The 58953-nt window shown below is 28.4% G+C and overlaps 6 protein-coding genes across 6 annotated transcripts; 3 read left to right on the top strand and 3 right to left on the bottom strand.

The window, feature by feature from the left end:
* Positions 1-3028: 3028 nt before the first annotated feature.
* Positions 3029-6894, bottom strand: LOC105618484 (carboxypeptidase B-like). Its single transcript, XM_012200017.1, has 5 exons — positions 6651-6894; positions 6326-6520; positions 4213-4346; positions 3738-4139; positions 3029-3388 (listed from the first exon to the last, which is right to left on the bottom strand). The coding sequence occupies exons 1-5, from the start codon at positions 6892-6894 to the stop codon at positions 3029-3031; spliced, it is 1335 nt and encodes a 444-aa protein (XP_012055407.1).
* Positions 6895-7924: 1030 nt separating this feature from the next.
* Positions 7925-13514, top strand: LOC105618485 (peptidyl-prolyl cis-trans isomerase, rhodopsin-specific isozyme). The gene is made up of 5 exons (XM_012200018.1): positions 7925-7978; positions 12036-12240; positions 12327-12529; positions 12736-12875; positions 13418-13514. The coding sequence occupies exons 1-5, from the start codon at positions 7925-7927 to the stop codon at positions 13512-13514; spliced, it is 699 nt and encodes a 232-aa protein (XP_012055408.1).
* A 7273-nt stretch (positions 13515-20787) lies between these two features.
* Positions 20788-44745, top strand: LOC105618486 (piezo-type mechanosensitive ion channel component 2). Its single transcript, XM_012200019.1, has 39 exons — positions 20788-20851; positions 24869-25084; positions 25290-25525; positions 25744-26175; positions 27208-27339; positions 28339-28383; positions 28779-28896; positions 28971-29080; positions 29156-29422; positions 29540-29869; positions 29948-30093; positions 30251-30397; positions 30465-30595; positions 30692-30834; positions 30927-31103; positions 31179-31698; positions 31793-31888; positions 31948-32390; positions 32636-33035; positions 34515-34577; positions 34968-35113; positions 35713-35889; positions 37302-37589; positions 37684-37754; positions 38527-38604; positions 39596-39676; positions 40344-40620; positions 40702-40865; positions 40943-41080; positions 41181-41327; positions 41421-41568; positions 41690-41904; positions 41976-42134; positions 42215-42341; positions 42563-42975; positions 43220-43521; positions 43613-43841; positions 43979-44206; positions 44631-44745. The coding sequence occupies exons 1-39, from the start codon at positions 20788-20790 to the stop codon at positions 44743-44745; spliced, it is 7719 nt and encodes a 2572-aa protein (XP_012055409.1).
* Positions 44746-47054: 2309 nt separating this feature from the next.
* LOC105618487 lies at positions 47055-48511 on the bottom strand. The gene is made up of 2 exons (XM_012200020.1): positions 48463-48511; positions 47055-48127 (listed from the first exon to the last, which is right to left on the bottom strand). The coding sequence occupies exon 2, from the start codon at positions 48057-48059 to the stop codon at positions 47055-47057; it is 1005 nt and encodes a 334-aa protein (XP_012055410.1). The 5' UTR covers positions 48060-48127; positions 48463-48511.
* Positions 48512-49494: 983 nt separating this feature from the next.
* Positions 49495-51451, top strand: LOC105618488 (venom serine carboxypeptidase). Its single transcript, XM_012200021.1, has 2 exons — positions 49495-49791; positions 50333-51451. Exons 1-2 carry the CDS (start codon positions 49495-49497, stop codon positions 51449-51451), a joined length of 1416 nt encoding a protein of 471 aa, XP_012055411.1.
* A 1382-nt stretch (positions 51452-52833) lies between these two features.
* Positions 52834-54226, bottom strand: LOC105618489 (lysosomal thioesterase PPT2 homolog). The gene is made up of 4 exons (XM_012200022.1): positions 54074-54226; positions 53448-53697; positions 53257-53375; positions 52834-53187 (listed from the first exon to the last, which is right to left on the bottom strand). The coding sequence occupies exons 1-4, from the start codon at positions 54224-54226 to the stop codon at positions 52834-52836; spliced, it is 876 nt and encodes a 291-aa protein (XP_012055412.1).
* Positions 54227-58953: the final 4727 nt, after the last annotated feature.

Here is a 58953-nt window from a genome sequence, read left to right on the forward strand (position 1 = left end):
AGGGGAAAGAAAGAGAAGCGGAGTCACATTTTTTCAGCCAGAGTCGAAATCGACATTTTTTTATTAATTCTACAAAGACTGTATGATTTTCAGAAAACATGACAAATTTATTCTTTAAAAAGAGAGAGATTTTATTAAAATATCTAATTATAATAATATAATAATATTTGCATCCTCAACTTTTAAAACGAAATCAAATCACAGTTATTAGGATCATATCAAAGTTTGTATTCAAATTATCTTAAGCTTAATCGACAAGTAGTAATTAATAAACAAGTAGTAATTAAAATCGAAATTGTTTTTGAACGCTTAAACGCGTTGCAACTGTACAATTTCGGTTTATCTACTGAAATTTTCTTTTAATTTTGGCCGAAATCAAAATCAAATCGAAATTCTGATTTTGACCGAAACTGACCGAAACCGAAATAGAAACCGAAGTTTCAGATTCTATTAATACATAATTTTATTTGACCGAAATTTACTTGCTTTCTCTTCAATCAGATTGTCCTTATTTTATTATAAAACTTGTTTTATTATCAAAAAATGTTGTAACAGATATATTTCATGTTTTATGCTTACTTTTCCAGTTCAATTTTTATATTTTTTAAATATAAGAGATGCAAAACTGTACAATTGAACTGTGTAAATAATTGTTTTCACGTTTTATAATATTAATTAAAATATTAAGATTATAATATAGATGTATGTAAAGATATATTTTCTTAAAAAAACTTCGCAAAAACAATAGATCTGCACAGTATTTGCAGTTATCTATATAAAATTATTTAGATAACATCTAAATTATGTAAAATTACTTTAATTAACCATCTAATCATTCTGGAAAGATATTTATGTGCATTTAATTTCAAAAAGTAAACATAATCTCATCTTGTTTTCGTTCGAAGATGCAACTTTTGATTTGAATGTTCCATACTATTTCATTAAGACGATTAAGATACACATAGTTTTATCCAAATTACGCCGATATTTGTAACTTTGGATGAGTCCTGATGAGATACTGCAAATTTTCGGCATTTTATTAAAGATATTTATGTTAAATAATATACATTTTGTATTATGTTTTATTTTTTTAAAGCTAAATTATTAAAATAATATATAAAGAAACTTATCTTATTAGACAATCTTAAATTTATTAAATAAATAATAATTAAATTAGTTCAAGAATCATGAAGCAAATATAGCAAGACTTAGTTTTTATCATATTATAATAAATTCTTTTAAGGTCTGCTTTTTAATTGAACTTTTTCATTATTCCTCTTTTTCTTCTCTCTTGCCTCAAGTCGAAGATGAAGACGCACCGAAAGAAAGTTACTCGTTTATAGTTTCTCTTTAAGTGAATTCTCAATATTTCTGCATCGAATCCATCTTGAACAAACGATGAATAACGATAGCAGCACAAGCAATTTCTGCGCCAAGCAATTTCTTCTTTAAACCGTTTTCGCATTAAGGCTGAAAAATACAATATTCAATTTAACGAGATTACCAAACAGATAGGCCAAGTAGTAGCTCATATACATGAAAATTATCAAGGATAAGTCAAACATTGAACGGCAATAAGTAATTTATGTTTCAATTAATATCTATTTGTTGATGAATATATAATTTTATAGTTATGCCGTAATATATATTTTATATTTATTAATGGTGTTGGTCCATATGACATTGCTCTGCTTAAGCTTGCATCTCCATTAATAAAGTTGACAAAGGAAATACAAGCCATCGAATTAGCATCACCAGAAAGTGAATCAACTGGAAAGACATATGGATAGGGTCCACTTCAACTGACATTTTTCCCAAAATTCCAGATAAACTTCAACAAATTCAAATGGAATACATTAATCGCATAATATGTTACGAAGCTGTTAGTAATTTGACAAGATCTTCTTCTTCTCCTGTTTACGAAACAGTTGTATGTCTGTACTGGGCCATCGGACAAAGCGATTTCCGCATACAGCGTAAATGTCAGACGTTCAGTAAATTCAGTAAACGACAATAGCTTTGTTATCGTCTATTAATGTAGCAATTTAATGTCAAGTTTTTAATACACTTTTAGAGTGATTCTGGTGGCCCATTAATTTCGCATAATGGAGAAAAACTGTTTCTCACTGGAATTATATTTTAGAGTATTTTTCTATGGGGGGAGGGGCTAGTACTGCAGATGCGTCATCTGTATACACCAAGGTATCCAGTTTCAACAATTGATTCGAGCAGAAAATCATCATAATTATTAATGACAGCAATATTGATGCTATATCAAATGCATACTAAATAACGAATTATTGTATATTATTCGACAAAAAGTCAACACGCAGCTTAAATAAATAATGACGTCTTTTATTCCGATCCACCTAGAGTAGAAAACTAAATAGTAATTTGAATGAAGAAAACATCTTTGATAACTATTTATATATTTTTATTTTATTCAATAGATAACACAGTACACATAAGTTACAAATTATCTTATAAATATATACTTGTCACAGTGATATTAACTAAAAAATAAACAAACCTATTCTAAGTTAATATACTTAAAATAATTCTTGAATCTAATACAAGGGTAATATAGGATAATCATATAATTGTTACAAAAATAAATTTAATAAATTTAATAAATTGGCAAAAGTCAATCCAAAATTATTAAATTCATGCTAAAATATCCAAAATATGCAATATGCAAAATAAATTAATTATATATACCTTCAGTTTATACCTTTTAGCACAAATTTAAATACAATAGATACCAAACTATTGCATTGTAAAGAATTGTTTGCAAATTTTATTGATTGGTAATATTATTATATAACGATTATAAGATACATTCATAAAGTATCACAAAAAACAGTTCTGAATAACAATGCACTATTCGAATGATAAAAATTAAAGATTCTTAGACTTTTATACAGTATATAAAATACAGTAGCAAGAGAGGCAAATAGTTGAAAGACTCACTTCCCTAATCAAATTCTCCAATCAAATATATTTTACAAATGTATATTTAATTCATTTATTATTTCTTGATAGCATTCGTGATTACTTTTATTGCGGCTAGTGCTTCCTTGGCTGTCGGAATAATATGCTGAGGTGGCAGTAGGAAGCCGTGTCTTCCAGTGTCCCGCAGTTCGATCGTGTATGCATACTTGATCTTGAGCAGAGCTTTAGCCCAGTCATCAGAACCGCCAGCAGCAGGATACAACGTTATCGCGCTATTTCCGACGGTATACTCTGTATTATCGCCTCCTTCGTACTTCATATATTTAGCTGCTTCAAGCCCTACTGCATCAAGATCTCGGTAATCAGGCGGCAAACGCTGATCATATCCCCATGGATATAAAATATATTGGCCATATGAATGAAACGATACATATGCCTGTAAGAAAAAAGTAATGAAGTACTACAATGGCATGAAAGGAATATTTCAAAATTTATAAAGTTAATTTCTGAGATTGAATTGTCCGTGGATTGATTATTATAAAACGTTATTATAAATATCTCACAAAAAAATGTATTATATATATATATATATATATATATATATATATTATTTTTTTTGTGAGATATCTTGAATTAAGGAAAATCCGTATGATCTAAATTATGTTTACGATATTAAGTTAAGAATGGTTGCTGATAGCATTGCTGTAATTGATTTAAAAGAATAAAATAATTAATGCAAAGTAAATACAAATTAGCGGATTTTTATGCAAAATATTTTAACTAACGTTGATATTTGCTAAAGTGTTGTCGAAGAAATTTCGAATAGAATTAGTTTCTGGCTCGGAGAATGCTTTAGAACCTCGATATGTCTCGTAGCACATGTTACCACTAGTTCCCTTTCCACCCCAGCGATAACCAAAATTTCTGTTTAAATCTACACCCGAGCAAAGAGTGCCCTTTCTTCTATTCTTTCTCCACAAACGATCGTATTGGAAGGTATATCTATAACCATCTGGATTGGCAACTGGCAGAATGTAATAGTCTGTTTGTAAAACATCGCTATTTTCAACCAGGTTATCAATGATATAAGTCACAGCTGCCGGTGAGATCCATTCCCGGGCATGTATTCCACCATCAATCCATATCGCAGGTGTATTTTCCGTCTTACCATTACTAATCCTTAGAACCTTTTAACATTTATAAAAATATTAAAATCTTAAACATCAAATTTTTTATTAGTATCAAATTAGATGTGGATACCTTGAGGGGTTGTCCTTCAATGGAATTACCGATGGATTGAACGGAGCAGACATCAGGATAAGTGTTCGCGAGATAATCCAAGTAACCATAAATATCATTTATGTCATGGTAGCTGGTCCATTCCATACGATGACCTGATGGATATATCTTCAAGATTATTTAGAGATTGCACGTTCCGTTCCCTTGTGAGCTTGTATAGCAACCGCTTCGTAGATTTAGCTCAATGCAAAGCAAGCATTTCTTTCTTTCAATTGTCATCTTACAAAATATTTTTTTCAGTACTCCTTACATTATATAAATCTGATATATTATTCTGAATCGACGAAACGAATTATGCGCGTCTGAAAGCTCACCCCTAAAATGCCATGGAGCACCCCCACCATATACACTAGCAGGATAACGAAGAGGACGAGGACGTGGAAATCTAAGTCTGACTCCCTGCCACCAAGCGTAACGAGCTAAAAAATTACTGAATACTCGGTGACAGAAGCGATGCATTTATTATAAAAATTCCCAAATGCTCATATTTATTCCTATAGTTTAATTTGTGTTTCAGAAGTTTCAGCAATTTTTCGACTTTTCCAATATTGTTTGCAAATGTAATAATTTCTTGCACGAATCGAAAACTGAACTTTGCCGAGTCCGTCTTGGATAACGGCATCGAGATGAGATATCGACTGACCATTATGCAAACGACCACAGAAAACAACGAAACATCGCTGAATGCCCGTACGTGCGAAGACTACGCGTTTTAAGTAACACACGCCTTATAAGTAAAGTATAACTGTTAATGTTAATCAGCATTGAAGCGGAACCGGGTTACTAAGTGGGATTCACACAAGGTCAATAACCTCGATTCATTTTAAACTGTTTTTCTTTGAAAATGTATAAGAATTTGAAATTATTAATTAATGTATTAACTTTTCTTTTTAGAATATATGTGTATTCCAATTTATGATTTTAACAATGATTCTCAAACACACTTAACACATACACGCATTACATCAAATGGTACAATTTTCTGATAACACATATAAATAATAATAAAATATATTATTAATCTTTACAGTGAATATTAAGTTAACTGTCCAAATTATGTTAAAGTCATATAATAGACAAGAATTTTACGAAATATGTTTACATCAACATTAGAATAGTTTTCATATGTTTGACTTATTTATTGTATTTTCTACTTTGTATTTTTCTGATGTCCTAATTATTACAGATACTATAATAATTTAGTTCAATTGAGACACAATATTTAATTAAAACAATGGTATCTTAAATTTATTTTTATAAAAATTATTTTAATTATTTAGTTTGCAATTTTAAATAAATAAATTAAGTAAATGGAGATCATTCAAATTAATTAATCCGATTCAAAATTAACAACAAGCTGTCATTTGCAATAACTTATTTTTGAATGTATTTCTGAATAAGAATTATTAATTCATTTTAATTAGTTTTCTTTGCTACATGATTGATCAATAATAGCTTCTTCCGTTTACGTAAACAAGTGAAAAACAAATTATGAAGATCGATTATTACTTCTTTTCTATTATTAATAAAATTGTCTAAAAGTGATGAAAAATGATAAGTTAAGAGTGATAACTAATTGTAAAACATAAACTATAAGCAACGATGACTTGATGCGTGTATTTAATAATAAATATTTAATAATAATAATCAACCTTATTCTTAATAATAATTATCAACCAAACAAGCTTTTTCCGTAATTTTTATGAATATCAATGAAACAAAATAACTATAACGATTGATTGCTTTTTTCATTATTAATAAGATTGTAAAAAGTAAAGAAAGTAAAGAAAAATAATAAAGAGCAAGACTAATTGTGAAGCATATACAATAAGCTGCGATAACTTGATGCGAAGTATAAGTATTTAATAATAATTATTAAAAGCATTTAACGATGCATGAATATATCAATAAATATTATATGTAGACATTAATAGTATTGTTACTATTATTTATCTTTGAAGAAATTTTTATTTTCCTTGCGATATTGTTGAATGATACAGCAATATTGATTTTATGATATAGCAATTAAAAATTGATGAAGTTTAATTAATGCAATTGTAATAAAATCTCAAACCTTTGCGTCCTTCGAGTTCTGCTTGCATTGCGGTTGTAAGTCGAACATTCCCGTCATCGATCGCTTTTTGCACATCTTTGATCAGAACGTCATATTTTATTCTGCAATTGTTCAATAGCAAATCGACGTTATAAAGCATCTGATTTCGAATGAAAATATCGACTGTCAATGGATGATTGGACCATATTTGATATGCTACATTAAAAAAAAGATTTTGTTAGACTCTATTTATAACTGTTGTTCTTCTAAAACTTTTAATAATACATATCATTTTGAAATACAGTAAAATATTTATATTTTAATATAAATTATATTTATGTACAACCGTTTTGATCATGTTGCTCCACCAAATCATTTACTGAATCATTGTGCTTGTAGATTCGCCACACTTGATCACCGACATAAAAAACTTTCTTACTGAAATCCTCTCTGAAATCTTGTTTAGCTGTTTTTTTATAAGCCACAGATTCGTCGCTTTTAAGATTCACGGTCGCATCAACGACGAAGACAACGATTGTTATCGTTGTCAACGCCACCCATTTTATGTGATTTTTTCCACTGTGCTTCATTTTAGCTGAAACTGTTCTTAAGAGCAGAATATACCAAGCTTTTATAATACGCGACCGTCCGCTGATCGGGAGTATAACGGAATTACTCGATCAAAGATGCGGAGTTTGCCGAATCCAACCGTAATAAATTCATATCGAAAGAAATGCTGTTTATAGAAGGACAATAAAGTTAAACAGTCTTCTTTTTATTTAATGTATCTCACATGTATCTCATATTTAATGTATCTCGAACCACGCATCGACTGCTGACATTTTTATATAAAAATTGTTATATATTACTATACACTTAATAACATCAAATCGACATTCAAAAATTACAAGATGAAATATTATGTTCTAGGTACGTATTATGGAATTATTCGAAAATAGATTTCAATCGAAATTACTTTATTTTCTTTAAAAAAACATAATAAAAATTTAGAGAAGAATTGAATAATTCTAATCAGAATCTATTTTGCACAATTTCATAATACAGGAAATTTTTTAAGATTTAAGAATACTTTTTTAGAATAGAAATGGAATGAAACAAGAAATCATTTCGTAAAACAAAAAACAAAAAAAATTATTTTCGGAATACTCTCTATGCTATCTGAATATGTACACAAAATTTATTTTCATTATAATTGTTTAATTTATCTTCATTATTATCAGAATTCCACATAAATAAAGGAAACTACAAAATAATTATACAAATAAATAATTGCCAGAATTTTTATTTTTTAAATTTATATTTAAAATAATATTATTTATTGTTAAGTAATACAAGTATTTGTAGATTTTAAATATTATTGTTTGTTGCAAGACTTCTTTATAGCAATAGATTCATTGATGCTACTTTATTTAATTTAGAGCGCCGACGCAACTCTCAATGACAACTCGACGGCGCAAATCGCGGGCAGACACGCGGCTTCTGCACAACGTTCTTCTTGCATTGTTCTTGCACCGCTACGTCGTAATCGTGATTACGTTAAAAAAAAAGAGAACTGCAACGTCTGTATCAGAACATCATTTGGGACAAAATCGTAAAAGTATGAAGTGCCTATTGACGATCATCACTCTCATGGCTATTACCTCGACCATTAAGGTACCGTTTGCTGTCCGTATTTAAGACGATTTTATTATATCTTCCCTAACCGTAACTGCATTTTTGGATACCGTTAATACGTAATTCAACGTTTGGTATAGAAATTAATTATTTATTGCATTAAAGGAACATTTTTTTTTTATTTGTATATTTTATATCAATTTGCGACTGAATATTTCTAAGACATTTCAATATTAATCTTTTACAATGTTATAAATTTTACGATAAATTATTATTAACTTAGAGCTTGAGGATTATCTTTTTATATACAGTAGTAATAAAAAGATAAAATAGTAATAGGTCAAATAAACGTGTATATGTGTTTGTCATACCTTTATCATAAGGTTTCTTTGGTCTCTTTAATAGATGCATATGTACATACATAACCACATACATCTATCATAAGCTATACACATGAATCATTCTTCTGTAACTGTGTATGTTACTTTAAATGTAACCCATACATAGATACTCTTATGCGTTAAATTAATAGGAGGGAGAGTTCTATTCCATATTATTTCTATTAGTTTGCAGTACTTATAATATTCAAAGCACATTTCAAATAATGTCAATAGGATTTGCAGCATACATTCAAAATTTTTATAAATACTTGGAAACTTAACAACATCGAAATGTAATCGCAACTTCTTGCATTGCAATTAAATTTAAGTTATATAATTAAATTTAAATTATATATAAAACAAGATATATTATTGAAAAAGTAAAAGTTAATATCTTCCGTATTAAATAATGCTAAATAAAAATAATAATAATATAGTTATAAAAATAATAATAATAATAATATATAAAAATAATAATAATAACTAAATAAAAATATAGTTTTATAATAGTAATACAAACCCATTATATAAATTTTAAATATATTATAAATCCGAAAATGCAATATACATATATTAAAATACATATTATAATAAAAATATTAGGCAATAGCATAATGTAAATATTTATTTATTGTTGATACATTATAATGTATAAGAAATAAATATGATAACGACCTATAACTCGATTGCCTACAACGTAACTTGATTGTCTACATGCACTATTGCGCACAAATATAAAATTAAGAGAAAAATGTATGTTTGCACACATGATATTATTATGTACAAACTGCATTACACACATAATGTTATTGCTTACAGATCAATTGCTCACTAGCAATAATCTCTGCTTTAAAATACAAATTTTGTTTTAAAACACAAATTCTCTATTTTAAAAACAAATTATTTTGCATCATATAACATTGCTTCAATAATACAAATTAAAAATAAAAGTTTAGAAAGGCTATGAACCAAATAACAATAAAATAAATGTATAAATATAAGAAATAAATATAATTATCATGATCTAAAGCAAATAACAAATAACAGACATCGTTTCAAACCCGATCGATCTTCTTCAATGTTACATATAAACATAATTAAATAAAACAAATTAATTTAGTTTATCTGTTCTATTTAATTATGTGTATTAATTATGTAACATTGAAGATGATTCGATTGGGCTTGAAACAATGTTATCTGTTATTTGTTATTTGCTTCATATCATCTTTTATCATTGATCTTCTTTGAAAGATACTGCAATAGAAATTGTAATTGATATCAAATTAAATGTTCCGAAAAATCAATTGATATTGATTTGATTTCGACTTATGAACTAAGGATGATATATATGTGCAAACGTATTTTCTTAATTTTATATTTGTACGGCAAAAGTACTTGTAGGCAATCGATCTATAGATAATAATATTATGTGTGCAATGTATAATAATTTGTGCGCAATAGTGTCGTGTGTACACACTTTTTCTCTTAATTTTATATTTGTGCGCAATAGTGCAGGCAATAATTTTTGTGCGCAAACAAATTGTTGGCAAATATGTAGACAAAGGATGCGATAAGCAATCAATTTGTAGACAAACAGAGTCTTTTCCGTCAATTACGTTAGAGGAAACACTTGTGAACACTTGGAAAAACCATTTACATATTTTACAAATTTACAATGATTAAGTGTAACACTGAAAAACATAATATCGTTTTAACAGCATAATTTTAATTGAAAATAATCCTGTTGATTTAACAACAATACTATTGAAAACAAACAAAATTTGATTAAAACAAGAGCATAAATATTGTTATATTCAGTGATAGTGAGAAAAATGTTTTGGGAGGGGCTGTAGAAATTTTTTAATGTTCTTTTTTATACTAGTAATACATTTGATAAGTATAAACAAAAAAAGTTTCGTTTAAAAAAAAAATAAATTCAATAGCAAAAAAGTTATGATAATTTATATATATCGTCGTTGCAATGTCGAACGTTTCGCTGACACTGCATATAAATTGTCATAAATTTTTTACTATTACATTTAAAGATCTAAAACTTTCTAGGAAACTTTAAATATTTAACTACAATGTAGCATTAATGAAAATTTTTAATTCGAAAATTTGTAACACAACTTTAATGAAAAAAAATTCACTAAACTTGACAATATTGAAAATCCGCCATTTTATAAAGTGCTTCGAAAATTTCGAAAATTTCGAATAGCTCTCATAAATCGTAGAATATATCAAAGATTATAGTGTAAAATTTAATAATGAATATTAATATCTAGCTGAGATTTCATTAGTTGAAGTGCTGTCATTCTTCCAATGCCACTTTTTGCAATTGTGCTAACAGCAACATTTTTTTCCGTGTAATTTATCGAATTTTTGTTTATGTGCCATACACAAAACGAAAATCAACAAATATATTTTTAATACATAATAAACGATATTTTTGCAACTAAATTAAATATGAGAACTATCCCAACAGAATTTAATTTTCTCTCTCAAAACAAATTGATATTTACGGCTCAACAATTCTTTATTCTTATGAAATTATTGAAATTATTCAGAATTTCGGGGGAGAGAGACTGTAGTCCCACAGCCTCCCCTTGGCTACGCCATTGGTTTTATTAATGGTGTTATTGAATTAACCAAATTATTTTTATTTTAATTATTTTATTTTAATTAAGATAATTCTGTTAATACAACATTTGTAATACAACATTTTTTTTAGTGTAGATATCCATTTTAAGTATAAAATAAAAATGATTTTCCAAAACCTATTTAAAATAAAACTATTTTAAATGTTAAACCCTGCGAACAAAAATTATAGATTAAACGAAATAACACTCATATAAAGAAATATTTTCAATTTTTACATAAATTAATTTAGATAGACAAAAATGTATACGCTTTGCAATAATAAGTTTTACATCATATCAACTTTCTAATATGAATTCAATGTGCGGGCGGGAATATGATGGTATATTACTTTTATCGACGTTTTTTTTAACAACGTTACTAACAGCACATTTGTAAAACTGCATTTGTAAACTGCACATTTGTTTCATAATTGTTTAAATAATGCTTTCTTGTATTTTATCACTATGTGATTCCAATATATGTAATTCCAGTTAAATATAACATAATAGTACGTTTTCAAACTTAATTATAAGTTTATTCTTTTACTTATACTTATGAAAAATACCAAATTTTAATCGTTATTAAAATACTATAAAATAATAAAATAAAATAATAAAGATCTGTTTAAACTTATTGAGATTATTTTGTATAGTTTCTTTTTTATAGATTTCTATAGATTCTAAATTATCTATTTATTGTACTTGGAAATATTATTAACAACAATTTTTTTATAACTTCTACGCATTTTTAAAGATGTGATCGAAATGAAGACTTTGGTAAAAATGTAATTTCCTTGCAAAATTTGTCAGGAACTATGTTTATTACTTATTATGCTAATTATACTTAATAAAAAATTATATTATAACATTTTAGAGAACATTGCGCGCGCGCGCGTATAAAGTATAATATTATAAATTAAATTTATAAAGAGTATAATGTTAAATGTTTAATTTTTATAAAGTAATGTTTAGGTACTAATTGCAACTCCTTTTAAATTTGATTTTATTATGATTTACAATAATTATTACGTAACATTTACATAAAAAATGAATACTTTAAAAAAATTTCTATTTCAGGCAGAAACGTTTAGAGTCACTGATCAAGTATATTTCGATATCATGATTGATAATCATCCAGTTGGTAGGATTGTTATTGGCTTGTTCGGCGATATTGCGCCAAAAACGGTGAAAAACTTTATCACTTTTGCTACTACTGGTATAGCTGGAAAAAAATATGCAGGGACCAAATTCCATCGCGTGGTAAAGAAGTTCATGATTCAAGGTTACGCTACTTTTGATTAGTAATTATTTTTTATTAATTATTACAGATATTAAATTATGAATTCAATTTGTGATTATGTGTTACAGGTGGCGACGTCGAAAATGGCGACGGTACTGGTTCCATTAGTATTTATGGAAAATATTTCAACGATGAAACTTTTGAAGTAAAACATACCGGACCATTGATCGTCAGCATGGCAAACGCTGGAAAGGACACCAACGGTTGTCAATTTTTCATTACTACCATACCAACTCCTTGGCTAGATGATCACCATACAGCATTTGGAAAAGTAATAAAAATATATAAAATTATGTAAAAAATATATTTAATTTGTTATCTGTTTGTGTTTTACATATTTGGAAAATAATTTGTCAGATAATTCTTTTTATTTTTAGTTTATTATCATATTTATTATTGTACTTAAATATCTTAATACATTTTAAGTTAATACATTCAACACATTTATTTGTTAATTTTAAATAATTCTTTCCGCAGGTAGTTAGCGGTGAAGCTATAGTCTTTAAGATCGAACAAACCAAAACGGATAGCGATGACATTCCATTTGTGCCTGTAATAATCTATGACAGTGGAATTCTTCCAACGGAGCCATTTACTATATCAGATAACCCTTACGAGTAATTTAACATTATTGATGCGACTTTAATATTGTTAATTATTTGTTTTCTTTCCTTGACTCTTCCATAGCTTAATTGAATTATAACACTCCCTTTTATTAATTAAAGATAATATTATATTTGCACCTTTAAATTGAGAGACATAATTGTTACAACGATCATTAATTAATTGAGTAACATTATTAGATATATAAAGTTATAAATATAAATACTTTTATACGCTATTTTACGTATTTTACATGCTTTGATAGCTTTATGGGCTTGAAGTTGCTCAAACTTGCAATTTATATTATTTTTCAGAACAATATATTTTATATACTTGATTGTTTTATGCTATAATTGCGCAAACGAAAAGACTGCTATACAAACATAAATATAAAAAAAATAAACGTTAAAATTTTAATACTCTCGGAAGGTAGATTTAAATTTATTTTTTAACATATCCATCTTCTTTATGTTTATTTTTATCTAGAAATAATTTTTAAATGACACAATTAAATTCATAAATCATTAGTGCAATATTAAAATATGCATATTTGCAGTGCATGGGCGTGGATTAAGGCGACCTGCATACCGTTGGGATTTAGCTTCTCAATACTTGCGATCTTTCATTATATGATGAAACAGTTGGATGTCTAAGTGACAATCTTGATGTGAAAAATTGATTTAAAAAAATGAATTCATGTCTTTATTGGACCTAAAAATTTAATATTTATTTTTATATGTAAAATTATGTATAGTTGCATATTACTTATGCATCATTTTTATAAAAAAATTACATTATTCGTATACAGCTAATAAAACGAAGTATGATTTGCTTCTTATAAGATAACATGCACGAGAAGAAAGGAACATCAAGCGCCATCTCTGTAAAGGTTAAGACACTGTTGAAACTACTATGTAGACATAAATGTAGAAATATTTAAAAAAATTATTTCATTTACTTTATAATAAATTGAATAAAATGCAAAACAGAATCATATAAGGTAATAGGATTCTATATATATAACCCCATATATTGTTTTCTTAATAACAATATTCACATCAAAATAATTGAACTTTGAATCAGACAAGGTGTTTCTTACAGATTTTTGGATGCTAAAAAATAAGTTTTATCAGCACGTCAGGTTTTTGAAATAATTAAGGTTTAATGTATCTTCTGAATTGTCGTATTTTCGGAACATTTTCTTATTTTTCTCATCCTATTTTTCTCATAAACTTGATGTGATAGAACATTCTAATTTGCAGATTCAGCGGATTTAGCATAAAAATTACGAAAATCAATCAATTTTCTTCTTTAAACCGCAAAAATCATGCTGTATAATCCTTACAAATAATTTAATATTATCGGTGCAAATATTATTAATTTAGTTCTTTTTCTTAACTCTTCCACAGCTTAATTGAATTGTTGCGCTCCCTTATATTAATTATAAATTATATTTGATACAATAATTGTAAACTGAGAGAGATAATTGTCAACAGTTATGAATTTTTTATTAATATATGAAGTTATAAATATAAAGCTATAAATATTTTTATACTCTTTGGCTTCACTTGATGCAACTGCTTCGCAGCATTTTTTGGTTAGTTAATTAATAAAATTCTTTCTTTTAATTGATAATTGTATTCTTTTTACGCACTCTTTTTACGTTCGTCATAATCTTTTAGCCACAGCTGAATTTATATTTCATTAATGCAATATCAAAATGTGCATATTTGCAATGTAAGGGCGTGGATTAATGCAACCTGGATACCGTTGGGATTTAGCTTCTCGATACTCATTACATGATGAAACAATTGAATATCTAAGTAATAATTTCGATATAAAGAACTGACTTAAAATAATGAATTTATGCATTTACTTAATTTAAAGACACACATTTATACATGAATTATATAATTATACACTACTTATATATCATTTTTATATAAGAGAGTTGTATATACAGCAGCGTCTATAAAGCGCTTAGAAATTTAAGCGCTCGTATCACTTGTTTACAGCGGATATAAGTCGGTAGCATAGTTTGTTTCATAGCTAACAAGAAGTTATCTAGAAGAAAGGAACATCAGGCGCCATCTCTGTAAAGATCATGACATTATTATTAAAAATACTTACAAAATTTCTTAATTTATTTTGTAATAATTTAATAAAATGCAAAAGTGAATAGTATATGTAACATTATATTGTTTATGAATTTTTATATTCTTCCGCCATTATCATAGTATAATTTGCAAACATATAACAGTTATAAAATACATATAACTTTACTTTATCGTCATCATATGATAATATATTATATATTATAATATATATAAGAAGAAAAAAAGCGACTAAATGTTTTTTTAATTTAATAATAATTAATTATTATATTGAACAGCGAAAAAGAGAGAATCGCCTTAATATAAGATAGTGCCGATGACGCATACAGTGCGCGTTACCGCGCATGCACACTAGGCTTTACTGTACACGAGTAAATGCGGATATCGGAGTCAGCCTTGGCGTCTAAACGACCAAACCAGTCGGTGGCAAACCGGCGTCGACCAGACCTCGGTGGTCGGCTGAAGTCGGTTGTGGTACGTAAGAGAGAATTGAGAGGCGGTCGATGCTCCGTTAATTTTATAATAGATGACACGTAGACATAAACGAGCGTTGTCATTCATAAAGTCATAAAAAATACACAGTAGTTGAGTGCATCGTGGGTGCGTTTGTGATCACTAGTGGTGATGACGTGTTGCTTTCGCGATTGCTGAAAAGCGTACCGGAAAGTGCATGTTGCTCTCTTCGAAGTTCGATTGGTCCGAAGACAGCTGGGAGAAAGTTCTTGAAGGGGGATGCTCCGAAACAGTGTATAAGTGTGCTCGTATAAGGTACGCTCTATTTTCTACTACAACGATTTATTAAATCGAGGCAAGTGCGGAAATAGCAACGGAATGTTTAGAAATTCTTGCTTCATTATTTGTTGATTTTTGATGTCATGAAGGAGATCTTTATGATAAAGACAGAGAAATGTTTGAAAGGCATTGTGAGTGTGCTTTAATTTAGAAATTGTGAAGAGATTTTTTTCTTTAATTAATGGACGTATAACTTGTCAAAAAGGAAAAATGACAAATATTTTAAACAAAATGATTTACTTCAGACTTGGGGAGGGGAGAGGGAGGGGGGAAGGGGGGGGGGAATTTCCTTTTATAATCATAGACAAGGTTTCTCTGTTTATTAACAAGGTTTCTTTAATGAGTGCAAATCGAATTTTAAATTACAACAGAATTACAAATAGAATTAAGTTAAATTAATAAATTTATATTAACAAATTTAATTTTGCTCCGAATATAATAAATGGAATTTAGTTAATAAATTTGCGATAATAAGTACGTGAAATTGGTTAATAAAAAGAATTATATAAAATATTATATCAAAAAAATTTATTATAAAATTAGAAACATACTCATTGTAGGTGTAAAATTGCGTTATTGTATAATATCAGCATTGTCGACAACATTTATTGTAAACGGAAGCATGAGCTATTGTATTGCTGTCAAGGACGATAAATCCATGATGCTGTGTTGACTCAGATCCATCCACAATGCAAAAATACTTTATGAACAAAATTTCTACGAAACAATTTTGTGATTAAGATTTTGTTATAATGTAATTAGATTTTTTTATGTTTACACTTATTTACTTTTAAAAGTAAATAAAAAGTCTCTAAATAAACCACATAAAATAAGTAAAGATAAATGAAAAAATTTTAAGATTTATGTAATAATAATAATTATTCAAATATTTAAAAAAAATTAACAAAATTTAATACATTGCAGTATTATTTACGATAAATTATTTATAATAAAATTATCTACAATAAGTAATGTTTATCATGTTTACATAATTATTATAAATGTTATATCAATTCAAAGGTTCTTATAAGTATTGACAAAAATTAAAAAATTTAGAATATAGATACTTTACTTTTGTATAATTACTTTTTTACAATTATCTATCGGATTATTGCATAAGACTTCTTAGGCATATATGTGCAATATTTTCTAAAAGATAAGAAAAAATACAACAAGATTTGAAACTGTACTTATATCATAGTCTTACCAAACATACGAATATATCAAATCTCTTATTAAATATGTTAAATGTTACTAAATAATAATTAAAATAATATATTTATAATTTTATTTAACTGATTTAATAATAAATGAACAAGCGTGATTTTACCTTTTAATTGCTGTAAAGTTATGTAATTTATACTTATTCTTATTTTATTTAAAGTTGCAAAATGATGCAATTTGATGCAACTATATTACAATAATTATCAATTGGATTTAGTCTGCAACTGTGCACGTTATAGAAATCAAATAGTCAATAATTAATTAATAAATGTTTGTTTACAGTCCTGAAAACTTATTTTATCGTCTTTAAAATATTTTTTCAAATTGCTTTAAAAATTCATACAATAGGAGAATCTAGAGAAGACAAATTTATAATTTTATATAGTGAGTGTAAAAAATATTCGTACAAGGAAATTTTTTATAAAAAAAGCTTTATTAAAAAATAAACATTAATTACCAATTTTATTTAATGAATACATTTTATTTTTACATAAACAAATGAGCTTTGCGTGTATCTCTAATTTTAGAAGCATGTAAATTTTTATCGTCCAAATAATACAATTTTTAATTTTCGCTTATTTTTAAGATTTTTCTATAATTAATATTATCTTTTTGATATATGTAACTTGATATATATAACTAAGAGGCTACAGGCTATTTTATTCTTTATATAAATAAATTGTTAATTATTCAGCAAGAAATGACCATTAATTAGATGTCAAATCGACGTTAAATTAGTGTTGAAATCATCGTATCAATATCGATTCAATATCGATTCGATGAGTCATTTCTCGCTAGATAACGTTCACTTTTAAAAATAAGTTTTTAAAAATATTTTAAATAAAATTGTGTTGAGAAGGGCTAAAAATTATTTTCTTTGAACGAATACTTTTTGCATTCATTGTATGTACTTTAAATAATAGTTTTAGACATAAAGATAATCTACCGCAATTATCAAAAACATATAGAAATCCTGTGTAATATTTACACTGCACTTTATTCTTTGAATGTGCAAACTCATGATTAATCTTTCGTGTGGTGCGATATCTATCTTTACACGGAACGTAATTACTCAGTACGCAACTTGTACATTTCATATATTTTTTCATATTACGAAGAAATCATTTATTTACGATTCAATCAAGAATTAACAACATTCCATATCAAGAATTAACAACAAATAATTGTCAAAAAAGATTGTAATATAAATTGATTGATCTAAATATGTGTAATGAATGAATCTAGATACATGTGATAAATTTACATCTTTTGTATTATGTACGCTATTACATTCCAACGTACATTTATTTAGCATTGATTAAAAATAATTCTTCTTATTAGATCACAGATCTTGCTCAATTGTCAGACAGAGACAATAATTCGTGACGTATATTTGATAATGGTAGATGACGTTTTCTTTAACATAGCAATTCATTATATATTATTTACTTATTTAATTGATTAAAATTTGTTTTATATGTAATAATTTATGCTGTTGTATCCATGTAATTATATTTAAACGATTTTTTATTACTATACAAATAATAATGTATTATATTAAATACTATAATAAATATTATAATAAATACTATAATAAATATGTATTTTGATAGAATTATTATTTTATTATTATAAAAAAAAATATACAACATATACGACATTGGTTATATAATTTTTTAGATATTTCAAGTTTAAAAACAACATACTATTCATAAAATTTTAAATCTATACATTTGCCTAATTAGTATACTCCGAAAGTATACTTATGATTCAAGCAAACAATCGAGTTAGATGACTAATTAAAATACGACACACGTGACACATGTGCAAACTACGCGTAGACATTCAATGAATATTGTATACTATATCATGTTTTTAAGACAAAGTACTTTTAAAATATGTATTTTACAGAAATGTATAAAGATATTATTAATAGCGGCTTCAATGTAAGGCTGAAATATTATCTTGATAAAAATATTGTTATATTTGTACATGAATCATGCTGCACGATATACTGTTGTCAATCACGATATTATTTATCAGAGGAAACATGATTCCGTCTAGTGTCTCTTCTCCCATGTGCAATACAATAAGTAAAGCTATTAGTCGCACCTTACATGTTATCTATATCTCTATTGGCAATAATCGATATACTTTTTCTTCCATGAAAAAAATTAGAAAATATCTTAAGTTTATTTTTCGATAAATTAATTATACCTTGTATTGTTGTTATTATTTTTTTATTTTATAAGTAACACGTTATATTAGATAAAATAAAATTAGATAAAATAAATGTATTATAATATTTTATAATATTTTCCAAGAAACAAATAACTCAATATAAATGTAATTTTCTTTATAAATCATTATTATTGAAATAGTTATTCAATGGAGCGACGCAGATATGGTGCATTGTAAGACTGGAAAATGTTTTCTTTTTAATTTTTGAAAAATTAATCAGAAACTAAAAATTAATTAATATCTATATAGTATTCATTAATTTTCTTCAAAATATTTTTTAAATTACTTACACCACTGTTAAATCTATAATAAATATATTATTTTATACTAAAACAATGGATATATTTGACATTATACAGTGTCAATTTAACACTATAATATAAATATAGTGTCAAATTTAATTATCATTTTATTAAAAAAACAACAATGGTAAAAAAACAACGATATATTTAATAGGAGCAATGGCGACACTCACATTAGGTTAAATTTGACACTATAGATTTAACAGTGAAAAATTAAATTACATATATGATCCAATCAAAAGCAATTATCGTTACTTTTAATTACTGCTTGTTTTTAATTATTCATTCGTATCTTTTTTCTTTATTTTCTTTTCTTTTTTATGTGCTCATAAAGATTACTGACGGATTGTACAGAATAAAGTAAAGTTGATTGATATCGCCCATAGTGAAATAATATAGTCACGCAACGTCATGCTTTTTCCCTCTTTCTGTCGCATACACCATTCGCGTTCACATCTTCATGCGATAAAAGCGTAACCGGCGCACCTCTCAGCGATGTTGTCGTCCCTATGTAATTGGCCCGTAATTAAGATGGGCGCGCCTCTTTTTGCTGAATCCTCTCATGACTAAAAACATACTCGCTCTTGTTCCCAGGATTGCTTAATGGCAAGTCATTTCGGGAACTTTTAGCTACCATGCTAACTACTTAATCGTTACGCATACGTCAAATAACTAATAAATCGGTTTTTTTTTTACAATAAGATTTCTGTGAAATACGATATTAGTATTATTTAACGATATATAAATGTTGCATATAGGAATTCGTAACATTCTATGTTACGAATAAATAACTTAGGGTATTTATAGTCTGTTTTTATTTTAAGACCGTCTTAAGTAACATCTTAAGATGCTAATATGGCTGTCTTATTGGTTCATGACATCTTAAGATTATACTTAAGATGATCTAATATTTGAATATAAGATCTGATTATAAATACCGGCCTTAAAGTAACTTCAAATGTAGTTTATAACTGCGACTGCTTGTGAAATACGTCGTGTGAAAACCAGTTTATAAGAAAAATTTCTGGTCTGAAAGGGTCAATTGTAAAATGAAAAACATAGCGCAGAACTTCAATATTACATCTCTCAGCGAAATGAAGTTAGAGATGTTCAGGATTGCGACAACACTTTCTCGGCGATGCCAAATAGCAATCATAGAAAAATTTAAAGAGTATTTTTAGATATACACAGCCGATTATCTCGTTCTTGTTTTCTTTGTTTTAGAGTGAAAAGACATCCAGGCAGCTTCAGGTATGACGAAGTATTGGCTGAATGTGGCCCTTCTCAGGGTCATTCTACCAGTCATCTTAGCTGGATGTGAGTACCATTCACATAACTCCTTCTTTGTTCTGTTTCTTTTTACTTATATTTTATAATCAATAAATGGTTTATGAGTGTGTATAACTTTAAAATAGGAACGAAAAGTAAATATAAAAAAATTATAAGATTAGTTCAATCTTGTAATCATTGTATTTGTTATTTATATTAGCTATATCAATTAATTTGATCATTTATTTTCGCAAAAAAGTATAATTATAAATATGTCAAGTATTATTATCGTAAAAGTTTCATTTTAAAATTAAAATTTTTTTAAATGTTATATATGACGTTTATTAAAGAAAACTTGCCGCGAAACTGTAAAGGAATTAAAACTAAATGCGAGTATTTACAAAGATTAGTATTTACAAAAATAGTTGTTTAGAACGGAATATCTATTATATCTATTATAATCGAATATCTATTATAATCATTGTCATAATAAAATAATAATTAATGATATCATACTTATAACAATCATAATTTATAATACATTAACTTCAGCTTCTTGATCGTCAGTTATAAAGCAACAAAACGAAGAAAACATGAAATGCCGATTTATCACCATTCGTAACAGAATGACGCTAAAAAGAAGAATCACATCGAAAGAATCTTGAATTGATTGCCTAATCATACTTTGCATAATCATATTCAGTATTATGCTAATAAATAGCACAGGAAATATCAACGTTTTCTCCATAATATATAACTTTTTCTGATAATTGCGTGTTTACTATTTATGTTTCGCGTATCATTTTATTTTTTTGATTTTTATGTACTTGATATTAACAATGTAACAATGTCTCTTAACATATAACTTTTTTTTAATGATTACATGATTACTATTTACACTTTGCATATTATTTTATTTTGTTCTTTATTATATGTTTTAAATATCTATCAATTTTTGATAAACAATTATATTAATTAAAATATTTTATCAAAATATCTATCTTTGAAAACTTATTTTAAAAGATTTTAATTAATCTTTTATTTTATTTACAAATAGAAAAGATAATTTTTATTTTATTTCTGTGACAAACAGGAAAGAATAAAAAATTTATCAGAAATGTACATGATAAACTTATATAATTAATAAATTCAATTCTAACATAAAATTTTAATATTTATATTAATAGTTATATAACATAATTATACACATAAATTTTTAAGATTCATATTATACAAACAAGTAGATTAATTATATATATGTACGTTTCATATTGATCCATCTATTATCGAGGAATAATGGCGTCATTGTTTATCAGTGTGTTATCAAATCACCACATGTTAGGTCACTAAGTAGCAATACATTACTATTACCATTACTATTATTGTCTCTCTTTTATTTTCTATTATTGAATAATAAATTTTGCGAAGAAAAGTCCAATTAACTATAAATCTTATTAATTATTATCAATTATATTTTTTTACGAAATACTTTATGCAATATATTTTACCTATCCAAAAAAAAACAACAAAATGGATTGTTCGAAAAATATATAAATTGAATAATGTATATAGTAAATTAATTTAAATAGACAAATTTTTCTAAACATTTAAAATAATTTAATGTTAATATATATACTTGTAACTCTTTTAATCGTTATAATAAGAAAATAATTAAAATGCATAATTATGTTTTTGCAATGTAAAATATGTAAAAGCACAAAAAATAAATAGAACAGAAGTGTATTTCCGTAAAATTCACATGGATATACGTATCCATGTTGCTCGAAGAAGATTCTAAAATTAGGAAGCAGGTGCTTGAACCCGGAGGAAAGCAAAATTTCTTAGCTTTGTTCAAATAAATATTCGACTTCAACATATTAAACCATACAAACGTACAAAATGAGATTTAAATGTTCTATAATTATAAAAAATAAAACATTCATATTCTACATAAGCTTGTTGAAATAAATTTTTTGTCAAATGTAAACACAATGTGTTTAATTTATTGCAATATTTTGTAAATTTTTTATTATTCTTTGAAGAAGAATACAAACAATAAATAATGTCAAACTTGCAATATAATAATTTAGTCTGAGATATACAAAGACGTTATGGTTTTTATATATTATATCTTTTTACAAATAAATAATTTTAGTTAAATGTTACTTTTTACATAAACATTTAATGTATTATTAATGTAATAAAATTAATATATTTAGATATTACTTATTTTAAATAAGTAATATAGAAATTAGTCGAAGTGTTAATATTTATATAAATCAAATTACGTATATGTAAAAAAATTGAAATCTCGCAAATATAATAATTAACTCCTCTGTATGATTTTATATCTTACATAAAAGTTGTATAAAAAAATATTTCAAAAACATCAATGAATATTTCATTTTATTGCGTGCGATTTCTCTATTTTCGGACCACGTACAGTTTCGTGATGAGAAACCTTCCAGGCTAGGCTTGAATTATTGACTTTGAAAAAGAAATATGTAGTAGAAAATAATATGACTGTGAATAATGTTTTTTTGCTACGATTATTACTGCACATGTGGATCGTCCAATTTTTAAACGTAAATAATTAATGTTTTAATGCTTCCGAAATTTATTTCGAGAATTTCGTTAATATTGTTGCTATAAGATAGAAGATAATCAATCTATAAGTACAGTCCATATAAGTTTTTATATCGATTATTGATCTATAAAACAAATGTGAATACTGCATTAATATTTAAATTGAATATAATCTGTCAAAAATATGATAATATTAGAGACCGTAACAGTTATAAATTAAATATTAATACAAAAAAAGAAAGAAGAGTATATTATTGTCCGGAAAGTTCGTGCTGACTAACTTATATAATTTAATAAATGTATACTAAAATTTACATTTTCTGCGTTTCAATTTTTCTTCAACTTCGGCACGAACTTTCCGGACAACCCAATATATTAGTATGTGTACAAAAATACTTATTTAAAAAAAAGATAATTGTTAAAATAATTAGCAGAATCGTGCACGTTTGACGAACTTCATTTGGCAGCGACACAATATAGTTATTTATGTGTGTCGTGCAAATATAACACGTGCCGTGAATAAAATGACTAAGCTATTATAGAGGGGACTACTGAAAATGATACTATATTTTTGTATCAACATTTAAAAAGTTCAAATAACATAAATTCTCGTATATTATAAGATATCAAAATTAGCAGATAAATATATAGAAAGGTATGTTAGTTTATAAAACGTTCGATGTAACGTCACGTTTCTGTGACGTGAAAGTAATTATCGACAGACTAATCTCCTGATTCGCATTAATTATTAGCACATATGTTTAAGTTATACACCGGGTATTTATTTAATAACAGCTTCGTTAAATGCATATTTCAGAAACTTTTTTGATCATATATCAACATAAACATTAAACATATTTACAAGAAACGAAATATTAAAATATCAAATTTTATTATATTTTATTATTATATTATATAGTAAACTTTGAAATTGAGAAAGTTCTTTAGAATGATGTTATGATTAGAATAAATGGATCAATAATAAAAAGCAAAGGTCTTGACGAATAACTAGAGGGATTAAAATGTCATTCTAAGAACATCCCCTTATAAATGACCTTTTCACAAATGTAGAAATAACTATTACCGCAAGTTCATATACTTTATGTGCTGTTACACATTTCATCAAGGGAAGGTCCGTAGATAAAGCTTTTAAAACGAAAGTAGACTAAACCACTTTATGAGCAAAATAAGTAATTGGATTGATGTAATTTCTAACAAAAGCTCCATAAACATCTTTAATATTTTTGTTGAATAAAAAGTTTATTATCATTATTCTTATAATAAAAACATAATTGGTACTTTATATATCTTCTATACTTTTCCTTATATTTTTCAGATTTATCTAAATCTCTTTTTGAAGTCTTAAAATTTCTATAATTCTTTATAGAGGAGCTAAAAGTCTGAGATATTGAAATAAAAAAGTTATATTAAAATAAAAATGAATTACGAACGTCATAAAAATGGATTTTAATTTTATAGGTACGATATGGCGACCAACGGGATTGTCGATCGTTTACCTGGGACTAATGCTTTATTCTCCGATGGTCCCAATACCGACGCACAAAACCATGACAGGCCACACGGGAATATACTTAAAGACTTGTATTTGCCTAGCATTTCTTGTAGTTATAGCTCAGATCACCTTTCACATTGTCCTTTTGTCACTACCGCCGTATGGATACTTTTTACAAAACTGTAAGCAATACTCTGACCTAAATATTACGTTATCTCTATAAAAATTGGAGATTATATTCTTAAAAATACCCTTACATAATATTTTTGGACATGATTAAATATAATATGGGATACAAAACAAAATTTAAAAGAATATTTGAAAATCATAGAATTTTTAATTAGAAGTTATTTTAACTCTAAACACAAATAAACAATATATTTTTAGGCGAGTTTTTGGAGAAGCTCTTCAGACACATAGGCTTTGTCAGATTAGATAGTGCATCTGTATGGGAAGTATTTTACTGGTTGGCGCCGGAATTTATAGTTTTACCTACCGTACTTGTTGTATATTTTATATGTCGTTTCCTTACGCAAAGACGTGCTAGCATTGAAGAAGATGAAACCGCTCTTCATCAAGAAAATAATTTGCAACGAAAAAAAACAGAGGATAGTTCCACAAAGGTAATTATATTTTCGTATTATTGTAAAAAATTCAGTAAAAAATAAAAATGTCTGCAATTTAATATAATATAAATATTTAATATAAATATGTATAAAATGCCATTTATGACAAAATCACAATCTACGATTTAAATTCACTCTAATATAAATTACGTATCCAAGTATTTTACGCAAAAATTGATATCTTATCAAAGATAATTCTCACGTTTACAATTTAGATAATTAATTTCTTGGGAAGTATCGGTATCTATGTTGTATTGGCGTCATTATGCTGTGTCGCGGCCTTGAAGCCATCGATAGAGGCGGCCTTCTATTTCCTGGTGTTTCTCGGCGCTGCTACATGCTGGGCATGCAACAAAGAACTGCGAAAGGGATTTTCCGTGATCTGCAGGATCATCATGATCATCGTGATTGTTCACATCGTTATATTACTCGCCTACCAGAACGAATGGCTGCAAGAAATTGTTCCTGTATCTAGTGCCTGGTCGCGTTACTTGGCTCTGGCTGCAGTTTATCACACCAATTGTAGCGATCCGAGAAATGTGGAATATACAGATAATGCCGATTGGTTGATTTACGGATACGCTTTGAGATTGTTCTGGCTCTACTACATCCTCGCATTGCAGTCGCAATTTCTCAGTAGAAAACCGGTGAGTTTAAATATTTATTAATTAATGTAAATAATTTTAATATATAAAAATTTAGAAATTATAAATTTATTATAATTAATTATTTAAAAAACTAGAATAGCATATGTAAAGATATTGCTAGATAATATTAGAGATTAGTATTCTTAACATATATATTTCATTACCTATAGAATTTCTAGTGCCAAATTTTTAATTACATTAGAATTATTTTAATTGCTATATTATTATTGTATGCAATCGTATTATTTTTATATTGAAAGAAACTTGGGTACAAATAATTTCTGTAGAACAAACACTCTGTCGCATATTATCTAAACTAAAAATTTGGTGTAATAATTAATGAAGTACAATAGCTATGGAATTCAATATATAGTCTACATGATATATCAAATATTATTAGAAATAGTATATTGGTACTTCTTCTACCAAAGCTTCTTTTAAAACTTGGAGGCTTTTCCCAAGCTATACATGCTATCTATCCATTGCATAGAGCGTAATTAACTCATTTGTGGATGAGAAGTAATTATTAACATTATCACTACAAATAACAGCCGATAGCCTAACAAGACCTTTGAACTAATTTAATGTATCTGGAATCGTTGGTATAAGATTAAGGCTAAGTTGTTCTACCTTTCGATAAACTTCACTTTCTTACTTTTTACTCTTTTATTCCCTTACTCTTTTATTCTTTCGTTTATCCAATCGATAAATTATCATATAGTTTATTTGAAGATGGAACAATCGATCCCAGGCTTATTAAATAAACCACAAAAATAGAATCGTCAGCTATTGAATTAGTCGTACTTTTTTCGTAAAAAATAATATCTTATTTTATCGGTATGTGATAATTTACTATAAATATATTATTATTTATTATTATACATTTAAACATTATATAGTTCTGAAGGAAATTCTATTGACATCTTGAAAATTTTATAAGTTTCTTAGTTTTAAATTTAATATCAATTTTGGCAATTCTGTCGATTTTTTATTTGTGGAAAATTTTGAAAGTATGTTGCTTGTACTAACAAGGCATTACAGGCGAAAGAAGCAAAACGATTAAGTGGCAGACTGGAAAATCTGGACACTCCATTGTCCAGGCATGTGTCCCTCAGGCGCAGGACACCTTCCCAAAGATGGCAATCAGCTCGTCGTAAGGCTCGTGTAAGGACTCATTCCATGAGAGCCGATTCAATATATAATTAATATTTTTTAATATTTATAATCATGCAACATCGCCTTTGTCCTCAGCTGCTTTTTATTTCAGATTCTTGTTTTGCTGATATGTATCATATTGGATGCCAAAAGTCTACATAAAATTTTTTATACAAAACTTATTTCTAAATGTTGTACTGGCTATAAACATTTATAGTTGTGCAGTTTAGAAAAATTTCTCTAAACTTTTTAATCAGTTTAATTTTCAAATATATTATTTGTATATTTTCAATATATGTTGCATTTTACTGTATTTATTTTGTACAATATATTTATATTTTTGTTATATTAACATTTTTAGTTTAAGGTTAAAATTATCATTAAAATTTTCAAAATTTTGATTCAGCTTTCTAGTTTTCTAATTTCTCATAATATTATATTTACGGTTGTTTAATCTTTTATACTTTTAGTATATTTTTGTAATTATTTGTTGTAGTGTTTGTTGTAGTCTCTTTTTTCAATTTCCTCCTCAATATTATTCTTGTTAATTAGATTGGTAAACTTTAGATATTCTTCTTAAGGAGAAGAATTCTTCTTTGTTTGAAGTACTGTTTTTACGGATTTCAAATTACTTTACAAGCATATTCTTAAAAATATAAACATAAAAAAACTGTAAAAAATAAGATTTTTTGTCATCAGTCAAACTAAAGTATCTCCTTAAACTATATAAAATGTAATCAACAATCATTATAATTAGTCAATTTTAATATTGATTATAAGAGCTATTAGCATTATTATTTATGTAGCTTTATGCATTAGTATAATCTCTGTTTAATATGTTCTCTCTGAAAATTAATCTTTTGTAAAAAATTGTTTCGCCTATTTTTAAATATTTTCTATGTTTTCTTATTTGCTGTCGCCTTCCAGATGTGCAGTTGTTGTTTAATGCTGAACAAAACCATTTTCCGTTTGGATGCTGCTATGTTTAGTTTGCCATTGTTTTAGAAGCTGGTCGTAGATTCGCCGTTGGCAACAATCGACGAGCGAACGCCTGTACGTATACCAATTGAATATGCATGATTAATTAATTACTTATCAACAATGTACTTCACAATTTTGCATGTGACAAATTTTTAAGCAATCCAAGATTCTCTATTCAAGCAGATAACCTGGCGTGCAGTTGCAATTAACTTCGCACATAATTTTCACATACCCAAATAATTAACCAAATTTTAGCTAACATTAATAAATTGGTGAAGGTAAACGCATGTTTCATACATTTTGCATGAAGGTTGTTATTGTCATAGGAAACTTGGAGAATATTGATTTAATATAATCTGAGAAATGTAGTAAATAGAAAGTTTGGTAAAATGAAATTATTTATAAAATAAATTATAAACTTACTATTAAAAATATTTGAAAAGTAAAATATTTGATTTATTGTATAGCTGATGCGATTTGGATCTGGAAGAACGGGCCTTCTTCAGGACTCCACTACCGGAAGTATCATTGTGAATCAGGATGGTCAACAAGATGATAACATACAAATGCAAAGTCTCAGTGAAGGTAAATGTATGGTTTTATCAAAAAAAAAAGCAATTGAATAAAGTGGATAATTAAATGACTTTTTCAAAAATTAGGAACACCTGATGAAATATCAGGCGTCATTGAACAAATAATCATGGCAGTGTATTCTATCTTCCAATTAATAGTAAATTCATCATATCTTGCTACAAATATAATAATGATGGTGAGTATCATAAAATAAAAATGGCAAGTAAAAATATTCTAAACAATCGATTGTTTTTTTAAAATTCTCTTTCAGACGTGGAGCATAATGTATCACAGCTGGACAACATTCGTTCTCCTTTTATGGGCGTTAATTCTGTGGATGGTTCCCAATAAACGTGCTTCAATGATGAAATGCTCTCCTTTCATCGTGTTCTATGCAACTCTCTTACTTCTCGGACAATACGTATACAGTATGGATCTGACAGATGAAGAATTGCCAAGAGTAGTAAGCGGCGTAAAAATTTCTGAAATTGGTTTCAGCAAAGCTGACGAACTCGGCCGTTGGCATCTTATAGTTAAGGTACGCATTAATATCTTCCTTAAATAAGAAAATCTAAATTTATTTATAAGTAAAAACTTATTTTACAAGCTGTATTGTATACGTTAAAATAATGTAATGTAATTTATTTATTTACAGTGTTTATTTATATCAATGTTCTGGATCACTATGAGACAGTATATGACAGAACGAAAGCAACAGCGACGATCATCTGCTCTGAGGGATATGGTAGCGCCTTTACACATATCTGTCTCAACGGCTACAACCGTTATAAGTCACCAGGAGGCACCAGAAATCAAGAGCAAATTTATGAAAGATGTTGGAAAACTATTGCAAGATCTACTAACAAGATTTTGGATTGCTGTGGTAGCAATCATGCTGTTCATCTGCGGCATTACGGGCGAGCGTATGACCATGTTCAGAATCGTTTACATGTCGCTGTTTCTCATTTTTGTTATCACATTTCAGGTGTTATATTTAAATTCTGAACATATATCTATTCGAAATTTATCAATAGAAATATATTATTAAATCGTGGAATTTTAGATATCATGGACAGCATGGAGAAAAATGATGTATGTATTTTGGGTGACTGTCATTGGATATTCGATCGTCATGCTGATTCTCGTTTACACCTACCAATTTCAAAACTTTCCGAAATATTGGGAGTATCTTGGTATAGATCAAGATTTGTAAGTAATAGTGAAATTATTATCTCATTTATTAAACATTTTGATTTTCCATCAAATAAATACATAAAAAATCATCCCATATTTATCGTAAACAAAGAATGCCATGATATCATTATGAGTTGATAAATATGTTTATTTTCTTTTCCTTTTATTTCAGACAAATGGACATTGGATTAGAGACCTACGAGATCAAAGATTTGTTTGTGAGATTACTAACGCCAACGTTTTTCGTCATCATTACAGTACTTCAGATTCATTATTTCCATAAGGATTTTCTTGAAGTCACAAATATTGATAGATTAGGGTTCGTAAAAAAATGATATTAATTATATAATAACTGCCATTTAAAAATACCTTTTTATTAATTTTAGGCCCGAAAGCTCATTTAGACGAGCTAGTCTAGGATATTCTCCCAGTTTAAATATTCCAGAATCTTCACCAACTGAAGTTACACTCACCGAAGATGAGAAACATACGATATACACACTGAAGCAATTAAAACGTATGCTCTTTATTAATTTTGTTTACTATTTTAGTAAACATTATTGTTTTATCAAAATATTATTATTAATAAATGTTTTTGGGAATATAATTACAGATATGTCAAAATTAGAAAGAAAAGCGCTATTACACAACATGAAAAACCATCTTGTAAATTTTTATAATTACACCTGGCTGTTCCTCGAAATACACATGCAAAAAATAGTTTTTATTTCATTTGTTCTTCTATGCATCAATGACGTAAGTGGAATTATTATAATCAACGCATACTTTTTAAAACTGAAGAATAAAATTAACTAAACAATTAAATAACATATTTATCTTTGTTTTAGGTATGCGCAATAAATTTCTTTTTCATCGTCGCCATAGTTATAATGATCAATTTTAGAAGAAATATACAGATAAATTCAATTAATGCAATGGCCGCGATAGTATCGCTTCTAATGGTTACCAAGATGTTGTATCAAATTAAATATATTAATCATGATAACTGGAATGTCAACTGCACTGTAAATTAAAATTTATTGTGTTAAAATATATTTTCTTTTAAGTTCGATTAAATATATTACTTTAATTAATTTCAGAGATCCGTCGATGAAGACCATCAGCAATATGCAAATAACAATCAAACCGTTTACAACATAGCCGAATGGTTTGGAATGAAAAAAGCAGGTCCGGGTATGCTTCCAGATCTGTTGAAAGGTTACATTGGCATTGTTACTGTGACGACTTTCAGGAAAATTATTAGAATTCGACAATGGTTTTATCGACATAATAAAGGAGAATCATTGGATACTCCTCAAGTAATGTTCCCAACCATTACAAGGATGGACGCTGACAAAGGATTACCAGAGTGTTTAAAGTTTCTCTTCAACTACGGTTTTTATAAATTTGGTCTCGAAATATGCCTCATTGGGATTGTTACGCTGATTGGCACCAGACTAGATTTTTATTCCGTTTTGTACAGCATATGGTTGCTACTATTTTTTTCATTGAAAAGGAAGGTTGTCGCACGAATTTGGCCCTGTTTTAGAACTTTTGCCATAATTCTCCTACCTATCCAATACGCCATTGTTGTGGCTCCACCTTCGTGGCTTTGTATAGGTAATACATTAGGAATAATACATTAAGAAAAAATTAATTCTTTAATTATATAAAGCAAATGATAAACAATTCTTTTTGAATTTATTATATCCAGATTATCCTTGGAACAATTCTGAAATAATGAGAAGATTGCAGGAATGGATGTATCTTCCTGATCCAGATTTCCCTCCGAATTCCAGAAAACTTATTTGTAAGTTTAATACAATTTAAAATTAAAGAAAGATTTTTTGCATTTTATTTTGTACGCAGGTGACTTTATCTTACTAATGATGATCGTGCGGCAAAGTTTAGTCTTCCACATTGAGCAACAATATTTGCAGCCTGACAAGGATTTTGTAGCTGGACACAATTATTCCGTTTTCCAAGACATGGAAAAACCAAATTTTGTAAATCCTGTAAAAGATTATGTGTCGCACATTCATTCATGGCTGGATATAATTAAACGTGGTAGCATGATGAGTCTCATGTGGGTGACCTTATCGATTATGTTTTTGGCTGGAACAAAAAGAACAAATCTCTTTTCCCTCGGCTATCTTTTAGGAGCATTTATATTCCTTTGGCAAGGAAGCAATTTTTACTTAAGACCAATGAGAACTATTTTAAAATGGTGGAACATACTGATCGGATATAGTGTTATTGTAATTTTCTCAAAGGCTCTTCTTCAAGGTGTGGGTTGCGTCCTCATTAAAGACGTAAGCTCTCTCTTTTTTTTAATTTATTATTTCTAAAATTATTACAATTATTATTTATTGCAATTTTATTTTGTCATAAATACTATTTCTTTAAATAAAATAAAAAATTTTGTCTATTATTGAATTTTATTTGGAATAATTGTATGAAAATATAATTCAGAAATCTCAAACTAAATAAACATGCAATACGTTACAATTATAGAAAGATAAAAAAGATGTAAAAATTATTATTATTTTAACACTAGCTCGAAATATCAGCCTGTTGGCTTGTGCAATTACTGGGTATCGCATGCTTGAAAAAGTTCAAGAGTTCCAGCGAGATAGCAATGGATTCCAAGTGTACTGTCACTAGAGAAGATATCGGCATGGTTTGGGACGGATTATGTTTTGCCTTTCTTTTGATACAAAAACGATTGTTCAAGAGCTACTACTTCTTCCATATAGTAGATGAGACAAAAGCCATGAGCATTTTAGCATCTCGCGGTGCAGAATTGTTTGAAGAACTGCATCAAAAACGTATAGAAATTCAAGAAAATGTGGAGAAGACTGTTTTAGAAAAATTAAAGTTCAAGATGGACAAGATTAAAGCTAATCAGCAGAAAATACAGGGACCATCTTATAAAGAACCTCAGGCTCACAAAGTCGGTAAGCTATTTTTTTAATGCATGCTATAATTTTATATAACATTTAAAGGAAAAATGTCATTTTATTGAAGCAATCCTGAAAAAAACTTGAATTTTGTCATTTAATAGATAAAAAGTAATAATCGTAAAGTTTTATTTAACAATAGGTCATGAAGTATTTTTATTTATAGGCACCGAATAAATACTATTTTTCTTTTTAATTTCTGATTTGTATTTTTATAATTACTAAATATTTTTACAAATTATTCTTGATAATTTGCCTTCTCGATGTCTCCGTTTTCATTGTCCCATTACCCACTTACTACATGTAGTATAACACTCAATATATCTTTAATGCGTCAAAAAAGAGAGACAAGCACCATTGGCAAGATCTTCTAGCGTGAGCTCTTGCGTGTCCTCGGGTCATACACCCCCACAAGGATATCAAACACCTTTGGATGAGGACGACGACGAACCACCTCCTTTGACTCCACGGGCAGCGTCCTTATTGCAAGCACCCACGCCGAATTCTGCCATCATGACGGTCAGTCTCGAGGGTTACCTCGAGCCGACACGTATTTCATTTGGTTCGCCACCCAGTAGCGAGCTAAATCCTCGAGGACCGTCACCAGACGAGACATTCCCAGTGTTCTCGCCCCCGCCTTATGATCGAGGTTTAGCCGATCGATCACTAACATCTTCTATGAGACATCGGCGTCAATCCAGCTTACCAGTTGGGCCGACGTGGATAAACATTGATCCGCGCCAGTCGATCATCTCGACGGCCTCCCGTTCCCCGCGCTCACATCATACGTGTAAATCACTTATCGGCAATATCTGCATAGCCAGTGTGCTACAGTGACCTGTACATATGCTTTTTAATGTCTGCACATCTAGATCTTCCGTAAAACACTTGAAGCAGTGTCTATAATGTTCGTCAGGTCTTATTAGAAGCGACTTCTAAATCTGTTTTTTGATAATAAAATATATCATACAATAAAATATATTGAGCTAAGAACTAGCTCAAAATTATCTTTGTATAGAAATGCTTATATTTGCAGGTTTGCTTATCTATGCTATCTATTTCTATGAAAAATCGAATTAAATAATATTTCATATTTTTCTATTTCCTTAATTTATTTTATGTTATTTCTTTTTCGTCTTTTCGCAATTACATTGCATTATTTTTTAAATACTTCTTTTATCTTCATTCATCACTATATCTGTTATCATTTTATAATTCTTTCTTTAATCTTATAAAATCTTATATGCATTTAATGCATAAAAAGAAATTCAGAAATTTTACAAACAACAGAGAATTGCTTTTATATTTGTTGAGGGGTTATTCTCAGCAATCCAATCAACAATGGAATCGAAGGAATTTAATTCTGATGTAACATATATGTGGCATATTATAATATATTATGTGTTGTATCACAATATAGCTGTATAGATTTTTATTTTCCATATCTTTATTTTATTTCTTGTGTCTTTCTGTTAGATGAACTCTATCCAAGAACACGGCCATTGTACAAAATTCGTTCACCGCAGACCAACAGAGAGGGTAATTGTACATTTTTTTTACAGCTGAGCATTATCCTAACAACTGTAATGTCACAGTCCCGGATTAATTTTATAATTTCATTTGTATATAAAATGTACAGTTTAATCTAAAGGACAATTTAATGTACAGTTTAAAGTAGCCGACGATGTTTTAAAATTATATATGTATAGTTGATCTATTGGCATTTTTGTGTATATTTGTTTATTTTTATTTAATAGAGATACTATAATTACATCAAAATTAGAATATAATATTCACAAATTATGCTCAAATGTCCTTGCACTTTTTTTTAATTATATAATGGTCACTTATATATGCATGGCTTTTGCTTATGAAATAATGTAATGAAAGTAATGACTTATTAATAACTGTAATTCTTTTTACAATTAGCAATCAGATCGGGCGATTATTACATGTTTGACGATCTGGATGACGATGACGTTACTGATCTTGTTCCTGATAGCGATATTGAAAAGAAGGAAAAAGAACGCCGTCGTGAACAAGAACGAAAAGGAAGGAGAATGACTGTTTCAGAGGTAAATAAAATTATAAGAAATATGTATCACGTCAAAATCATTTTGTTTTCTTCAGGGATGAATTTTCGGTATGAACTTGAATGACTGATGTTGTAAAATATCGATTCACAAACAAGGATTTTTGTTAAGATTCACTAATCTATCAATTAAGATGTTATGGTCCATCGAATTGCTTGGAAACATTTCAAATACATATCATAAAATTTCAAACATTATATATATTTACTATTAAAAGTAAAATATTTATTGTATTTGTAAGAAAAATTGTGTGTATATTATATGTATCTACCACAATATATATATATTGATACTATAATAAATTTACTAAAAAAAAAATATTTTGAAATTTTTCTAAAAAAGTATTTCGAATAGACCATTATAAAATCGAATGGTGCATCTCTTTCTCTGTGATAATTGTAACCAAAAGTTCTTCGTATGTGTTATCAATTCCCTTTATCTTTCTTTTGCTCTGAATCTATGCATTGGTAGCACCCTTTTTTCTTTTTCTCTCTCCTCCTCGAGGAGGGATCCTGCAATACGTCCGGGCCAACGATGGCACGAAATCGATCGATGGAACTGACGCGTAAGTCTCCTTACAGTTGATGAACACGCTGATTAAGACAGACATTGAGATCGCGACGCATGTCGCCATGTACGGAGGAACAGAAAAGGACGCCCTGAAACTCCGACGTAGAAGTGTACCTTTGACACGGAAGAAATCATCCATGTCCTATTTAAGCGCTCGCTCTGAGACCGACACTGCCATGGCCACCGATGTGAGACATCCCGATTCCCAGTAAAAGGCTGCATGACCGCTACAGGCTTGTCTGCCTATAACTGTCACTTTTTACTCTTATATTTAATACTGTCTTTAAGGCCGAATTGTCGATGACAGATCTCATCGTTGGTGCATTATGCAGTTGATTCTTTTTTATAGGAGATCTAAATCCACATCTTATACAAAACACCTAGCAAGTAAAGTCATATTAATACATTTTTTAAAGTCACTTTAAAAAAATTTATATTAATTTTACATTTATTTCGACAAACGCTGAAATACTTCTTTTTGTTTTTGTTAAATCTCTGAAAAAATTTAACAATAGATTGTCTCCTAAATAAGATTCAACTATTGGCTATTAGCTTTCTATGGATCGTTTTGTACTACTTTTGTGCTAGTATATTCTTCTTGTACCGTTGTATTATTGCTTTATCGTTCGTCTGCGCGATAAAGCAATCTGTTCTACTTTATGTATATCTCGATTTTATTATATGCAATTAATTTTACTTTTTACACATTATATTAATTTGCTGTGATTTATTTTTATTAACAATAACATTTCTATTTTTCTTTTTAATATTAATATCTTATTCCAGATCTGTTTAAGGCAGTTTGTAAGATATTCTTAATTCAGTTTAATTTGTATTTTAATCAAAAAACTTTTCGCTATATTTTTATTTATTGTTCTTTAATTTAATATAAATTAACACAATAACAAATAATACAAAGCAATCACAGCAACGAATTCTATATGGCAAGTGGATTATTCTTTTATATTTGCATACGCAACGCTTTTAGTGCTCGATGATATCTTCTTCTCTTATAAACTCTCAGCTTAGAAGATATTGGATACAAAGTTTTACTATTGTTTTTATTGTCTTCACATCGTTTAACACATTGTACTTATTTTTTATTAATTTATATGTGTTATAATCATAGAATGATGGCAAGGTATTTCGTCACTTATACACACATGTATATTTTATATGAAAACTTATTTCATATTTTCTACATGTAGTCTTTGTAATCACTTGTAATGCTTATTGTACGCTTATTGTACAGTAAGAGTAAGTATAAAATAAATATTAAGTAATTGAAATATTAAGTAATTGAAAATATAAATCTTAATTATGATAAAATCCTATTAGGGATAATTATTTCATTCAAAGTTAAGATTTTTGCAACTCAAGTCAATTATTAGATAAAATATTTGGACTTAACAGTATTTAAAAATTGCTTTATTTCGTTTAAAATTTTTATAGAAATACGACAATTATTCACACTATGTGATACACTTTAAATGCACTTATGCATTTTTCTTAGCAGACTTAATTAATTTCAAGCACACGATCACAATTTAAGCATAAAGTAATATTTTCCAATATATAAAATTTATGTAAAATTATTTAGGGTCCCGATCGAACGAGTCTCACTTCAGTAGAGATGGAAACGGAAGAAAAAGAAACAGACTTGGCCAAAACACCAGAACCATCAGATATAGAAGAAGAGAAAATAGAAGATAAGGAGAGCGACAAAAAAGAAGAAGAACAGAAGAAAGTCTCATTCTTTACGTACTTCAAGTTTCTCTTGGTGATGATTAACAGCACTCTAACTTCAATGACAAAATATCTAAATCGTTTCTCCTACGACTACAGATATATTCGCAGGGTTTTAGCGAAGGAAAAAAAGATTCTAAAAGTATATATAAATTATTATTTTTTAAAATTGAAGTTAATTTATAAATAAAAAAACATACTGTAATATTTTTTTAATATTTGATGATTATATTTAGGCGAAACCAGATTTTAGAATGGGAATGCGATTAGGAATTAATCAAATGTGGCAGCCTCTGATACAAGAACGGTAAGGATTTGCTTTCTATAAAAACTTTTATATAGTCGTAACACTAAAATAAAACATATTATGTTTATTTAATAAAATTGAAAGATATGTATATTTATTACTATTTAAAAAATTTTGGAATTCTCTTTTTCAGGAAAATTTATATTGTTATTTAGTTAAAATTGTTATTTAGTTAAAATTAAATATTAGGAGTAATAAAATTATATATTAGGAGTATTATTCAATTTTTTGTGCTATTCTGGCTTTTCACATTAACTTGTAAATATAATATTGTAGTTGCTTAAATTATTTTTATTTTGTATTGCTGCTATTTTTGGGTATATGTTTTGTTCAAACATCTTTTATAAGATGCTGATCTCTTATGTAAATACATTGTGCAACATAATTTTTTTACTTTAATTTTTTATATTTTTTATATTTTTTATATTTTTTATAAATGCTTTACTGCATATGTGTAACATATCTATAAATCTAACTATTAGATAATTTAATATTTGTTTTTATAGCTATGTAACATTATTTAAAAATGCAGTAAAGAATTACATTTTTGTTATTCAATGTTGCAAAGCATACTTCAAAATAGTTGGCGTCAAAAATATAATTATAACTTATGCTTTTTCGATATATCCCATGAATAATAAATCTTTAAGAAATCTGAAATATAACTTTTAAAGAATATGTGTAAGTATAAAAAATAGTTTTAGCAATTTCTAAACTTGAAACTAAAATGAAAATACGTAGATGTTAGTAGTAAATGTGCTCGCTGTAACAGATCAGCTACAAATGGCAATATGGAGGAACAGTATGATCCTGGAGAAGGTCCGAGTCAATCGCAACCGCAAGATGATAGGTAAGAGCTTTTATTTTGTGTAAATTGCTTTGATAGATATTTTATAAATGTATCATGTGTTTAATTTATTGTGCACTTAGCAAAAGTGATTCTTGTACATTTATTACACCAAACTAATGTCGAATTTCTATAACAATTATTTATATTGTAATTTATGGAAATTACAGTTAACTTTTTATTAAGAGAAAATAATTGTTTTTGCTTTTCAAATCTTTTTATTATTTATAATATTAATTAAATAATATAGAGAATATATACAAGTTTATTTTTATTTTAAGTCTAATAAGAAAAAAAGAAATATCTATATAACTTGAAATAAAATTCAATTTTATATTTTACTATTTCTTAAATTATGAATCTTTTGTTTATAATAAAAATAAAATTTTCAAATTTGTTTAATAAAATCCAACAAGATTAGAACAAAAAATTTTGTATATTCGATATGTATGAATTTGATATTGTATGAACTTGATCAAATATTAATCTATGAAAAGATTTGATCCTTGTTGGTAAAAAAAAAATTAGGTAATTGAGGAAAATAAAGAATATTTCCTTCGAAATAACAGCATAAGTTATTTGCGTGACATAAAAATCGTTTCACGATTGAGGGATCAGATCAATTGCCGTAAGTTTTATCGTGACATATCTATTATAAAAACATATCTATTATGAAAAAACAACAAATTTTTCAATTATAGCTAGATCACTTAATATTCTATTATAATGTATCTTTTTCAATATTTTTTAATAATTTGTTATTAATATATATATTAATTATTAATATATATTAATTATTAATATATATATTTGTTGTTGTTTAATATAATTTTTCTTCCAAATTTATCTCTTACCTTTTTTTATTATTGTATTTTTTTTCTTCGTGAATAGTAAAATTAATAATATAATGTTTTAAAATTATGATTAAAATTCTTTACTCTCGTAACATATTTATACGAAGTAAACGTAGAAAGAGTGGTGTTGTTTGTGTCAGGAAGAGGAGCTCGCTGGCAGTGCCACACATCCGAATTCTGGCGCCGAGTTTGGAGCGAGGATTGGACATGTCCTCCTCCAGGTATCAAAAATGTGTCGTGAAACTCAAGCATCTCAATGTGCTTGATCTTTTTATAAATGCACTATTCGCACGCCTCTCCTCGCATGCGGCACGTCAGATAAGATCCTTTTACATCTAATAATTGACTGCCACCTCTACTTCGTTTTGTGGCAAAAAGGATCGCTTCCTGACACGAAAAGAACAAAAAAATTGACTTGCGCGACTTGCGTGTCTCTTTGATTATTGTATACAGTGAATGACGAAAACGAATAACGTTCACTGTAGCAAATACATTAATATTGTCGAATGTCTTTAGTTTCATTTTCAGGTTTTATGGTTCAGATTTCACAGTTCCTGAACTGGGCTTTAAATGTGCTTTTGATATCAATTTATCTGAAAAGAAAGATGCATCTCTGTTTTTTATTACTATTCAGTTTTGATATCTAAAATTATTCCTTTGTGTGTATACAGAAATTACTTCTCTAAATTTTTCTATTTAAGTAACAATTTTGTATATTTATATCTATTTTTATTTTATATATGTGAATTTTTATACTTTAAATAATTTTTATTTATTACGTATATATATTTAACACAGCTAGATCATCTTTCTTCTATATAAATTTATGTTGAATAGTTTATTTTAACTACAAAATTAATAATTAACTTGAAGATTTTATGTAAGCAGCACACTTTTCTCGCAAGCCTTGGCAATCGAACAAGAAGAAGAAATTGGAGAACTTTCAGAAGTGGATCAACCTCCCATCGTACAATTGGCAGCGTCTATCTGGTTTGGAATTTTGGCGCATTCTAGTATACTTTGTTATTTTATGGTGTTTATACATCAAATTAAGAATGCGTCAGTACTCTCGACACCATTGCCACTTATGATATTCTTATGGGGTTCTTTAACAATCCCACGACCCTCAAAAACATTCTGGATAACAATGATCGCATATGTCGAGGTAAAAAATATATTTCATAATTTATTCCTAAATATATATATATAGAATATAGAATCTCGATGGAAATATTCCAATTTTTAGGCCATTGTCATAATAAAATGTATTTTCCAACTGGAATTGATTCCTTGGAATCAAAAGGCTCCAATAAGCCATCCATTATACGAGCCGAGGATTATTGGTGTTTTAAAAGATTCCAATTATGCTCTATGGGATTTATTATTGCTTCTTATGCTATTCTTTCATAGGTACAAATAAAAAAAACAATAATAATAACGCATATAACAATATTTTATAAAGTATAATGCTTATGATTGGTCTACAGACTTATGCTAAAATCCTTGGGTCAATGGACAGCTGCATCTCCACGAAAAATAATTCCTTCTCAGTTACCTGTAGTGCAGGCAAAACCATCATTTTCAGACAAAGAACAAGAAGAACTAATCATACAACAAGAAACCGAGTACGTTAGAATTTTTCGAAACAATGTCTAAAAATTTGAAACAATATCTAAAATTTTGGTGTCAATAAATGTATGACACTTATTTTTTAATATGTTGTAGTTCTCACGAAGAAGCAAAAGAATCTCAAAAACAATCAAACGACTATGTATTAAATGATAATGTTCCATCCGTAACAGAGAACAAAAAGCTTATAGCTACGCAAGAAGATCCTCACAGTAAAGTGTTTTCTAAAACGATGAATACAGCGTAAGTAATTATTTTATTTAAACATGCTTTATGCAAGTCTTATTAATTTGCTTAGTTAAATTATTATTGTTATATTATTGTTAAATTTTGCAGAGTTACTAAACACGTTAAACCAATAAAAAATTTCTTTAAGAGAATTATTGATTCAACTGGTAAAGAAAAAACGAATGTTTATGCCTACATGTTCCTTTGTGATTTCTTTAATTTTCTTCTACTTATTTTCGGATTTTCTGCATTTGGAGTAAGTATATAAGAAGAAAGAGAAAGTGACTCAATGAAATTATTATTAATATTTATATAAATATTATTTGTTTACATAAAGAATGATACACATTAATATTATATATATTCTATAATTTTAGACTCAGCAAGGCGATGGCGGTGTAGCGGCTTATTTGGAAGAAAATCGAGTTCCTATGCCTTTCCTATTAATGTTATTATTACAATTTGCTCTAATTGTTATCGATAGAGCTCTTTTCCTAAAAAAATCTATTGTGGGAAAATTAATCTTCCAGTATTGCTTAGTACTTGGTGTTCACCTATGGATGTTCTTCATTTTACCGAGCGTGACAGAAAGGTAAGATATCGTACATTATTTTTCATTTTTGACATTTATATATCATGTATAATATATATTTATAATTACAGACAATTTAATGATAAACTTCCGCCACAAATCTGGTATATGATGAAATGCTTCTATCTTTTACTAGCAGCTTATCAATTACGACAAGGATATCCGACTCGAATATTGGGTAATTTCCTGTGCAAGAAGTACAGCATTGTGAATTATACCCTGTTTAAAGGGTTAGTGAAATGTTTATTAAATATTTTTATTATTTTTATTATTTTATTATTATATTGTACCTAAGTAAGTTATTTTGTAGATTTATGTTAGTCCCATTCCTTTTTGAACTTCGGGCAGTGATGGATTGGATTTGGACTGACACATCCATGACTATAATGGATTGGTTTAAGATGGAAGATGTCTTTGCTAGTATTTATCAAATCAAAGTGAGTTTTATAGGAAATAATATTTTTATAAATAATATTTTGGAATAATTTTTTTCAATTCTCTTAAAATTTTTTTTATTTAAAATTTTCATATAAATTTTATATGAGAAGATATATTTTTGAATTGACTTATTTTAGCATAGAAATATTAAATTACACAACATGCGCCAAATAGGTAATACATAAAAATTGTATAAGTATATTATTTTATAAAATTCTAGTGTATGCGAGGAGTCGAATCAGATTACCCTCAACCACGAGGAGTAAAGAAAAAACAAATGAGCAAGTATTTGGTAGGCGGAAGTGTTCTTTTACTCATTATTGGCTTAATCTGGTTCCCTTTGCTTCTTTTTGCTCTCGGTAGTACCGTTGGCGTGTCCAATTTACCTTATGATGTATCCATGAAAATACGAATCGGTCCATACGAACCCATCTATTCCATGTCAGCACAAGGCAGTTCTATCATCGAATATACGGAAACGGATTACAAAACTCTTACAAATTTACAAATATATTCGACAGAGAAGTCAGCTGTTACTTTCTTTGAAAATTACATCCATTCTGATGTGGCTGCAGTAAAATTTAGCAATTCCTCAGGAACACTTTGGGGCATTTCCCCACCTGACAAAAAAAGGTAATTTATGAAAAAGATTATTACACTTAAAATCTGAAAATATATATAATTGATACATGCATATTGGTATAACTAATAAAATATAACTAATATATATAACTAACAAAACTTGATTGTTTAATAAAAAAGCATCATACAGATACTATTCTTCTGAAAAAGAATTAAAAATATCAGATGGTATAAGAGTGTCATGTTACAGAAATATATTAAAAACAAATATTTATTATATTATCATCTTTTTCAGATTGATAGAAGAACTGATCTCTAATACTACAACAATAAGTGTACATGTGGAATGGGCAGTTTCAAGAAAAACAGATATCAAAGATGCTAGTGGAATCACTGTAACAGATCATAATATAACATTGCCAGCGTACGTAAACGGAGAGTTCAATCCTGTAAGACAAACATTAGTGGACATGTTAAGTAAGGATCCTGGTGCAACAAATGCGACAGTAATATTGCAAAATGCCTTTCCGAAATTTTTGAAAGTCACTGCTAGATCCATCAGTGTTGTTACACAATTAATGGAACCGCTACGTTTACGTAAGCATAATTAGAACGTTATTAAACAACATATAAAAAAGATAAGAATTATAGAAAGATAAGATAATATTATTTATATATATGTTTCTAGTACTAGGTCAATCTGACACAGATAACAGATACCTTTACAGAAATATGAGTATTCGATTATCAACGGACATGACATGTTGTGATCATAAACAATGGTGGATAGTTCGTGAAGTATGTACAGGCTCCGATTTTTTTAGCCAGATACCACTAAATGATTGCAACTATATCATGATGTTTCTATTCAACGACAAAGTATTCCCTGAGAGCTTAAGCTTCATCAGCGGATTTGGGTAAATTAATAGTGAAATAGTTGATTTTCGTAGACATACTTATGATAAAGTTTTATGAAGAAAATCTTTAAAACTATAATAATTTTATAAAATCGTTATTACAATTCATTGATTAAAAATTACATAATTACGAACAGGATTATAGGATTATATACTACAGCGGTGATAGTTATAAGTCAAATGATGCGAAAAATCGTCAGTGATATGGCACCCAAGATTATGTTTGATGATTTACCCTATGTCGATAGAATCCTTCGCCTTTGCTTAGATATTTACTTGGTTCGCGAGAGCGGCGATTTGTGTCTCGAAGAAGACTTGTTTGCCAAATTGATCTTCCTCTACAGATCACCGGAAACATTAATCAGGTTAGATTTTGCACCATTTTTAGATTGTAATAGATTAAATAATTATAGATATATTAAAATTTTAATTATATCTATATATAATCATAATTAAACTTCATGACAAAGATTTGATACGAAAACCTAGTAGCAAACTGTACAAAAGTTGCAATTAACGAGCAATGATCTATGATTGACAATAAGATAGATAAAAATTTTATATTTTCATTCAATTATATGTTTTATATTCACATAATAAGATTTGTTTGATTATATTCTCATACTTATTTGATTAAGCATACACACGGATATAAGTACATACTTAAACACGACAATAGCATAAATATAAAGTAATAGAGAAGAATTAATTCACAAATATGAATTAAAACAGAACATAAAGAGAAAACTCATTTTTTAATAAATATAATTGCAAAAATCGTTTTATTAGGTGGACGAGACCGCCCGAAGAAGGAGAGCGAATTGGTAATGAAGATCAATATGAAGAGGGAGAAGAAATATCGGAAGAAAGAAGAAGACAAGCAGAACTATCAATTCGTGACTGAATACAGAAAATATCAGTTCTTAATTAATGATTTGTATGTGTATTGTGCAGATACAGGTTTCTACGTAATACAGGAAATTTTGAATGAATTCCTTCAAGATAATTTTTCTTTCAGGAATGAATAAGATAATAGTGAAAATCATTTTTAAAATCACTTCTAAAATTATTAGAAAATATGAATGAACATCCAATTCTTCGGATTAAACCCGATAAAAAATTTTTTAGTATAAAAATATACACAAATACAAATAAATAGATTATATATAAATTATACATAAAAAATGTCCATATAGAAAATGTCTTCATCCTTTTGTGTAATCTTTATCCATATATTATAGAGAAAAGATAACTGAAATAAGAATAATTGAAATATATTCAGAAAAATAATTTTAGCATCCCGGGAAAAAATATAATATAATTATATATCTTCTATTTTTATAATTTGTATAATTTTATACATTTTTATGATAAATTTTTTTTACCGGGAATATCCAAAGAATTGAACGAAAAAAAATTGAACATTTCAAGCTTGAAGAAAAATTTCGAATTTTTGCCCGATGATGATTTACGTTTATACGTGTGCATGTGAGTGTGTTCGCATATTTCTCTTTCATGAATATTCATATTTTTTATTTGATCGATGTGATCGTTATTTTAAAAAATTGCTAAACTTGTCAGAAAAATTGAAAAGAGCTCAATTAATAGATTTTGCTGAAAAATCAAATACCTGACCAAGATTACGCGATGCAAATATTTTTATCAAAATATTATAAACATGTTAAGAATATATATATATATAAAAAGGTAATTATTATTGTAATATAAGTGAATAATTTATATCAATAATAAAAAAATATGGTAAAAAAAGTTTGCAAATACATAATCATATACATTTCCAAATTTAAAAGAAATTTTTATCTCATGGAGAACTCAGAAATTTAATATCGTATTTATCACAAAGTAATTTTAACAAAATAATTATTCTTACATTCAGAATTATATATGTATACGCATATATGCAATTGTTTTATATACATATATAATTAATACATAAATTTAATATATTATTTAAATGATAATGAAATGGCAGATTTGATTTATGCAATAAATCTGCTATATTTTATTAATAGATTTTGTTAGACTTACGTTCACATTTTGCCAATGTAGCAAATATTTTGCAAAGTCTATTTCCGATAAATTTTATAGTGTATTTGTATTTATGAGCTAGAAATTTTGTTCAAACAAATTAATTAATACGCTTTAATTGTGCATTAAAATTTTCGCGCAAAATATTTGCAAAACGTTGGCATTAAAAATTTTTTTTTATGAATTTATCTATCAATAAACAGTGCAATTATTTTAAAATGCCGTTATCATTAAAGTTTGTGTGCTTAGTGAAATATACGCATATTTTTAGATTGTCCATTTAAGATTTTAAAATTAAGTTATTTGTAAGCTATTGATGAATGACATGATAATTTCTCAATCGTTTTTATACGTATTTTTAGTTGCGAATGCGTATAGCTTTGCAATTTGGCTAATTTGCCAAAGATATTCACACATTAAATAATTTCATGAGAAATGTATCATCGCAAGAAAGTGTTTATATTGTATATAAATAAATATGAATGTGTATATGAAAATATAGCAGCTCATTAATATGAATTATTAAGATATTATTTCCATATATATATATATATTTTTTTTTCTTTTCTAAAAATATTTTTTAATATCCTAAAACTTTTATTAATATTTGATAAATCAAATAATTCTATTTATTTCAAATTAATTTACCACATAAAATATTCCAATAGTATAAGAATAAAATTGTCCTATAATTTTGATACAAGGAATTATGGAATTTGACATAAAAACAATTTTGTAAGTAAATATAAACCCATTTATTAAATGTTACAAAATCTTTATTATAGGATAAACTTTTAAAATAATGCGCATACATCTAAAATCTAATATCTAACACTAATATCTAACATCTAATATCTAACATTTTTGTAAAAAAATAAATTATTTTAACGATATACAATGTCATCGATAATTTAATAAGTCAACATTTTATTTCACTATATATGTATTAATACTTAAATATTCTTTATATCATTAGATAAAAATAAATTCAAATATTAATAGTTTAGTAAGTATAATCTCTTATGGCAGTTTTCGTGCAAAAAATGTTTCTCAATTTTGCTATATATTTTTTAAAATGTCAAGCAATTAAAATAAATATTCCTAATTAGCACTTTGTGCAAAAAACAAAATATTTCGTGGTCCAATATTTAACGCAATTGTATATTATGTCTGAGTTAGCTCGTTATATTTTAATTTTAAAGTCGCATTTTCTTGTCTCAAAAATTCAAGTTCTTCTAATTTATTCTGTAAACTTTCGTTTCGCATTCGCAAAGTCATTAACTCCTGATGTAATTGCTCATTCTCATCAATCAATGCTTTCATTCTAGCTGACTCTTTGCTAGGATGCATTTCTTTAACCAGATCATCTGTTTGGTTCAAGAGATTTTTTATCAAGGTAGCTTGAGAATTTATATGTAGCTCCTGCATAGCGCGTAGAATTTTTGTGCTTTCTTGCTTGGTATATGTGCTTATCACTTCTTTGATAGCAGTAAGTAAAATAACTGGATCTTGATCTTGTATTTTCACACCTGATTTCCTCAATTTATCAACTGACTTTTCCTTTTCTTTAATTGAATTATGAGGACCAGCCTCCTTAGAAGAATCAGAAGGACGACTATTTTCCTTACTAGAAGTATCTGAAGAATTATTAATAGAAGAATCAAGAGAACGTTTATTCTCTTTAGAGAAAGTATAAGTAATTTCTTTATACGATCCTGAACGTCGTTTACGATCTTTGTTTTCAGATGCTTTAGAATATTTTACCTCATGAAGTTTTATTTTCTGTTCTCCACTAATACTCTGCTGATTACTATTGCTCATTTTTATTTTCATATCCGAAGACTTTCTTTTGTTGTCTGCAATCTTCTCTGTTTTCTCTGACGCTTTTACATTCACAGAATGTTTTTTCACATTTTGATCAGATTGTTTCTTGAAATTTTTTGAAGAAGATTCTTTATTATCTATGATTTTTATATTAGGTGTACTTGGAATTGTTATCGTAAAATGTTCCTTCTGTCGCATAATATCATCTCTCTCATTTTGTTCTAAGAAATGAGTTAATGGAGATGAAGTAGCATGCCTGGTAGTTACATGGCGATCCGGTTGCTGAGGTGTCTTTTTTGATTCTTTTGGTATTAGTTCTAACTCTTCCAGGAAAGAATCATTCATTTTGAATATCTGTATGTAGACGTATGTAAATATCTGACTTAATGTCTACAATAAACATATCACAGCAACTGTAAAAAGAAAAAAATACATAAAATTAATAACATTTTTGACATTTAATAGAGAATCAAATATTTTGCACAATTTAATAATTAATAACCAAAAAATTTTGTATTGTTACTATCTTGATAAAAAGACAATAAATTATTAATATTACGATTCTGATGAACAAGAATTTATAAATTTACGACGCACAATAGTTACTCAACTAGAACCAAAATTTTATATATATATGTATATATATATATAATATGTATATATATATATATAATATGTATATATATATACATACGTACATACATACATAGATATATATATATTATATATATAGACACAGTATGCTAACCTTGTCGTGCGATCGCCAATTCTACGATACAACAGATTCAAAACTCAAATGCGAAAGGAATGTATTGCTTTCAACTGCCTTGGTGTAGTTGATCAGCTGATAATAATATAGCAAGCGGCAAATGCCGCGCTACAGTTTTACACACTGGTTACTACATATAAGTGACAAGCGAATTAACCAATCATCTTCTATATACATAATATTATTTTCAATAAAACATTATATTGATTGGTTAAAAACGTTTCTTTTTTTTGCTGTATAAAACATCATCACTTGTATATAAAATTGTAGATCTGTTTTTTTTGGCTGAACTTTTGCATCAATTCATCTTTCTTCTTCTTTTCTCCTGAAGAGAAAAGGAAAAAAACTGTGCTAAGTTCAACTAAAAAAAACAGGCCTACAGTTAGCCTTTTGCTATCTCATTTCGACCGTTGCTATTTAAATCATTCATATGAAGCAATGTATCTCTTACAATTAAATAATACTTAAGTCTGAATTTACTATTTATATAATCAGTACAAAATGTATTACAAGTTCTGTATGATGCCCATTATACGGCCCGATTTATTATACGCTGAATTATTAATGTTATGAATCGTAGCCAATCGTAGCTATTCTTCTGAAAAAGGGAATAACTGTGATTGGTCAGTTTCATAACATCGATATTACAACTTCTCAACGCTCTCAAGTCCCATGCAAAGATACCTTTAAAGGTGTTTGAATACATTCTAAAATTCAATTCTGTTAATTATCTTTTATCCTTGTTTAGCATTCGGTGAACAACAAAGATAAAATGATACTTAGGTTGACAGAGTCAAGTTTTGGAACGCACTCCATAATAATATGGTCACGTGTCATAACCTATTTTTGTATATTTGTCATGTCATTGATAAAAACAAAGCAATTATATCGATATAGTAATAATTAACATGACAAGCTACAATTAGATATATTTATTGAGTTCAATTAGTTCAGTACCCAGTATAGCAAGGCAATATCAGACAGTATCGATTGTAACATTGAACTAACAATATGTACAGCGTTCTTATGCTAACTTTGAGCACATTATTGCTCGTATTACCGCACGAAAGTATAAGTGGATTTTTGAATGCATACCCCAAATTGAAGCAGTTTCAACTCACCGATGAGGAGGATGTTGGTGCGCCGCTTTTCCTGACGCCTTTAATAGAAAATGGAAAAATTGAGGAGGCGCGAGCAAAGGCTCTCGTCCAACACAAAGAAATGGGCGATATTAGCAGTTACTCGGGTTATCTCACAGTTAATAAAACGTACAATTCTAATCTGTTCTTCTGGTTTTTTCCAGCCATGGTAAGTAACGATTAATCCCCTCGTAAAAGAGATTATACCTATACAACTAGATCTGTCGAAAAATTACAGATTTTGTAAAGTGCTATATTTTCTGTAAAATTTGAACTATGACTGAATTTATATCTCAAGGAGAGCTATAAATTTCGTATAATTTCTGCATTCAATGGATTCGCTCAGTTTCTGCTGCCACTCTATTGATTATGTCAAATTATATAAAGTTCTATCGGCAAAACACACTTAATACAAATACAATTGATACCAATTTGCTAGCACATTGCTAACATTTTTTACTTATTAGGATAGTTATCATAAAAAATTTTTTTATTATACAGTGTTGTATATACAATAAGAATTTCCATATTTTTAAATTTTATTTGCATTTAATCTTGTTAACATATTTTTTACGAGTACTTATGATGTACATAATTCTTCAAGCATTAAAAAAGTTGTATAGATTATATGATTAGACAGTTCCTTACTCCATTACAATTTAAGGTTGGTTTACAATAAAGATTAAACAATCATTATTTGTGTGCCATAGCACAATCCAAAGACTGCACCAGTAATATTATGGCTGCAAGGTGGCCCAGGAGCAACTTCTATGTTTGGTCTTTTTATGGAAAATGGTCCATTTATAGTTACTGCTAACAAAACTTTGACAATGCGAAAATATTCATGGAATATAGCACACAATTTAATATATATTGATAATCCAGTTGGTACTGGATATAGTTTCACTGATGATGAAAGAGGATATGTAAAGAATGAAACACAAGTAGGAAAAGATATTCTTACTGCCTTGGTACAATTCTTTTTGTTATTCCCAGAGCTACAAAAAAATGATTTATTTGTCACTGGTGAATCATATGCTGGTAAATATGTACCAGCAGTGTCTTATACCATTAACAATTATAATATCAAAGCAGAAACAAAAATTAACTTAAAAGGCCTTTCTATTGGTAACGGACTGTGTGATCCAGAGAATCAATTGCTATATAGCGATTATTTGTATCAGCTCGGGCTGATAGATGAAAATGGGAAAACTCAATTTCAAGTATATGAAAACAACGGTCGCGAATTTATTAAACAGAAGAAATATCTCGAAGCATTTGAAATATTTGATACACTCCTTAATGGCGATCTAAATGGCACGCCATCCTTATTTCACAATTTAACTGGTTTTGATTATTATTTCAACTATTTGTTTACGAAAGATGGCAATGATTCCGATTGGATGTCTGAATGGATACAAAGAGCTGACGTCAGACATGCTATACACGTGGGCAATAACACTTTTCATGTTGAAACCAAAACTGTCGAGGAACATTTGAAAGAAGACGTCATGCAATCCATAGTACCTTTATTGACAGATCTTCTGCAGCATTATAGAGTACTTATTTACAATGGACAATTAGATATTATCGTAGCATATCCACTCACGGAAAATTACTTAAAAAATTTACAATGGTCCGGAGCAGACAAGTATAAGAAAACGTCAAGAAAAATATGGATGGTTGGAAATAATGTAGCGGGCTATACAAAAAGCGTTGACAATTTAACAGAAGTTCTCGTACGAAATGCAGGTCATATGGTTCCTTCAGATCAACCAAAATGGGCATTAGATCTCATCACACGTTTTACTCATAATAAAAAGTTCTAAATAATTATGTGGATTATTATATTAAACGTATGTGATAACAGTTTTGAATTTTTTATCTTAAGAATCTCTAATATGATATGTATGTATATATCTACAGGGAAATTATTTAATTATAAAAATACATAGATCAAATACTATAACAAAAGTTTTAAAAAAAGTTTTAAAAGTATTTGCCATTTGTTGTTCCGAGCAATAATTTTTCAGACATTATAATGAAGACTCAATTAATAAATTACAATTAGATGATCATTACTTTTCATCTTTATCTCGAACTATATATTTAACTTTTATCGTTTTCCACAAAATTACTGTTTAACTGTAATCTATAATTGACCTTTTAACTTTAATGTTTGATAAATTACTGCTCAGAGCAGCAAATACATAGCAAATATTTTTATATTTTCTGAAGAACATTCTTGTTATGATTCGCAAATGTTGGAACCTGTATATATAGATATTTAATAATATAAGGCAATTTTTGAGATGCCAACAATATACTCTTTAAGACATTCTTAAAATACTCTGAAAAATAGTCAAAGAAAAAATAATAGTAATAAAATGATAATTTTGTAATGGAAAATATTTAATAAAGTTATTAATGAATATAAAAGCCGTCCATAAATTTTTCCTATTTACTTTATATATATAAATCTAAATAATTTATATTAAATAAATTTTTCTATTAATTTATACTATATATTTTGAAATACATAGATTCAGACTTCATATTTTGTATATTTGTATATGGTATGTATAAAAAAATTATGTATATGTATATAAAAATCTTACTGTGTGCTACATATATTAACAAGCATATATATTGAGCATACAATTAGCATGCATGCACACAAAAACATGTGCACCCATAAAAGTACATGCATGGAAATATAAAAGGTGTGTTCTTGCGTTTTGAACATAAGAAGAGCGACATCTAGAAGACGCCATGTTGCCGCGGTTATTTGAAGTTGGCATTATGTCATTATGACATTATGTTGAGTTCTTTCCTTTGGAAATCGAAAAAAATGTAAATTTCTGCATCCTTTTTTTCGGAAACTATTTGTACACGTTTTTACTTGACACATACTCATATCCGCAATATATCACTTCAAAATTACTGCGATGTAAATGTTTAAAATGCACATCTGGTTATGCGCAGAACGGTACGAAATTCGTCTCAAAAACGAGCACACTTTTATACTTCCATCACGGGTACATAAATTTATATTAATCTATTCGAATATAAAATATATAAAATGTGAGGAACAAAATATAAAAATATGTTCTAATTTAAATTTGTTAGATATGGCAATATATAATAAATAGTAATTTAATATATATATTTGGCAAGTTTTCAATCTTATTTTACTTAAATTTTATTTTATTTAATCTAAGTATGGTAACAAAAATTGATCTACTATAGAAATATTTGTATGCCATTCAGTATGAGAAATTCCGGGCACTGTGATGGTCTTTAACTTGCCTTGTTTATCTAACGTTTTTAAACCAATCCTGTCAAATTTATAAATATCTCTATCACGCATGTCTATCACTGTATTGTTATTGTCATAATATCCAAAATGACTGCTTTCCCATGGAGTGATTACGCCATCGTTCGGTCCTCCAATAAGTATTATTCGTTTTAGCTTAGTTAAACCTATTTTATAGTCAGAATTGTTAAAACCGTTGATTTCATTGTTCACATATGGTAAAAACTTGCTGTACTTATAATAAAATTCCTGAAAAAAAATGTATATTAGAATATACAATAATATACTTGATACATAAAATAGATTAAAGTTAATAACTTGATGATGAGGATCATTCCAATAATTTCCAACACTGGTGTATTGTCCAAGTCGTGAATAAAAGAGTTCATAAGCAGTCTCACAAGCTAAATCTGGGAAAATCAAACGCAGAAAACGTGCTGAAATCAGGATTTTATGATTAGAACAAAATCTTTGTTTTATTTTCTATTTGGATATCATAATATACGTACTTCCGTATTGTCCCGCTTGCGGTGAGCTTAGGGAAATAAAATTTCTAACATTATGCATAGGAAATCTTTGTAAAATGGCTCTAGCTAATAAACCTCCTTGGCTATAACCTATTAAATTAATTCCCTCAGGAAATGCAACACCTATAGAAAGCACATCCATGCCTATTTCTTCTACCTGTTTCCACATTGGTTTTAGGCTACTCCAGCCTGCAAATCTAATAGTGTTATAGACTGGAGTTCCAGGATGCATCTGTGAAGATATATATATCAAATGTAAAAAATTTTAATCTTTTTATAAACATTCATATATGAATTATATATATATATTTTTTTTTTATAAAAACTATTAGCCTTTAACGTAAAAGTAATTTGATATAAAATGATTTATTGACAATATGATGCACAAAGGCGCATAAAATTATTTGAAAAATAAAAATGAATATGCTAATAATAAAATTCTTTATTTACAAATAACATAGAGCACATCATCAATAAAAATGAGCGAAATAACTTATGCAAAAAAAATGTAAACGTAACAAAATCAGTTAATCATATTTGAATAATGAAACAATGGTGTTGTGATGTTTATAATAAACAATCATTTTGCTCCACTTCATTTCACCTACCTCCTTAATTCTGTTGCTAATGAGTTCCATGCTTTCACTTCCAGTAAGAACTCCATGAATAATGACGACAGCATGATATGATTTTGCTTCATTATAAAATATTAAATTAATTAAAAATAAATAAATTTGTATTACAGAATTTTTGCTCGTCATAATTTTCCAATGCTGCACAAAGCTGACCTCTAACTTTGATTGATCCTTTTGCAGCGCTACGGTGAACTGAAGAAATTGAATGTTCTCAAATGGAACTGATAAGAAAGTAGTCAATATTACCGATAAATGATATTACATTCTCATTTATTGAATGAATTATTTATTTTCTTTCTGAAGACACTGACAGAAATCTCTACATATTTTCTTCAAATATCCATAAACATTTCAAGGAACATTTCTTTCAAGTATTCTATGAATATGTTTTTTTTGCACAAATTTTATTTTTTTAATTATTTATTTTATTTTATTATTATAATTTTATTATTAATTATATTATTTTAAACATTTTTCTGTTTTAAATTAAAATTAGGTTCCAATTTTTAAATTACTATTAATTATTTATGGTGTTAATATCTATTTGACGTTAATGCCTATTAATCATTAATATTGTACATTGCATCGAGAATATTAAATTAGTTATATCCTTCTAAATAAGGAGCACTCGATAGAAAAAATTTCATGAGAGCAATGATCCCGCAATTAAAGTCGATGACGATAGATCTAAGGGTGAATGAAAGAGAGGGTGCTGATGGCCGAAGGAATCCAATTGCATTACGAAACTGTGCGTTGGAGAATATAGTAGGTCGTCACCCTAATCCTTACGGACTGCTATATACTAGGTGGCGGGGCACGTGGTATTTTCCGAGCTCGCTTCAGTCATACATCACCGTACTCTGACATCGCCCCGCTTTTCTCCCAATCCGTAGACGAAACTCACGCCTTACCAGGGCGACGGATGCCGGGCGCATTGTTTCGACCAGCGTCATCCATGATTATCACGACTTTAACTCCTAAAGGAGTAACCCTTTTGTCGTTTGTACCATTATCCGTGCATTGATATACTCCTGGAATCCGGATATTATAACTACTTGTATTTCCCATTATATTAGAGCGGCATTTAATAAAACGTTTGTAAGCTGATCTTTAGTTTTAATGGTATATTCGAAATATGTTTTAAAATGAATTTGATAGATTACATATGTATAAACGTGTATCGATTAAATTTAAAAATCAAATCTTTCTGTTTTATAATCTTCAATTTTTTATTTACAAAATATAATTGTTTCGCATGAAAATCTTATACTTCCTTATAAAAAAATTTTAGTAAGAGACCCCCATCGAATGATCTTCTCGAAATTCAGAGAGTATTTTCGATGATTAACGCGTTATCGAAATGAAGTAATTTATAGGAGTGACAGCGAAGATACTTGAGGACGAAATTAGAACTATCATCTCCTGCTACATCATGTCTAGACTATCATGATGACAGTGAAAGGGATGTTGCGTCTCTAATCGATTTTATTAGATTCTACGAATCAAATGATTCCTTGGCCTCACAGCACGAGGTCTTTATCTAGTTGATTAGGATTAATCCGATTCCGATTCATTATATTGACATAATATTCATTATCCATATCCCATTCAATAAATGCTATAGTTATAAGACATAAACGTTATTTTATGTTTATAAATTATTTTTATTATCAAATAACTTTTTCGTAATAAGAATGTGTAATTCTAAAATCTCGTAAGAATATAGTCTTTTATAATTTTAAATATTTGAAGGCTCAGAAAATTAAAATTTAAATAAGAAACAATACAAAGTAACGACTGCGTTCAGCAGAAAAAGCAGCTTTATAACTGTTGTAAAATTCTTTAATATGATTTTGCCCTTAGTTACGTATTAGATCTAAATATAAACCAATCATATTGAAGAATTTTACAATAGTTGCAAAGTTGTTTTATATGCTGAACGCAGCCAATAATTTAAACACGATGACGGTGACAATATTATAATTACTGTATTGACAAATTTAAATACAAAAAATCGAATTCGTTTCGGCTCACTGAATCATCCTCCAGTGGTGAAAATTTGCAAAAATTTAGAATGTAGTTGCACTTTGATAAAAGTTTTTAAAAACTTGTTCTCCAGTAAAAAAGTTTTACAATTTAAGTTTTATAATTTTATCTATCTATCGCTTTTGTTATCTCTGGACTATATGTCTACTGGTTTAGTTAATCATCGCAAGAAACTAAAGAATATAACAGTACGACACAGTGAGCAAAAACAATGATATGTGCTGTAATTTACAATGAGGACCGCTAAGGACGATTGCACAGCAAGAGCGTCTCTGGCAGGTCAAAGGACGAAGATTCCTTCATCCACTTTCTGTGGTATGATACTCGGTGGTGGTTGCGCGCCTCGGTTAACACTCGGCGAACTGAAATAGCGAGCCAGCCGACCGCGAATATCCTTGATTAAACGCAAAAAAGCCTGGAGACCTACCTCGCTCGCCTTGCGCTCCGATCGTGGCTACGTTTTTTCGCCACCCTCCGCCATCATGACAGTTGGGCTTGAGCACGGAATTGGATTGGCCGCCTTTTCTCTCGCTCGTATCCTACCCCTGAACTACGTCTCTTTCTCGCTCTCGCATCAGACTCTCGACGGAAGAACCACCGGCGGTTTCAGGACATTGGGGGACTCGATTAGAGCAGCTTGCAACGGCCAGAAGTACCTGAGCACGTCCGTTCTCCAACCCTCGTTCTCTATACCTAAATTGTTGTACACTGTCCAGAGTAATCTCTTGTGATAAGAGGTACACTAGCTCGTTCGAGAATCTTGAATGTGTACATCTTTCATCAAGTGCTTCTGCGCTTTAACCGAATTTTGCTCATTGTGCGTGATGCACGACTTTGAAAAAATGTTTAGATCCGCAGAGTAAAACATGTTTCACGATAGACATCCGATGAATTGTCTTTCATTGCTATGGGATATTTATTTATATATAATTATAAAATTGTTGATTACATAATGTGAAACGGTACTTATATTTCTACGATAATTTTTTTATACTCTTTTAGCTTCATGACTTTCCTTTAATGTTTTTTTTAATATTTTTCTTCTCTAATTATTGTAAATGATGATATATATTTTGTAATGTATAAAGAATATTGATGTCTCTTTTTCTTTTTATCATCATAATTTACAGCTTAAAGTTTACGTATACACTGAAGAATTCCACCTCAAATTCTATGAGTTTCGCGAAATTTATGCGTGTTCATATATGCAATTAATAATATACAGTATACAGTTTTGTAAATTTAAATGCGTACCACTCATGACGAATGAACGGTGGAATGGTAATGTTCACAAAAATATTCAAGAACCCCGACGAGACGCCGCGCCCATACGGCATTTTTTTTTGTCGTACTGGAAGGAAGAATGCAAACAATGAAGTAGTTTTCTTGACTTTTCCAGAGGTTTCGTACAGTACGAAATCCACATGTAGTATATGCATTTTCTAGCTGTTTGTTGGTAACCGCAATAGTCCATTACGTCATTCCAAAGTATCATTGAATTTTCAATGAGATGCAGTGCACGATAAAACGTAAATAAAAGAAAACATACTTAAATTGCGTTAAAATGTCTATTTTAGCGAAAAAAACATCGAGCTACTTTCGTCTAAGAATCAACTGGCGAGACCATTCCGCTTAAAGCCACCCTCCGTCCCGTAAGTACAGAGAGACAAGAGAGAAGACGAAGTGGGTGGTACGGTGTCGCAGAAACGGCCTGGAGATTAGCGTTAATTACAGAGTTGAGCCGTGCCGGGGTTGGGACGGGGCTCTAGGTATTTGTCACTCGGCACTGCTCTCGACTCCCGCTTCTCGTTCTGAATATTAATAATCCCGCCGTTCTTCGCCACCCCCGCGTCCTTTACTCCCGCGACATCCGATGAATTGCGCGGCAGACAACGCTACTCATTATGCTGACTGCTTGATTTCATCATCCTCGATGGTACGAAAAATTAATCGCCCCGCTATCGAGAATAAAGAATTCCGTCGGATATTAATGGCGCCTGATGATCGATGCAGACCATAAAGAATACATTTCGTTAATATGTTAACGAACCCAATACTTTTGTTCACGAAATCTTCAGAGATTAGATCGTATCGGCAATCCACAAGTTCTATATATAATCAGTATGATTAAACACTTCTGAATTATAATAATAACATGAAGATACTTTATCCCAAAATAAATTAATGTGACATATTTTAATTTTCCTATTTTCATCGATTAAAGAAATATTGATACAGATTGTATAAAATAATATTGAAATATCGGCCAGAAGAATCTCACATGTTGCATAATGCATTAACGCACAACCAGCGAGTTATTGAAGTTATCAATCTCTTTCAATTGTGCCGAAAAATTCCAAACATTATTGAATTGAAACAAACAGCATATTTTCTTTCCTTTTTCTCTCTTAAAAATAACCATTTTCCAAAAATTGAAGGATCACACTTTCAAATACGACATTCCCTTCTCTCACGAGTGATGTCGATCAATCGATATCACCCATTCCTGTCCTTTCTGTGGTCGGTCCCTCGATGGTGGTCCCATTCCCGCGCAAAACGCTCAGATATTCAAAGTCGGGGAATAGTTTATTCATGGCCGGCTCTGAGAACTTAGAAAGATATTGGAAGCGCCCCAGGAGAGAGAGTAAAAGATGGAAGAGAGAGAGAGAGAGAGAGAGAGAGAGAGAGAGAGAGAGAGAGAGAGAGAGAGAGAGAGAGAGAGAGAGAGAGAGAGAGAGAGAGAGAGGAGGAGGAGGAGGAGAGGAGAGAGGAGAGGAGGAGGAGAGAGGAGGAGGAGAGGAGGAGGA

This window comes from Atta cephalotes (genome assembly GCF_000143395.1).
Source record: "Atta cephalotes unplaced genomic scaffold scaffold00017, whole genome shotgun sequence".
NCBI classification, from domain to species: Eukaryota; Metazoa; Arthropoda; class Insecta; order Hymenoptera; family Formicidae; genus Atta; species Atta cephalotes.

What these genes read in the sequence shown, in the direction of transcription:
- LOC105618484 (XM_012200017.1), bottom strand. Translation starts at nt 6,894, where the DNA reads ATGAAGCACAGTGGAAAAAATCACATAAAATGGGTGGCGTTGACAACG. An exon ending in GGAGCAACATGATCAAAACG is followed by an intron (nt 6,521 to 6,650) that starts GTTGTACATAAA and finishes TTTTTAATGTAG; the next exon opens with CATATCAAATATGGTCCAAT. An exon ending in ACACTTTAGCAAATATCAAC is followed by an intron (nt 3,389 to 3,737) that starts GTTAGTTAAAAT and finishes TTTTTCTTACAG; the next exon opens with GCATATGTATCGTTTCATTC.
- LOC105618485 (XM_012200018.1), top strand. Translation starts at nt 7,925, where the DNA reads ATGAAGTGCCTATTGACGATCATCACTCTCATGGCTATTACCTCGACC. An exon ending in AAAGAAGTTCATGATTCAAG is followed by an intron (nt 12,241 to 12,326) that starts GTTACGCTACTT and finishes TATGTGTTACAG; the next exon opens with GTGGCGACGTCGAAAATGGC. An exon ending in ATATCAGATAACCCTTACGA is followed by an intron (nt 12,876 to 13,417) that starts GTAATTTAACAT and finishes GCATATTTGCAG; the next exon opens with TGCATGGGCGTGGATTAAGG.
- LOC105618486 (XM_012200019.1), top strand. Translation starts at nt 20,788, where the DNA reads ATGACGAAGTATTGGCTGAATGTGGCCCTTCTCAGGGTCATTCTACCA. An exon ending in ACAAATATTGATAGATTAGG is followed by an intron (nt 30,398 to 30,464) that starts GTTCGTAAAAAA and finishes TATTAATTTTAG; the next exon opens with GCCCGAAAGCTCATTTAGAC. An exon ending in ATCATACAACAAGAAACCGA is followed by an intron (nt 41,081 to 41,180) that starts GTACGTTAGAAT and finishes AATATGTTGTAG; the next exon opens with TTCTCACGAAGAAGCAAAAG.
- LOC105618487 (XM_012200020.1), bottom strand. Translation starts at nt 48,059, where the DNA reads ATGAATGATTCTTTCCTGGAAGAGTTAGAACTAATACCAAAAGAATCA.
- LOC105618488 (XM_012200021.1), top strand. Translation starts at nt 49,495, where the DNA reads ATGTACAGCGTTCTTATGCTAACTTTGAGCACATTATTGCTCGTATTA. An exon ending in TCTGGTTTTTTCCAGCCATG is followed by an intron (nt 49,792 to 50,332) that starts GTAAGTAACGAT and finishes TGTGTGCCATAG; the next exon opens with CACAATCCAAAGACTGCACC.
- LOC105618489 (XM_012200022.1), bottom strand. Translation starts at nt 54,226, where the DNA reads ATGACGAGCAAAAATTCTGTAATACAAATTTATTTATTTTTAATTAAT. An exon ending in TTAGCAACAGAATTAAGGAG is followed by an intron (nt 53,698 to 54,073) that starts GTAGGTGAAATG and finishes ATATCTTCACAG; the next exon opens with ATGCATCCTGGAACTCCAGT. An exon ending in GGAATGATCCTCATCATCAA is followed by an intron (nt 53,188 to 53,256) that starts GTTATTAACTTT and finishes ATTTTTTTTCAG; the next exon opens with GAATTTTATTATAAGTACAG.